At 38.4% G+C, this 62,336-nt stretch overlaps 3 protein-coding genes across 11 annotated transcripts; 2 read left to right on the forward strand and 1 right to left on the reverse strand.

Moving 5' to 3' along the window:
- Positions 1 to 19,293: 19,293 nt before the first annotated feature.
- On the forward strand, positions 19,294 to 24,222 carry LOC107786284 (pentatricopeptide repeat-containing protein At3g53170). Of its 9 annotated transcripts, none has more exons than XR_012699250.1 (5): positions 19,294 to 19,770; positions 20,679 to 21,765; positions 22,038 to 22,156; positions 23,589 to 23,649; positions 23,728 to 24,222. XR_012699250.1 is itself a non-coding variant. In XM_016607738.2 (3 exons), the coding sequence occupies exons 1-3, from the start codon at positions 19,438 to 19,440 to the stop codon at positions 22,061 to 22,063; spliced, it is 1,446 nt and encodes a 481-aa protein (XP_016463224.1). In that variant the 5' UTR covers positions 19,294 to 19,437; the 3' UTR covers positions 22,064 to 24,222. The 9 variants fall into 9 exon arrangements, 1 of the variants encoding a protein (XP_016463224.1); XR_012699245.1 differs by having other exon boundaries at positions 19,328 to 19,770; positions 23,724 to 24,222; XR_012699248.1 differs by having other exon boundaries at positions 19,328 to 19,770; positions 22,038 to 22,122; positions 23,724 to 24,222.
- A 3,517-nt stretch (positions 24,223 to 27,739) lies between these two features.
- LOC142169605 (uncharacterized) lies at positions 27,740 to 30,588 on the forward strand. Its single transcript, XM_075231491.1, has 4 exons — positions 27,740 to 27,915; positions 28,000 to 28,252; positions 28,346 to 30,123; positions 30,270 to 30,588. The coding sequence occupies exons 1-4, from the start codon at positions 27,740 to 27,742 to the stop codon at positions 30,586 to 30,588; spliced, it is 2,526 nt and encodes an 841-aa protein (XP_075087592.1).
- An 11,660-nt stretch (positions 30,589 to 42,248) lies between these two features.
- On the reverse strand, positions 42,249 to 44,336 carry LOC107786283 (uncharacterized). The gene is made up of 2 exons (XM_016607736.2): positions 44,082 to 44,336; positions 42,249 to 42,639 (listed from the first exon to the last, which is right to left on the reverse strand). Exons 1-2 carry the CDS (start codon positions 44,291 to 44,293, stop codon positions 42,435 to 42,437), a joined length of 417 nt encoding a protein of 138 aa, XP_016463222.1. The 5' UTR covers positions 44,294 to 44,336; the 3' UTR covers positions 42,249 to 42,434.
- Between the last annotated feature and the right edge of the window lie 18,000 nt (positions 44,337 to 62,336).

Genomic DNA, 62,336 nt, shown 5'->3' on the forward strand with positions numbered 1-62,336 from the left:
GCTATTATGCCACCATAAATAAAATTATCCTTAGATAGGCCATTTGAGCCTATAAGCTTTTTCTTTGGCACCCACATTACAAGCCGATTCCCATTTTATTCTTAATTAAATCTTTTCGAACCTTTACCTCCGAAAGCACTTAAGTCGCTAGAAGAATAAGGTGAGAGTTGGGGTAACTTTTGAGTTGAACCATAGAAAAGCCAAAAAGGTGCATGTATATTTTGGAAGATCATTAGTCGGGCAACCTAAATTTATGGAGAGTGTTGAAGGAAAAAAAAAAGAGAATAAAAAGCAAAGAAAATACAAAAAGGATAAAAATAAGTATATAAAAAATACACCTCATATTCATCGTGATCCAGGCTAGTGAGTGTATAGATGTGCTTAAAGAAGAAAGGCCAAGTTGTATATGATTTCGTGGCATTGCTTGAATTGGTCATAAAGAGTGTGCATTTGAAAGTTAGGTGTAGTATATTAAAGTGCTTAGGAGGGTTAGTCACTATACCCAAAATATATCCTACATGTCCCTTATCTTACATTACAACCCTTAAAGACCTAATTGATCTTAGATTATGCGAGCTTAGATTAGTGGAGATATACACTAGGGGTAAGTCTATGGTACAACCACGGAATGCACATGAATTTCTTTGTGAGAGTGAGCGATTCTTTGTTCATATATGTGATGTCCTTAAATTATATTCTAATACATATTTGAATGTGTGGACGAAATACCCTCTTATTTTTTTGGTGAGGCACTTGATTTCATGAAGGATATGTGACGTTATTAAATATCTCTTGTTGGGTGAATGCACTAGTTGAGAGTGCTTATTGGCGACATGTCGGTCTTTGAGGTTGGGTGGTTATGGGCAGGTTGTTTGAGTATTTTTAATTGGTCACTAATATTCCAACATGTGAAAGTTGGGAAAGGTATGACTACATATGCATGGGCTTAATTGTTGATATCAACTATAGTCATAAGTGTAATGTGTTGAATTATCAAAGGTTCCTCCATTATATGATGTCTTGCGTGCATTGTTTGATTAGCAAGGTTTTAGGATGCTCGAGGACGAGCAAGAGCTTAAGTGTGGGGTGGTGATGTTAGGCTAAAAATCTATATTTTTGCATGTAATTTGTCTTGCATTATACCTCAATCTTGTTAACTTTGGTGTAAATATTTGTGACTCGAGCTTAATAATGGTATTTATATATGTAGGAGTCAATTTGAAGTAATTTGGCAAACTTGCATGCAAAGTAAAATAAAAAAAGAAGAAGTATGAGGGAGTATAATTTTGGTGCCCAGGTTGGCACCAGGCACCAACCAAAACGCCAATGGCATAATAGCACAGAAGTAAAAAATTTCGGTGTCCAGGTTGGCATAAGGCGCCAAGCGATACAGCTAAGGGCGGATTTCGTTCTAATTCGGCTAGGACTTGGTAGTTTCGACCCTACACACCCCCAACATGTATAAAGGGAGGTTCTAACCTATTTCTTAAAGGGGGGACATTATTTGAGAGACAAAAAGCTACGAGAATACTTGGAAGCAACGAATCACAAGAGTTTTCTCTTCCGTTATTCCTTACTCTGTATTTTATCATGACTGTTAGTATGGTTATGAGTAGCTAAATTTTCTCATCTAGGGTTTGATGGAACCTCTTTGAGGATGACTTTTAATTATGTTTAATATAATTTAGCCTTTGGATTTCTCTACTTGTTCAACTACGTATTTATTGTTGTTGATTGAATGACCATCAATTGATTGTGCCTATTTAGTGTGTATTGCTTGAGAGCTAGTACATATTTAGGTAATTGTTGAACAGAATCACTCCTAACGTATGTGAGTGATCAATACGGAGGGTTTAAAGGTGGGATTAGAGATAACGAAACCTTGGTGCGATCATATTGAGCGATGAATAAGTTTCAGCTAGCGTAGTTCAAGAGAATACGTCTAGTAAATTATGGTAGTTGCTCGAGAGAGAGCTACGACACCTAAAGTACTCACGATCAATTTTGTATGAAGACAATGCAGCATGCATAGCCCAATTGAAGGGAGAAATCATAAAAGGAGATAGGAGAAAGCACATTTCACCAAAGTTATTTTTCACACATGATCTTCAAAAGAATGGTGATATTAACGTGCAACAGATTCGTTCAAGTGATAATATGATTTATTTGTTCACCAAATCTCTACCGACGTCAACCTTCAAGAAACTGGTGTACAAGATTGGGATTCGAAGGCTCAAGGATGTGAATTGATACTCTCATCAGGGGGAGTTAATACGCGTTGTACTCTTTTTTCCTTACAAGGTTTTGTCGCATTGGGTTTTTCTTGCAAGGTTTTTAACGAGGCAACCAAAAGGTGTATTTCTAAACATGTATACTTTTTTTCCTTTTCTAGAATTTTATTGTTCCCACTGGGTTTTATTTTAGTTAAGGTTTTAACGAGGCACATTATATGTTGAATAGACATTCAAGGGGGAGTGTTATAAATAGAATTATATTTAAGGTGAATGTCTATATTTTAGAGAGATCTTAGGGTTTGTTACTTGGTAGCTAAGCCACTTTTTTCCTATAAATAGAGGTGTTCTATTCCATTATAATTCATTCCAAAATCAATAAGAATTCTCTCTCTTTCTTTGCAATATTCTTCTTTATTGTTTCGTTACAGATTCAACATTTTTGGGCTGCAAACTGGTGCCAATTATTTTAATGCAATATTGGAACAAGAGTGGGTTGCTCTAGTGGTAAGCATCCTCCACTTCCAATCAAGATGTTGTGAGTTCGAGTCACCCCAAGAGCAAGGTGAGAGTTCTTGGAGGGAGGGAGCCGATGGTCTATCAGAAACAGTCTCTCTACCCTAGGGTAGGGATAAGGTCTGCTTACACACTACTCTCCCCAGACCCCACTAGTGAGATTATACTGGGTTGTTATTGTTGTTGTTGTAGTAATATTGGAATAATTCCTTGTCCATTAAAAAAACAGTGCGTGTCACCTGCAAGTGGGAAAAGTCAACTTAGTGCCTGCTCATACAATAATAATGTTGAAATCTTGCATTTTGATTTAATTTTAAGCAATCAATTAATACTAGAATTATTGGAACAGTTACTTGACTCTTCAAAACGTTTGAGCTATGAATTTCTCAAAGAATGAAGAAAAAACTTTTGAAATAGAATAAGCAAACAAGTCTACCGCCCAGGAACTGGATAATCTTTCTCGAGTCTAATTAAGACTGCATCACTTGAAACATTAATCTTTAGTTGTCCTAGTCAAGTGGTGAGCCAATAAGATTACTTCTATATTTTACTAGAGATTATTTTGAACCGTTTAAAATCTTTTTTTTTAAATTCAATTTTCATATAGCTCTATAAAATTAGGCTCAATAATTTTAAATTTTTTTTAAACATTTTCCCAAGCATAAGATGTTGGGAAATATCTGGAAGCATGTAGAAGAGACACAACAACAATCCAGCGTAATTTCGCAAGTGAAATTTGGGGAGGATAGAGTGTACGCAAATTTTACCCTTGTCTTTAAAAAGGCAAAAAGACTCTTTCTGAAAAACTCTCGGCTCAGAAAGGAAAAAGAGGAGCGACAATAACAAACAGACCGATCTATGTAGAAGAGACACAGATACCTCTATTTGCTATACTAACCAAAAATTGTGCGCATGTGCATATTCTTTTAAGGAAATGTTCTAATTAAAGATACAGGGTTTAAAAAAACATGTAAATAAAATTTTTATCAACCAAAACAAGAAAAAATAATGGAAGATGATGGCTACACGCAAGACTATGAATTTTACTCAAACACCAGGCTAGCCTATGATTTTTAAAATTAATAGAAAATATGGAGACAATTGTGGATTAGACCTTGTACAAAGACCTATAGCGCATACACCCGGCGCTTTATGTCCAAAGTCGTATAGCGCATGGGGTATGCGTTATAGGTCCCCGTTTTAAATTTCCCCTTCTTCCACAACAGAACATCCCCTCCCCTCCTTCCCCCAAAAACAATTTCTCATTTAAAGCCCCCACAAGATCCCTCAACGCAATTTAATTTTATTTTTTACAAGAAAATACATGATTCAAGATATATTCCAGGTATAAAAGAAAACTTTTGCTCGAATTTCGTAAAAAAAAATGTTTGTCCACAATCAAAATTGAGGAAAAAGCTTCAAAACATAACAGTCATTATCTTTCTTCATTGTTTTTACTTGTATTTTTACTACTTGATCACTTGTTGTTCCTATCATGTGTTCACTTTTTGTTGCATTTATTGCTTTAATTTCCGTTGTTAGCCTTATATCATTGTATTGTTCTATGGTTATTTATTTACTCGCTTTACTGTTATTAGATTATATCATATTATGTTCAGACTTTCATTTGTCCAGTAGGCGTCCTGACCTGGCTTCGTCACTACTCTACCGAGATTAGACTTGATACTTCATGGGTACCGTTGTGGTGTACTCATGCTATGTGTAGCACCCCAAAAAATTTTGAAGTGCTTAAACTCTATTAAGAAAGTTGTTATGTGCTAATTATATTATTTTATGTGCAGACGATGACTATTAATATGATGGATATTAATTGGATATGATAATAAGTGTATGGGACATATTATAAATGGTGTGGGGTCTAAGGATAGCCCTAAGTCCAAGTCAAGTTTGAAATTACATGATAGACTAAAGTTCCAAATGAGTACGCACAAGACCTAATTTTGGATGAGTATATATATATATAAGGAGTTATGTGGGCGACAATCTATCAAATGAAAGGTTTTCGAGTCTAGTTTATAACGCTAGTTGAATGGACTAGCGTGTCACTCTATTCGGTGATTTGAGTTGTTGGAGGCTTGTAGCCAACTTATTAGCCATAAATGATTATTGATAAATATTTTAGGTCATATTTTGATGTAATTAGGATATCTAATTGTAGATACCAACTTGTTGGTGATGTTTGAGCATTTTAATCAATATTGGAACGATGGAAGATGATTAAAAGCTTGTGAATGTTAATAAAGCGAAAGAGAGGTAAGTTGATTAAAACTTACTTTTCTTGAGGGACTTTCTCTAAAAGCATGTTTCGAGTTAATACTTAAGTTGTTTGCAAATGTGTTTTTATGCTTGTGGGGACAAACAAGTACGAATGTCTCTATGTACTAGAATATTATGTTGCATATGTAGTATTATGCTGTTTTATAAAATTTTATTTTTAATCTTGTTGGCAAAATAACACTCAAGGTAAATATTATAAGTTTTTATCAAAACTTTCGTATTGACAAGAGTATACATATTTAAGTGCTAAAGATAAATTTTTATGGAAAGTATTTCTTTTGAAAATTGATGAGCAGAATAGCATTTGTGGTATCTTTTAAAGATTGATGTTAAATTGCTAAAGGCTTTAACATGTAAAAAGGTTGTTTATTTAAATTTTGTTCAAATGGCTTAGATTTTCTATTAATGCTATGATTTGATAAAAATAGATCATTTGAGGCTACTATGCTGTGAATTTATTTTTGGAAGTATCAAATATTTTAGGAGTTACTTGTGCTCACCGAAATTGACTTCGGATATATTGTGTTCGTCGTTATGAAACTACACGTGCTGGTGTAGGCGTAGATGGATACTTTGTGGTATAGACTACGACAGAGTGCTCTCCCTCGAGAGGGTACTATTTTGTGCTATTATTAGCATGGCTGAGTCGATTCGTACGGCACTACGATGAGACGACCTGATCAAGTAGAGTATATGATATTTGCCGCTAGATACATAACTTAGTTGATCTTCTTATGTCGGGTGATGGTATAGTACTCCCGGTGAAATATAAGGATGATTTTCTTATGTTTAGGCCTAAGGAGCCGAAAGTGATTTTAATGACTTAAAGCAAATGGAATAATTTTGTATGATTTTATCCAAAATCTTGGGTTGATATAAATATTTTAAAAGTTTACATTGTGGGTTATATTTCATTTGGCTTTTATTTAAAATGACAAGGATCATGAATGGATAAAATTTCTTATCGTTTTATATCAAATATTGATGCATTATTTTTAATAAAGTTTATCCCATGAACTTAAGTTAGAGAGAGTCTATGATACTTATTGAGTACCGTTGTGGTGTACTCAGCCCTTAGGGGCACCCCTCCAGGGTCCCGCTTACTTTACATATTTCAGGATGAGGTAGGATACGTGGCATGCGGTCAGGGCTAGGATGACTCTCTTCCTGAGGTATATGGTGAGGCACCAATCCTATTTCGTGGTAGCTATCATGTTGTTTTCTTAATTTATACTAGTCGGGTATTAGACCAAGCATTTAATTCTATTCTTTAGAGGCTCCATAGATAGTTGTGAAAAGTTATAGTAATGGGGTTGTACATGACATACATGAAAATATATTTATTTTACTTAGTCTCATTATTATTATCGTGGAAGGCGTCATGTGTGATTTTGAAATTGAAAAATATTTTATTATTTAACTTGAAAATGTATATGATTTTCAAGGAGCTTCCGTAGTTAAATTGGTTTTCATGCATATGATTTGGGTGCATCGCATGGTTTGGTTCGCTCGGGTCGAGTAGTGTGTCGTGTGCCGGTCACGTGATTTTGGATCGTGACACTATACTTTTGCACATTTTTGTGCAGATTCAGGTACATTTGCTCGTGTCGGACGCTAGTGATTGACCAATTCTTCTAGAGACTTCAAGATACACTTGCTCGACACTCGCAGGCCTCGGAGTCACCTTCTATTTTTAGCTGTATTACTGTTCATTTCCAATTCAAACAGTATTGTATTTAGAGATTATTAGTCCATTCCCTATAGAGCTTATGACTCGATTCCACCAGATTTTTGGAGTTATTGACAGTTGTACTATTTGGTTTTAGTATAATAGATTACTAATTTAAGTTGATAATTAAGTTGTTATTTTGCTAAATCTTGATGTGTGTTAGGCTTACCTAGTTTTAGAGACTAAGTGCTTGTAACGACCCGACCGGTCGTTTTGAGCTCTAGCGCATCGTTCATCGGTTTCAAGTCTCAAATAGCTTCACTTTAGGTATTATGACTTGTACGTGCGACCGGAATTGAATTTCGGGAAGTTCGGAGTTGATTTGGAAAACAATTCTAAATTCGGAAGCTTTAAGTTGGAAGAGTTTACTAAGTTTTGACTTTTGAGTAAACGATCTCAGAATCGGGATTTGAAGGTTTCAATAGGTTTGTATGATGATTCCGAACTTGGGCGTATGTTCGGATTGAGTATCAGGTCGCCCGGGAGCATTTTGGCGCTTATTGTGAAAGTTGAAATTTTAAAGGTTTTAAGAATTTCTTAAGTTTGAATTAAAGTTGACTTTTGTATTATCGAAGTCCGTTTGGGATTTCGAGCCTTGGAATTGGTTCGTATTATGATTTATGACTTGTGCGCAAAGTTTGGCTTCATTCCGGAATGTTTTGATATGATTCGGACGCGTTCGTCGAAGTTTAAAAGTTTAAAGTAAGGTTTCGATCGTCGATTTGAAATTTTGATGTTAGTTGGTGTAATTTGAGATCCTGAGTAGGTTCGTGTTATATTTTGGGACTGGTTGGTACGTTTGAATTGGGTCCCAAGGGCCTCGGGTTTGAAACAGATTGAAAATGGATTTAAACTCGGAATTTAGGACATGTTGGTTTTGGCCAAGTTCTGGTGCAACCGCACTTGCGGAAATTTGGTCACAGGTGCGGAGCCGCTAAAGCAGCAGGCGAAGCGCAGGAGCGCAATAGGAGCTGGGAGCAGAGGATCGTAGGTGCGGAGTTTAGGTGTGCAGATGTGCATCCGCAGAAGCGGGGAAGACACCGCAGCTGCGGAAGCTGGGTATTTGCTACTGGACCGCAGGTGCGGTCGTGTGCCGCAGATGCGGGCTCACAGGAGCGGTCAGTGCTCCGCAGAAGTGTGACCGCAGGAGCGGATTTTGTCCGTAGAAGCGGATTTATTCATGTGCAGACTTAACTGAAAAAGAAAGATTCCCTTTTATTACCGACCATCTTCCCTTGACTGGTGTAGGGAACCTCACCTGCGATGGTTTTGTCCGCAGGTGCGGAGTCGCAGGTGCGACAGTTTGGCCGCATGTGAGAAGGTCGCTGGGCAGTGGGGTGTTCTTAAATCCGAGACTTAGTCCATTTCTCTCACATTTTCATTTGGTTGGGCGATTGTTGGAGCTCTTGGAGGGAAGATTTTCATCATCTATGTCAAGGTAAGTAATTTCCACATTTCGTGAGTTAAATACATTGTTTATATGTGGATTTGAACATGAAAATCAATAGAAATTTGGGATTTTAGTAGAAAACCTAAAAATTGGTATTCTTAAATTTTGACCACGAAATTGGACCTGGAATTTGGGATAAATTATATATTTGAGTTTGTGGTGTTATGGGTAAAGTTTATCTTCGAAAAATTTCGGAATCAGGGCATGTGGGCTCGAGGGTTGTCTTTATTGACTTTTAGAGCGGAGTTGGGGATTGTTATGAATTGATTAATTATAAGCATTGGAGTGTATTTTGATTGAGTTGCACATTGTTGGACTAGTTTCGGATCGTTTAGCTTGAATTGAAGAGTTAGAGAGTCATTGGAGCCGGTTATGGAACTTCGGAGCGAAGTAGGTCTCCTGTCTAACCTTGTGAGGGGGAAACTACCCCCTAGATGATGTAATAGCTATTTGATACTAGTTGGGGGTGCTACGTACGCACGAGGTGACGAGAGTCCGTACGTAGCTAAAGCATGTTTATGTCCGGGTAGACTTAGGACATTATCATGTAATATTTGAATTATTTGAACTCATTATACTTGCTTAATTACTTGAACTTATAATTGAAATTTATTTAAAAATAAATATATGTATACTAGGCCGAGCCTTATCACCTTGAGTTATTGGCTAGTTATTTGAGAAACGGTAAATATTATATTCACTTGTGCTCATGTACTGTATTGTAAGCACGTGTCTTGTGATTCGATAACTTCCTTACTTTCTTGTGGAGCAGGCCGAACTCCTCGGCAGTATAATAGATGCATCTATGGTTCGTGCCGCTTGATCCTCGGCAGTGTACATATTATTCTGGATCAGGCCGAACGACCTCGGCATAATCGTGCGTTATATCGTTGGCAGTCCGAATGTTCACGAAATTATCCTTCCATTGATGCATGGCCTTTTATATGGTATTCCTTATCCGTTTGATACTGGCACTTGATATATCTGAGTTGTTGAGGTAGAATATAAGACTGAGAAAATCATACCCTTTAAAAGAAATTTTTGGAAGATTATGTAACTTATAGATTTATTCCATTATTGCTATGTGCTTCATATCTACTATGATTTATTATATTGCTTTATTAGACTTATAGTAAGTGTCGATATCGAACCCTCGTCACTATTTCTCCGGGGTTAGGCTAGATACTTACTGGGTATACGTTGATTTATGTACTCATGCTACACTTCTACACTAAATGTGAAGGATCTGACAGGTTTAATTGGTGGTCATCTTGGCGCGTAGGCACAGATGTTGAGGAGACTTTATGGTGAGCTGCATTCCAGGCTACGTATCGCAGCCCACAAAGTCTCCATCATACCATTTACTTTATCTTGTCTTATTTACATTCTAGACAGACGTTGTATTACTGTTGTACTCCTTAGTAAATGCTCATGCACTTGTGACACCGGATTTTGGGATATCCTAGAAGTTGTTCATGATTTTGCTTAGCATTTATACACTTTTATAATCTATTCTGTTAAAATTTTAAGTTTCCATGATTTTAATGAGTTAATTTCTTTATCTAATAAAATTCACGATTTTGAGAATAATAAAGTTCATAATTAAGTTGTAGTTCACCGTTGGCTTGCCCAACGGCGATGTTGGGCGCCATCATGGCCTATAGTGAGTTTTAAGTCATGACAGCTTGGTATCAGAGCTCTAGGTTCACTTGGGTCTCACGAGTCATGACCAAGTCTAGTAGAGTCTTGCGGATCGGTACGGAGACGTTTGTACTTATCTTCGAGAGGCTACAGGACTGTAGGAGCACTTCCCTTCTTAATTCCTCATCGTGCGGTTTGATTACTTTGAGGCTTACACCTTTATTTCCTTCCTACTCAATCTTATGCGATGTGGAGTGCTTGTTATCAATTGGGCATTGAGGAGTTGTAGTGGTACTGCAGATGTAGTTCAAGATTTTTTTTTTCCGGCTTACTCGAGTGAGTTATTATCGTCATCTTGCGGAAGGATGTTCTGTCATTTCAGCTCAGTATAGGTATTTTCCTATGATTTTGAGGCTATGCACAGATTGCTATGATGTTCATGCGTTGTTATCGCACAGTGTTGGTGTAATGGTAGGGTGCTTGTCTACGTGTCGAGCCAATGAATGACTCAAAATGAGGATCTTTCTGTGCTAGGTTTACGGGTTCGACATTTAATTCTAGCGGGAGAAAGACAATCAGTCTATGGATGCTCAGTCCTTGGTTGATGGAGTAACGAGACTTGATATTTTAGGCGTGGTGAAATCCTTATTTGTGATGTGGTGTCGTCGTCCTTGTTTGAACGCAGTAAGGTTTACTGGTGTTAGGGTCTTCTTCGATTTGCCTTCGGGGCAGGGTTTTGTGAAATGGCGCCTGAGAAGCGGTTGCCAGAGATAGCGGAGTGTAGCGGTTTTAGAATCGAATTGGTATTTCTAATGCTGATGGCTTGAGAAAGATGATCTTCTATGAGGTTTTGAGTTGGTAGTAATTTATTAGTTCAGGTGCTTCAGGTATGGATTTGATTTGAGGCAACATTTGGGCAGCGAAGTATGAGGAAGGACATGGCGGGAGGTGTCTCGTGATGGTTGAATTACTAGCAGGTCAAGTATGAAAAGCAGAGGTCGAGAAGTTGCTTAAAGGAGACGGTTTAATCGAAGTGAGACTGACAGATTAGCATATGAATTTTGTGGTAGGGTATCCACATGCCTTGAGAAAAGTTTAGAATGATTTGGCAATCGTGGTGGAAAGTGACTAGGTCTACGGATTTTATTTGGGATGGAGACTACGACATTGAGGAAGATTGAATATGGCAAAGAGGAGTTGCTTGAAATGAAGAGGGGTGTGAAAACTTGATTATCGTTTTTGGATGCAACGTGACTACAGGTTTGGAACATATTGTCGGACTTTCAATCGATGTCAATGGGGAATGAATAGACTTATACAACTAATGGACGAGCATGGGCTTAGGAGGGTTTACTGAATGCATGGTAGTTGTACCCGGTGCAGTGTCGTTGGAAGATGTTGGTATGGAATTCCACAGGTGGGTTATCTCCTGTGAGCAGGTTAGCAGTTGCGTGATGTTAATGAAGCTTCTACGAAGAATTCTACTTGCTACCCGGTAAGAGGTCGAATATGTGATTGTGGCTGATGATTCAGAATGTTCATGAAATATTTAACAAAAAGATTTCGAGAAATTTGGCAGGTTAAAGGTGCGAGATCATGGTAATTGAGAATGAGGAATATTTGTGGGTTCTAGGTTTATGTAATTGTAGTGTAAAGCTAAGTGGGGGAGCCCCACCATCTACGATTGGATCACGTGGTTGTCTACTGGTGCGATTTCTGGTTATCGGTGCAATGATGAGTTATTATGACTAATAAAATAAAACATCAGGGGTAATTCGAGCAGAGAACTTGATGAATGTGTGTTATACTTCGCCTTATCGATTCATGTGTAGTTTTGGGAAGACTCAGAGTTTATGCTTCTCGTGGATGTGATGTACAAGGAAAAGAATTCAGCCGGTTGCTTCTTTGAGAGGGTGTTCATGTGCTAGCAGAGCATTGGAGTTTGGTTATATTCAGGACCAGGTCAGAGTGGGTGACTCTCAACAACGGTCCTAGTGGGTTCAAGAATTAAAGTACAATGACTAAGGATTTCGGGTCCATTATGTGGTTAAGGTTCGAGTTTTTGTAGTGGATTATTAACGGGACTTGGAGTATTCTATGTTATCATCGAGTATGCGGTGCGGTATTGGAGGAAAGGAAGAAATAGCTTCGCATTCGTAGAAGGTCTCGCAGAATGGGTGTACCAGTTGGAGATGCTATTGTGCGTATAAGGAGGGTACAAGATGGTTCATGAGAATTGAGACGATGTGGTCTCGTGATACGGGTCACTCGGGATGAGTGCAGATTTAGTTCGTTACATTTTTTTAATGGAACTATTATTATTTCTAAGGCAAGTCGAGAGTAAATTGAAAGAAGTTGGGTTAGTTAGTAATGGTTGAATCAGCATGATTGTGTCAATGTTCGGTTCCTTCAGTGTGTGAAGTTATACACGGGCTTGTCAGCCGCCATAACTTGATTTATTTGGGAGGTATTTGATTCAAATGGTTGTGTAAATGGATTCCGGAAGAGTCACAGCGGTTTAGATCCCGACTTGAGGTTTGTATTTTCTGCAGTTTGGGAATTCAGTTGCGTGTTGCATTGATTCTTCTGAAATGAGCTAAGTGAAAGGTTTCTAGCCAATGAAGTGTTTATTCTACTAGTAGTTCAGGGGTTATGATAAATTCTTTTACTCTCGCATAGCGACCTGATAGGTACAATGAGCGGTATGGGAATTGAAAGTTGAGGATCAAGGTTGCGGTTTGGTGTTGACAGGAATGTCACGAGCTCGGATGAGCAGGGAAGAATTCAGATGTTCAGAGTAAGCTGGTATTTTCTGTAGTGACACCTGACAACGGTGTCCTGTGTAAGAGGCTTTGTGTACTGATTGTGGATTCTTGATTTGCTTTACAGTATTAGTACTGTTGGTGGTATGGAGGTGTAGACCTTGCTACCTGGTGTGGAAGGTCGTAGGAGCGTATCCCTCGGGGAAATCTGTATAAGTGTGATATGTTAGTCACTCGATTGTTAAAGATTGAAACCAAGTGTGGAAATTTTTGGTACTATCGTTAATGTGAGAGTTTAGGCCTGGAAGGCGCTCTATTCCTTTGGTTGTGAACGGTAGGAGTTTGTTCCGGATAGGGACGGTTGCTCGTGTGCGTCATGAATTGGGCCATTGCGGATCCTTGAAAGGTTGTTGGCCAGTATGGTATGATCAGAATTGGCTTGAGGTCCGTTGGTGGGTCCAATGTGAATGTGTGCTCTATGTCAGGTCGGATGTGTCCATTCGGCATAGCATTGCTTACGGAGGAGTCTTTAGGCGTTGGATGTTATTCCTGTCGTAAGCTATTCCATGTAATACTCTATTTTTGCCAGATGGGTTGTGAGACGGCTAGATTATTCGTACGTGTATTGCGATCCCACGTAGCTTGTGGTGTTATATGAGCAGGATGGCTCTCGAGATGCAGTCATTTATCGCACCTTCATTGTGCCTGAGTTTTGTAGCATTTGGCGCTATCCGTCTCCCCAGGGTTGTATTTTTGCACTTGGTGTACTTGGGGTAGATATTCGGGTATTTTGTAAGTATAAGAATTTTGTCTTGATGGGTACTTCCTTATGTATTGTTATGTGTGGATCGGGTGGCATGCCACCACGGGTATGTTGTTTGGATCGGGTTGCACGCCGTAATGGTACCATGTGTGGATTAGGTTGCACGGTGCAACATTGAGATGTTGAGTACAATTCACTATATCTATTCTTGTGTATTTTGTTTCTCATTTTTTGAGAAGGATTCATAGCATCTGTTCGACCGTTTTATTCGTTACACAGGCCGGGTAGTTCTTTTCCAGAGTTCATTTTTCCTTATGTATCATATTCGAGTTTGTAGCTTGTTAGTGTATTGATGGCGTCATATGAGGTTTTTGGCAGTATTGAGGTGGCTTATTGCCTGAGCAGCGTGTATTGGGTGAGACGAGATTATTAAACCTGAAATCAGTGCAATCAGATTTATACAACGTATATTAAAGAGCAAATATCGTTATTCAGTTCAGAATGAGGTAATGGTTTCTGTCAGGAGGAGATACTCCATGATTTGTTGATTCGGCAGGTGGTTATGAGTTTCTACACATCTCTTCTGTTATGGTAGTATTATGAGGGTTGAGACCGGGCTTATATGTGCTATGAGGTATACTACGGGCGTCGGATCAGTGAATTTGCAGCTGTTGTGCTTGGAGGAGGTTACATGGGCAAATGAGTTATGCGGTGCATTGTGTGATGTCATCATGGGTGCATGATCATATGTGGGTTCAGCGTGTGGAGATTGAAATGGTGTTCGTATGTTAGAATCAGGTCTGGTATAGGAATTCAGAGGTTGGAATTTGGTTCTAAGGCTTATTGACTAAATAACAAAGGAGAATCTTCAGGCTAGCTCGAGCTAATATGCTCAACTAGGTTGTGGTGGCACGGGTAGGTGTACAAGGTGTGGAACAGTGATTTTTGGGCAACTCCGCAGCAGTTCTTAGAACGTTCGAGGATGAACGTATATTTAAGTGGGAGAGAATGTAATGACCCGATCGGTCATTTTGAGCTCTAGCGCGTCGGTCGACGGTTTGAGGCCTTGAGTAGCTTCACTTCAGGTATTATGACTTGTACGTGTAGTCTGAATTGAATTTCGGGAAGTTCGGAGTTGATTTGGAAAGAAAATTCTAAATTTGTAAGCTTTAAGTTGGAAGAGTTGACTATGATTTGACTTTTGAGTACACGATCTTAGAATCGGGATATGAAGGTTCTAATAGGTTCGTATGATGATTCCGGACTTGGGCGTATGTTCGGATTGAGTATCAGGTCGCCCGAGAGCATTTCAGTGCTTATTGTGGAAGTTGGCATTTTGAAGGTTTTAAGAATTTCTTAAGTTTGAATTCAAGTGGACTTTGGTGTTATCGAAGTTCGTTTGGGATTCCGAGCCTTGGAATAGGTTCGTATTGTGATTTATGACATGTGCGCAAAGTTTGGCGTCATTCCGGAATATTTTGATATGATTCGGACGCGCTCGTCGAAGTTTAAAAGTTTTAAACTTTAAAGGAAGGTTTCGATCGTCGATTTGCAATTTTGATATTGTTTGGTGTGATTTGAGACCCCGATTAGGTTCGTGTTATGTTTTGGGACTGGTTGGTACATTTGAATGGGGTCCCGGGGGCCTCGGGTTTGAAACGGATTAAAAATGGATTTAAACTTGGAATTTAGGACATGCTGGTTTTGGCCAAGTTCTGGTGCAACCGCACCTGCGAAAATTTGGGCGCAGGTGTGGAGCCGCTGAAGCGGCAGACGAAGCGCAGAAGCGCAACAGGAGCTGGGAGCAGAGGATTGCAGGTGTGGAGTTTGGGTGCGCAGATGTGCATCCGCAGAAGCGGGGAAGGCACTGCAGCTGCGAAAGCTGGGTATTTGCTACTGGACCGCAAGTGCGGTCGTGTACCGCAAAAGCGTGACCGCATGAGCGAATTTTGTCCACATAAGCGGATTTGCCTGGCTTAGAGAGAACCTTACCTGCAATGGTTTTGTCCGCAGGTGAGGAGTCGCGGGTGCGACAGTTAAGCCGCAGGTGCGAAGGTCGCTGGGCAGTGGGGTGTTCTTAAATCCAAGACTTAGCCCATTTCTCTCACATTTTCATTTGGCTGGGTGATTGTTGGAGCTCTTGGAGGGAATATTTTCATCATCTATGTCAAGGTAAGTAATTCCCATATAACGTGAGTTAAATACATGATTTATATGTGGATCTGAACATGAAAATCAGTAGAAATTTGGGATTTTGGTAGAAAACCTAAAAATTAGTATTTTGGATTTTGACCACAAAATTGGACATGGAATTTGGAATAAATTATATATTTGAGTTCGTGGTGTTATGGGTAAAGTTTATCTTCGAAATTTTTTGACTTTTAGAGCAGGGTTGGGGATTGTTATGAATTGATTAATTATAAGCATTGGAGTATATTTTGATTGAGTTGCACATTGTTGGATAGTTTCAGATTGTTTAGCTTGAATTGAAGAGTTAGAGAGGCGTTGGAGTCGGTTATGGAACTTCGGAGCGAGGTAAGTCTTATGTCTAACCTTATGAGGGGGAAACTACCCCTAGGTGATGTAATTGCTATGTGATACTAGTTGTGGGTGCTACGTACGCACGAGGTGATGAGAGTCCGTACGTAGCTAAAGCATGTTTATGTCCGGGTAAACTTAGGACATTATCATGTAAATATTTGAATTATTTGAACTCATTCTGCTGGCTTAATTACTTGAACTTATAATTGAAATTGATTTAGAAATAAATATATGTATACTAGGTCGTGCCTTATCACCTTGAGTTATTGGCTAGTTATTTGAGAAACGGTAAAGATTATATTCACTTGTGCTCATGTACTGTTTATAAACACGTGTCTCGTGATTCGATAACCTCCTTCCTTTCTTGTGGAGCAGGCTGAACATCTCGGCAGTATAATAGATGCATCTATGATTCGTGCCGCTCGACCCTCGGCAGTGTACACATTATGCCGATTGTATCTCGGCATAATCGTGCGTTATATCGCTGGTAGTCTGAATGTTCACGAGATTATCCTTCCACTAATGCCTGGCCTTTTATATGGTATTCCTTATCCATATGATACTGGCACTTGATATATCTGAGTTGTTGAGGTAGAATACAAGACTGAGAAAATCATATCCTTTAAATTTTTTTTTTGGAAGATTATGTATCTTAGAGATTTACTCCATTATTTTTGTGTGCTTAATATCTGCTATGATTTATTATATTTCTTTATTGGACCTCTAGTAAGTATCGATGTCGACCCCTCGTCACTACTTCTCCGGGGTTAGGCTAGATACTTACTAGGTACGCATTGATTTACGTACTCATGCTACACTTCTGCACTAAATGTGCAAGATCTGACACGTTCAATTGGTGGTCATCTTGGCGCGTAGGCGCAACTATTGAGGAGACTTTATAGTGAGCTGCATTCCAGGCTACGTATCACAGCCCACAAAGTTTCCATCATACCATTTACTCTATCCTGTCTTATTTACATTCCAGACAGATGTTGTATTACTATTGTACTCCTTAGTAAATGCTCATGCACTTGTGACACTGGTTTTTGGGATGTCCTAGAAGTTGTTTGTGATTTTGCTTAGCATTTACACACTTTTATTATCTATTCTGTTAAAATTTTAAGTTTCTATGATTTTAATGCGTTAATTTCTTTATCTAATAAAATTCATGATTTCGAGAACAATAAAGTTCATAATTGAGTTGGTAGTTCACCGTTGGCTTGCCTAACGCCGACGTTGGACGCCATCACGGCCTATAGTGAGTTTTGGGTCGTGACAGCTTGGTATCAGAGCTCTAGGTTCACTTGGGTCTCACGAGTCATGAGCAAGTCTAGTAGAGTTTTGCGGATCGTTACGGAGACATCTGTACTTATCTTCGAGAGGCTACAGGACTGTAGGAGCACTTCCCTTCTTGATTCCTCATCGGTCGGTTTAGTCGGTTTTTTAATATCAATGAGGAAAATAGTAGGGACCCTCTTACACTTGACGACTTTTATTTATTTTCCCTTTTTACTATACTAGGTCCTAAATACCCCCCTTCACTTGATTTTCATCTTTAAATAAACCTTTTATGCCGACCCGACATAGAAAGTAGATACAAATTCAGTTGGGCGCGTGGAACAGGAATTTTAACCCAAATGTGACTATTCCAACGACTCTTTCTCTCTCTTTTCCTATATATTATCTTCTATACCCCTTCCTCCATTAAAGAACATATGTTGTGCCTTTTCTTCTTCATGCCATCAACTTTCTAAGTCTTCCAATTTCACTTCATGGATTCAAAGCGGAAGTTATTTTGTGCGTGTGGGTGTCCTCCAGTATTGAGAATTTTATCATCGAGTGACAACCCCGGGCGTAGATTCTTCTGTTGTAAGTACTATTGGGTAGGTTAATTTCTGAAATTTTTAAATGGGTTGTATTTTGTTTGATTTTCTTAAGTTCTGATTTTGTTTATTTTGATTTCACACAGTCTAAATGGCGAAGTCCATGTGAACATTTTGAGTGGTATGACCCTCAATTCCCTCGACAAGCAAATGTTGTGATATCAGGTTTGCTAAAGAAGAGCAACAATCAACAAAAATAATTGAAGTGGAAGAAAATTTTGAAGCTAATATTGTATTTTAGCTTGTTATGCAATGTAATAATGTATTTGGGTTTTTGTTTATAATCTTGTTAACGGAATGTCAGAAGATGTATTTGTGTTTTAATTCGATCAATGTAGTTTCAATTGTGTTTTAGTTCGATGAATGTACTCACCAGAAGCTCTTTTTGTGTTATTCAATATATTGTCTCTATGAAGCAATATATATGTTGGCAGATTTGTTCCAAATTCTTGTTGTTTCAGTTGCTCTCTTTTTATGGGTTTAATTAATTCATACAACATAGACTATCCTGCCATTTCATAGTGTACAGAGACGAAAATAACTGGAGGCATTCACAATGAATCATTACTCAAATAACTGAAATTCATTAACTGTTAAATGTTGTTGATCAACATTCAAATAGCAGCAATATAGTGAGTACCAGTTTGAACTGGTGCTTTAAATACATTCCAAAAATAAAGCACAAGCCTACAATTAGAAACACAAAAATAAAGTATTTATCAAAGAAACCCCATTTTAACAGTAAAAAAAATCATAAGACGACAATTTGAGATACATATAAAGTATTTAACAGAAAACCCTATTTTTTGAGGTTGTTACGAAAAAATCTAGTAGTCATGCATGCATGAGATGTAAAAATTCATTCTAAGTACCTTCAATTTAAAAGGCTCTAAGGCATTGTTTCTACAATCGAAACCCTAATAGATATCCTAATATGTATAAACAATATCAAAACCAGGTAAAATGCACCAGAAAATTAAACTATTTTCAATAAAAAAACTACTTACCTAATTGAAATTTCAGACAATAATCTTTCTCGTGACAAAGATTAAAGGCTATCGATGTTCGTCGGTTGAAGCAGCAACAGAAACTTATGGAAACCAGTATTGAAGTAGACTAAAACGGTCAGAAGTCAACAAAACCACTACTACGGTAATATCTAAGTCTTGAGAGAACCCAACACTACGAAAATACTCTCTCCCAGAGAACCATTTGAGAGAGAAGTTTACGAGAACACTCTAGAATTGTGATTTTTACCCGACTAGTTTTGGGAGAAATGAGTTTTATTAAATGGTGGGATCCAAAACACGTCAATATCTACGTGGATAGCCATTTGGACATGTTTTTCTACCGTGTACAGAGCGTATATATACTGCATACTTACTACCTCAACAAAGGGTTATTAAAAGATGAAAAAAAAGTGAAGCGGTATTTAAGACCCCAAATAGTAAAAATGGAACTAAATAAAAGATTTCTGCCAATATCGATTGACCAAACACACCCCCGTTGGTGAAGATTTTAATTGGACTAACAATTTTTGTTTCTTTCGATAAGCTGTGTGGTTAAACAAAAAAAAGAAAAATTTGGAACCCCTCAACTTAATTCTTATCATTTTGGTTCCCAATGCAGTGTGCTATGGAGCTTCAATTGTCTTCCACTTTCCTCTCATCCTCCACCTCCAGCCCCTATTTGATGATAGTCCCCAAAGAACATATAAACCAACAAAAAGCACAATTTTTGAGTATTAAATCATCAAGTTTAATTCCAGAAAGCACTTCGGGAGGCCTGCAAAAAAGTTCAAAGAAAGACCTGTCTCGTTTACTGAGAACAGAAGCTGCTATTATAGGTATCGAGAGGAAAGCCAACTCTCAGAAATACACTAACCTTTGGCCCAAAGCTGTTTTGGAGGCTCTCGATGATTCTATTAAACAAAACCGTTGGGACTCTGCTCTTAAGGTTTTTTTGTTTTTGTTTTTACTTCATCCACCTGTTGATGCTTCAATAAATTTCTGAATGCATTTTATAAGGGTTTTTTCTTGCCTTGTAGTTGAAATATAAGGAGTTAAAAATTCATAAGAAGGGATTCAATTCCCAAAAAAAAAAAAAAAAAAAAGAAGAAGATAGAGTTGGAACTAAGATAATGTAAATAATCATTCATTTTCGTTGTTATATCCCATGGTTTAAGGTTCCTTATGTCTCCGGTATTTACCATTGTGCTTCATTGTTAGTATGAAACAGACCAAGCTGTCTGGTGGTTTAATTTGGCCATATTATTCATTCTTCATTGCTTCTAAATGTCATCAAACTGTGCATACCCTCAATCTTCATGCTAGTGCATCCGTATGGTGTTGTAGATTTCTCTGCAACCTATACAGCAACGGCTACATCCTAAGATACTCTTGTCAGATACTTTTTTCCTGGTTACAAAAACCGCTAATTGTCACTTTCAAATTCTGCAACCGATCATCTTTCCTTAGACCTTTTAGTGGCTTGAAACATTTCTCTTCAAGCACCTTCATTTGCAAGCCTTTTGTTATTCTTCTGTTTAACTCTTGATCACATGCTCGACTATAATGAAAAATGGGTGAACTATTGTATGTTAAGGTTTAATATTGTAATTCTAAATCGTGAAGTCATAAGTAGTATTTCTTAATTTACTTTGGGTTGCATTATTTTTCCATTTATGAATCTTCTGTTGCATACAAATATTGAAGCCTATGTCCCCAATAGTTTGGAATGAGGCTTAGTTGAGTGACTCACCAGAAGCTTATGTAGTCGTTGCTGTGTTCCAAATAAAACTGTAGATAAAACGTATATTTATTGTTTTAACAATTTTTCTGACAGAAATGTGTTCTTACTATTAGATTTTTGGCCTTCTTCGCAAGCAACATTGGTATGAGCCAAGATGCCACACATATGCTAAGCTTTTGGTAATGCTCGGCAAGTGCAAGCAGCCAAATCAAGCTAGCTTGCTTTTTGAGATCATGCTAGCCGATGGGCTTCAACCAACACTAGATGTTTACACTGCACTTGTTAGTGCATATGGCCTTAGTGGCCTCCTTGATGAGGCGCTGCACACCATTGATGATATGAAATCAGTTAGTAATTGCAAGCCCGATGTGTATACTTACTCAATCCTTATTAAGTGCTGCACTAAATTTCGTCGTTTTGATATGATTGAATATATTTTAGCCGAGATGGCATATTTGGGAATTGAATGTACTTCTGTGACTTACAATACCTTAATTGACGGCTATGGTAAAGCTAAGCTGTTTGAGCTGATGGAAAGCTCCTTGTCAGATATGATCGAAAGTGAGACTGCCTCTCCAGATGTTTTCACCTTGAATTCAGTAATTGGGTCCTATGGTAGCTGTGGGAAACTTGAGATAATGGAGAAATGGTTTGAAAAATTTCAGGTAATGGGAATAAAGCCAGATGTTATGACATTTAACATTCTAATCAAGTCATATGGAAGAGCTGGCATGTATCAGAAAATGGAGTCTGTACTTGATTTTATGAGGAACCGGTTCTATTCCCCAACAGTTGTGACATACAATATTATCATTGAGATATTTGGGAAGGCTGGACTTATTATGAACATGGAAGAGTTTTTCCTACAGATGAAGCACCAAGGAGTGAAGCCAACCTCATTCACTTATTGCTCTCTTGTCAGTGCTTATGGTAGAGCTGGACTTCTCGAAAGAGTTGATTCAATCATGAGGCAAGTAGAGAATTCGGACGTAGTTCTGGATACTCCTTTTTTCAATTGCATCATTAGTGCTTATGGTCAAGCTGGTGATATAGAGAGGATGGTGGCATTATTCTTGGAAATGAAGGTCAGAAAATGTAAACCAGACTACATCACATTTTCTACTATGATCCAGGCCTACAATTCACAAGGAATGATCGAAGCTGCCAATGACTTGAAGAGTAAAATGATTACTGCTTGTGGTACTTTGGCTACTCATACTATCCAGTCTCTGTTTTTCCTTATGCATATCATTTTTGCTTCATTGTATGAATCCTCACAGACTTACAGTTAGTAGCATAAAACCGAGCTATTTAAGTTAGCTCCAACACATTTCTGGCTAAATGTAGATGATAATGAAAAAGGTTGTCGTATTCTCTAATAAATCAGCTTTTATTTTTCTCTGTTGTGTGTACTAAGTTATTCTTTCAATTGACTGCTTGATATCTGACACTTTGTTGTTACATTTTCTTAGAATCAAATGAAATGATCAGAAGCTAGTACTATTATTCTGTCACTGGAGGAAAACTTTCACGTGGAATTCTGTTCATCAATGTTGTGTAAGTGCACAGAGTGTTATCTGCATGTGAGCCTGTAAGTGTTTGTGTTCTCTTGTTCATTGTCTCTGCACTTTTGTTTCTGGGAACTCATCTATACTCATTAAATGGCCTAAAGTTGAAAGGCTTTTAAGCAGTCAAAGTGGTGAGCCAAAGTTGAAGGGCTTTCATGCACTCAAAGCTCATGCTTTTGGTTTGTAAGACTGAAGATTAATCTATTTTTATTAAATAGAAATCAAGTTTTTCTTAAACCCAAAAAAGAAAAGGAAAGAAAAGAGAAAGAAGAGAGAGAAGCAGTGATAAGTTGCTCGGACTCGGGTGCGGGTATCCGATACGGGGACGGAGCACCCTATCTTTAGAGTCCGGTAGGTCAATTAAGTTGAAAGGATTTTCAGTCCTTTGCTCTAACCAGCTGAGCTACCTGAACCAACCGAGTATCGGATTCGGCAAAATCTAAATTTTAAGATTCGGGGGTGCGGATCCTGATTACCTGATATAGATACGGGTGCGGGAATTCGGCTAAGAAAATTCAAAATAATAAAAAATAGAGCTATAAAAATATTGTAAATTTTGAGAGATATTATGTGAAAAACTTACATGAATATTGTAGAATTCTATCTTTCATTCTCCAAAAATATGAGACAAAAATACTACAATATTGAAGGTATGCCATTTTCCATAACTTAAATCTGTTTTATTTTTTATTTTCAGAAATCAAAATCTCAATTTTTCTCCCAAATTTGTCGATGGACTCCGGTCAAAGTGTCCGAAGTCAGTTGACCGAATCCGGGACGTATCCCGCCCCCGACCCCGTCTCGTATCGGGACAGGGACGACACCAAAATCGAAGAGTCCGCGCAACTTAGGCTACGATTGATGCCCTGGCAGAGATGCTTTATTAGCTATTACCTCCATTCCAAATTATCTGTCGTGGTTTCTAAAAATAGTTGTCTCAAATTATTTGTCATTTTAGAAGTTCAAGAGTAAATTAATTATTTTTTTCCTATTCTACCCTTAATATTAATTGTTCTTGAAGACTACAAATACCTTAATTATGAGTAAGATAAATGAAAATAGATTATATCTTAAGGCATAAATAAGGGTAAAATAGTCAAAAACCTTTCCTATTTAATATTTTCTTAAGGGGCATGTAAAAGAGAAACATGAGATATAATTTGAGACGGAGGGAGTATTTATTAAAATACATGCATTTACTGGGAAACAACTTTAATATTCTCAAAATAGATTCATTTCAATTATCACCTACATGCCTATTATGAATAAATTGGTGGAACAGATCCACTCAAAGATGTATTTCCTCTCTTTTTGTTTTTTGATGTGAAATATTGTCGCTCTTGTAAATTCTGTTATATTTACATATCTATATATTTACTTATTGAGAAAATACATATCATCTCTATATGTGTTTTGAGTATACTTCATCGTAACACTGTTGATCTATTTGTGTAGAAGGATGGTATAATAATTTTTAAATCAGATGGCATTGATCCAAGGAAAGAACATAGACATAGTGAGTCCATTTGCAGCAGTCAAACTTCTCTTCACATGTTTCTGTTAATTTTAAAGGCCTTAACTCACAACTAGACAGGATTGAAGTTTTAATGGTGGAGAGGGAGGACATGATCAAGGGACGGCAATTTAAGGTTCTAGAGCTCTTGCTGGGCAGCCACTTTGGTGTAACTTCTCTGTATAGCTTTATGGTTTGTCTGCCTGTGTATGAGAGAAGAGAGAAGATAGGTTCTTGTTATCTGGGATCTGACTCACAGCCATTCTCGAGGGTAGGTTCGGAGCAGGTCAGTGATGTAACAGGGCTTTCAAAAGGGCAAACCAATGCACACTGTGGAGCATTATTAAGGCAGACGCTGATTCTTCCTTCTGAATTGGGTCTTTTTACCTCTTACTGGCCGCAAGTCCTGAGTAGCAGAGATATGGAGCATTAAAATGTAAGGCAATTTACCAGCCCTTTGCTTGTAACCTGTTATTGGACATATAATTACAATTCATGTTTAACATATCTCTAAATAATTCAAATGGATTCAGCAGAAGTTTAAGAGAAAAAAAAAACAAAATTTTCCATTAGAAACTGTTGAGTTACTGTCAGTGCTTCTGCCTTGTAATTGCTACTTTTGCTCTTAGAGGGATATTATCTCAGCTGATCCTTGTGGATACGCCAATAGATTCATTCGTACAATATAGTAGGTTCTTTGGTTGACTGAGATTTCAGAAATTTTAATTTATGGGTTACAATTGTGCCCGCTCAGGGCCCCAGGTTGGGTTTTGGAGGATGGTTACACTGGAACTCTTCCCATGCACAAGTATTCGGTAGAATAGTCAATGTGCACACACAATTGGACTAAATACTACAGTACCTTTTAAAAAAGCAAAAATAAAAGAAAGTGCATTTTTTTGATAAGGTAGAACATTATTAATAAAAGGTGGACCAAGAAGGTACACGAGTACAAAATAGATCCAAAAATTCCAGATATTGATCCATACTACCTAATATACACCTATTACACCAGAAAAACAGATTATGCAGACATAAATTTTTGGTACTAGAAATATTATTCTTTTTATTTTCAAAACAAACACTACTTCTTTCTGTCCAAATGGTCCATAAAATGCATAGGGGGGATGGTCCTCCAAAGCTGCTTCTGGGACTTTGAATTATTGTATATGATTGAATTAAATTATTACTCTTTCTGACCATAACTATTAGACTACCACGTCCTTGAGTGACCAACCGAAGATGTACATCTGAGTAATTTGAAGACATCAAATTCTGTTCTCTCAAAGTTTATTCATTTGCTTCATCAAAATGTCATTAGTTACTAGATGTTCTGAGGTAAATTTTTGAATTGGCTCTGCTGAACAATGTAGAGTTAGCTATGAAAAATTTGTTGATATGAATTATAAGAAAATTATTTCTGTTTTACGCATGCTGAGGTTTGTTATATGTGTCATAAATCGGTCATCACGTGTTTAATACCTTAAATAAATATTACTCTTCTTAGGGTTGGTGATAGAAGGGTAAAGCATGAGGACTCGGGGGAAGGGAGTGAGTGAGGAGAATAGCTTAAAAAAATATTTTCCTAAAAAATATTTTCTATTCTCTAACCAAACACTAGAAAATATTTTGCGGAAATTTTTTTTCATTCACCAACCAAACAAGGAAAAATAAATCATAACACCACTTATTTTTCATGAAAACATTTTCCTTCGTACCAAACACACCCTATATTGCACTACATTTGCTCGGTTTGGATCACTGTTTTAAAAGGCGTTTTCGGGGAGAGCTCCGGGGCGAGGCGTACCAAAAATGCCCCGGGGCGATGGTATGGGGCGAAAGTCTCAAGAGGCGTACACCCAGCAATTTGGGGCGTACGCGCCTGGGCGTTCGAGGCGCGTTTTTTTAGTGAGGAGTAAGCTCCAGAGACTTTTTTAAATTAAAACAAAAGGTTTAAAAGTCAGTTTGATAATTACTCAAAAGGTTTAAAAAGAAACTCAAAAATATTAAATTTAAGAGTTAAAATTTTTTTATTGATTGAAGCCCTAATTCATGTCTTTTCCAAATTTTTATCTTGTCTGCTAGTCTGCTAATATCTCCCAAAAGCAATGAATATTTAATTTTTTTTACAAATACAAAGAGAGCTACATTTTCCTTCATAGCAGCAAGTTCAAAGATCAAATTACAGGTTAATCATCCTTTTTGTTCTTCCATATAGAAAACTTTATTCTTTTAGACTCAAATTACTTGTGCTTGTAAGTAGCGTATAATAGATTGTTTTGATTAGTTTTTTGTGGGGCGCGCGCGCGCGCGCACACACACACATATAACAGATTGTTTTGATTAGTTTTTTGTGGGGATGGAGCACATATATATATAGTTTTCTTCAATTTTTATGCAATTTTACCTGTTTATAAATATTTACTGTCATTATATTATTTTATAAAATATTAAAAATTAAATACCTATGGGGCTTACGCTCCGTGCCTCGGGGCTTACGCCTCGCTGAGACATATATAAAACGCCTCTCCTTACGCCCACGCCTTTTAAAACACTGGTTTGGATATATATTTTGCATTCATATTAAATAAAAGTTAAGCGTTTGATAATCTGAATTGCATTCGCATTATGAGTGGTCTTAATGTGATTTTATTTTTGAAATGTTCTTTTCAAAAATTAAAGCAACCTTTTTATAGATTTTGACTGAAGGTGATTGCTAGATCTCAATAAATTAACAGTAAAATAATATCTTATACTTTGAGGTTTTTTTGATTAGATCTTCTTCCTAAGAACGTAGACATATTAGGAGCTATTAGAAAATATAAGTCTATATACACAACATTACTATTACTATTATTATTATTATTATTATTATTATTATTATTATTATTATTATTATTAGCTTACACTCTAAAACTGTATCCAAATATCCTTTTCACACCCGTTTACCAGGGAATCATTTTATACACCAAATCTTTCCAAATGCGTGTCTAATACATGTCACTTTGGCTACGTGACATGCTGTGATTAACCAAAAAAAATAAGCACATAACCTTCTGAAATTTTTTCTGCCAACCCTTATTTATGTGACACGTATCAGGATCTTATATTTTTTCCTTTTTCTTCAACGACCAGATCTCCCCCCTTCTGACACATCCCATCGTCCCTATCTCCTTTAATTCTTGATTCTGCCTTACCCATCTTTTTGTGGAAACAAACAATAAAAATATTATTTCTTGGTCACACTCCACTATATGGGAAAATCCCTTCCTGGCTTCCTCGAGGATTAGCAAGTTGACATGGAGGAAGAGAGTTAAAAATCTAATCCCAAGCTTCTTTGGCTGAAATTTTATGGTTTTGCTAAATAGCAGTTTTTTTCTGTGTTTGTATAAGTATATTTCTCCCGGGTATCTTGCATTTGTGTATGAATTAACTTCTTGAAATTTATGTTTGTGAAGTGGGTCTTTTATGGAATGGATGTTAACGGGAGCCCATCCTGACCCAATAATAGCTGATACCCGGCATCCCACTTAGCTTTATTACAACTTTCATTTCTTACATTTTAGTCCATGTATTTTTTACTAATAGCTCATGTATATATAATAGGAGAACTGTCTAGAAAGAGATCAGATTCATTTTTGTATCTTTTGTACATTTTCCGATGAAATAAACTCTCTCTTCCCTCTTTCTATTAGGGTTTCTATTTTCGATTTATTACACTAACATGATATCAGAGCAAGGAATCGATGATCCTTGTTCTCCTCTTTCGACCGATGGTACCATCATCGATTTACATGGAGATTTTCTGTTCCGTCGATCTCCATCTCTTCTCGCGTTTTGATATGGAGATTTGGGCTACGATGTTTTCTAGTTGTGCATTGCAGCCATTTTGAACTTTTCACGATGACTTCTGGTGTTTTCCTTTGAAGCTCTCCGGTACTTGTTCATTCTCACTGATTTCAGCGGTTAACTCTGTCTCAAGACCTTACCTTCTTTAGGTTGTATAACATTCTCCTTAATCATGCTGCATATTGGTGAAAATCGAGTATTTTTTTTATCAGTTTTAGGAATTTTACAATTCTAGGGTTTAATCATGGGAAGTCCAGATGTTAGTTCTGATTCCGTGTTATATGATTTTGATGACTTTACTATATATCCATCTCACCCATTCTATGTACATCCATCTGATAGTCCTGGTGCACACTTAGTATCTCCACCTTTCGATGGGAATGGTTTCGTTATTTGGCGCAAAAATATACTTACTGCTATGTCTGCTAAGAACAAACTAGGGCTCATAACTAGAAAAATTACTAAACCTCAAATTGACTTTCCTTATTACTTCTTCTGGTAAAGATACAACGACATGGTAATTGCATGGATAACAAATTCATTATCTAAAGACATAGCAAACAGTGTCATGGGGTTTGATACTGCTAAAGACATTTGGGATAATATTAATGAAAGATTTGGTACATCAAATGATTCAAAATATATTCAAATACAAAGGGAAATCAGTGTTGCTTCCCAAGGTCCTTTAGATATTGCCACTTACTTTACAAAATTGAGGGGTCTTTGGGATGAACTTAATACTGCCTATGTAGGACCAGTGTGTACTTGTGGAGCCTTACCAAAATTCATTGAATAACAGAAAATATACCAATTCCTTAGTGGTTTAAATGAGTCCTATTCCACTTGCAAGAGTAATATTCTGATGATGCCATCCCTTCCATCCCTAAGCAAAGCCTATTCTATGCTTCAACATGATGAAAAGCAAAAGGAGACTTCAGCTCCTATCTCCAGCTTCTCAAATGAGTCAGCCTCATTCAATGCTTCTAGCAGCCCTGTTCAGGCACCTGCTAGATCTTTTACTCAAAGGTTCCAGTTTGAACAAAAGAGAGGCTCAGGTTCTTCCTCTCAATTGTCTTGCAAATACTGCAAAAAGACTGGTCATGCTATTGAGAAGTGTTACAAACTTCATAGGTTTCCCCCTGACTTCAAGTTCACCAAAGGCAAAAGGTCTGCTGCTTGTGTGCAATCTGAAGGTCATTTTCATCATCATAATCACATTAATGAACAGCCTTCTGAGACCACTGGTCATGGCTTCAGCAAGGAGCAATATGACCATCTCATGACCCCTTTTCAACAGCTGAATCATCCTCCTATCATACATCCTGAAACTCTTGGTTCAGAAAACATTGGTTTTGCTCACTTTGCAGGTGTGCTTAATCATCCTGAAGTACATTCTGCTGCTTTCCATGCATGTGTAGTTTCAAACTTAGGTTCAAATCCTTGGATTCTAGATTCAGGTGCTACCAACCACATGACACCATACAAACACCTTTTAATCAACTTAACACCACTCACTACTCCTTTCTTAATAATTCTGCCTAATGGATATAAAGTGAAAGTCATATCTACTGGATCTATACAACTCAGGCCTGATATGATTTTACATAATGTTCTGTTAGTTCCTTCTTTTTATTTCAATCTCATATTTATTCACAAACTCCTTGTTCATTTCAGATGCATTGCAACTCTTATCATTTCTGCCTACATTTTACAGGGCCCTTCTCCGAGGAGGCCATTGAAAATTGGTAAAGCTGCAAATGGGTTGTACTTCTTACATCCTGCCATGACTTCATCTACTATGCCTGTTGTTTCTCTTCCTATCACTGTTTCTAATCCTGTTCAATGCAATAATTCTAGTGCATCTTATAATGTTCAATCTACTCCTGGTAATGTTTCTTTTACCCATTGTACTAGTACTTATTCTGATATTAATAAAAATGATGTGATTTGGCATCAAAGATTGGGACATGTTCCTTTTAATAGAATGAAATCTATCTATTTTTTATCTGGTAAGATTTTATCTAAACAAACATTTTTTTGTGATGTTTGCCCAATGGCAAGACAACAGAGATTGTCATTCTCTGACAGCTCTATTCATTCCTCTACTCCTTTTCAGCTTGTTCATATTGACATCTGGGGTCCATACAATACTCAAACCTATAATGGCTTCAGGTATTTTTTGACCTTGGTGGATGACTTTTCCAGAGTCACTTGGACTCATCTATTGTCATGCAAGAGCAATGCTCTTTCTGTGCTTAAGGCTTTTCATGCAATGGTGAAAGTTTATTTTCACTCAACTGTCCAGTCTTTTAGGTCTGATAATGCTTATGAGCTAGGCTCTAGATCTGAAGCCCAACAATTTTTTTCTGCCAATGGCATTCTCCATCAAACTAGTATCCCTCACACTCCTCAACAAAATGGAGTGGTTGAAAGAAAACACAAACACCTATTGGAAGTATCTAGGGCTCTTTTGTATCAATCTAAACTTCCCCTTAAGTATTGGGGTGACTGTGTTCTCACAGCCACTTATTTCATCAATAGATTACCTTTCACTGTCCTTCATAACATTTTCCCCTTTCAAAAACTACATGGCTATCCCCATTCTTTTGATCATTTGACGTCTTTTGGGTGCCTTTGCTATGCTACTAGCCCCAAGCATGGTAGGGATAAATTCAAACCTAGATCCATCTCTTATGTGTTTTTGGGATATCCCTGTGGGAAGAGAAGAGTTATAAGCTTCTTAATCTTTCTACCCATTCTGTATTCTTTTCTAGGGATGTGTTTTTCCATGAACACATTTTTCCTCACCACCTTCCTCCTTCCTCTTCTTTCCCTTCTCCTCCCACTGATTTTGTTGATTCTGATGTTCCTCCTATTGCCTCTCCTTATCCAGCACCTTGTACCTCTTCTCCCTTGATTCCTCCTACCAATACTTCTGCAGCAACATCTCCTTCTTCTCCACATTCCTCTTCTGGTTCTCCTCCCCCTTCCATTTCTGGTCCTCCTCCCGCAGAGTTGTTAACCCACCAGCCTACCTATCAGATTTTGTTTGCTCCTCTGTTCTTCCATCATCTTCCCCACCTGTCTCCCTGAATCACAAGGTTTCTACCTCTGATTTGCATATGCTTGAGCCTCAATATTACCAGCAGGCTGCATCTAATCCTGCTTGGCAAGAGGTCATGCTACAGGAATTTCAGGCTTTTGAGGCAAATCATACATGGGACATTGTCCCTCTACCGTCTCATAAGAAAGCCATTCCCTGCATGTGGGTATATAAGATTAAGCAGAGGTCTGATGGCTCCATTGAGAGATACAAGGCCAGGCTTATCATTAGGGGTGATACTTAGAAGGAGGGTATTGATTATACAGAGACTTTCTTTCCAGTTGTCAAGCTCACTATTGTTAAGTGCCTCCTTTCTTTGGCTGTCAAGAGACATTGGATTGTTTTTCAGCTTGATGTCAATAATGCCTTTCTTCATGGGGATCTCCATGTGGAAGTGTATATGAGGATCCCCTTGGTCTTCAGATCTCTTCCTCTTCTTCTTCTACTGCTTCTCCTTTGGTTTGCAAACTCAGGAAGTCCTTATATGGCCTTAGACAGGCTTCCAAACAGTGGTTTTCTAAACTGTCTGATGCCTTGCTCTCCAAAGGCTACATTGCCAGCAAGAATGATTACTCCTTATTCACCAAGTCTTCTGGTGCTTCTTTGGTCATCCTTGTGGTCTATGTTGATGACATTCTTCTTACTGGTTCTGATATTGCTAAAATGACTGCTTTAAAATAGTTTTTGGATGATCAATTTAAGATCAAAGACCTTGGTTTGGTTCATTATGTTTTGGGCCTTGAAGTTTCCTCCCATTCTGATGGTTTTGTTTTGCATCAACACAAGTATACTTCAGACTTGTTGGAAGAATTCAAGTGCTCTCATCTTTCCACCCCTTTGGACCCTTCTATTAAGTTGACTGTTGACATGGGTGACCCTATCCAAGACCCTAGTCTTTACAGAAGACTAGTTGGCAAGCTGAACTTCTTGCAACATACCCGGCCTGATATTGCTTATTTTGTTCAGCATTTGAGTCAATTTCTACAGACTCCCAGGGTAACTCATATGTTGGCTGCCCTGCATGTCTTGAGATACCTTATGTCTGCACCAGCTCAGGGGATTCTGTTGTCCAATGCATCTGATCTATCTCTTGTTGCTTTTTCTGATTATGACTGGGCCACTTGCGCTTTCTCAAGGAGGTCTGTTACTGGTTTTTTTATTGCTCTTGGTGGCTGCCCCATTTCTTGGAAGAGCAAGAAACAACCTACTATTTCACTTTCCTCTACTAAAGCAGAGTATAGGGCTTTGAGAAAGGTCGTGGCTGAAGTGTCTTGGCTTGTTCGACTTCTTGGTGATCTTGGACTTTCTATTACTGCCCTTGTACCTGTGTTTTGTGACAGTCAGGCTGATTTACATATTGCTAAGAACCATGTATTTCATGAGCGCACAAAGCACATTGAGGTGGATTGCCATTATGTCCGCGATTGTCTGTCTTTTGGGTTGATTTCTCTTTAGTTTGTTCGTAGTTTTGATCAGCTGGCAGACATTATGACTAAGGCCTTGCATGGTCCCCTTCATCATTCTATCTTGGGCAAGCTAGGAGTGTTTTCACCCTCCAGCTTGAGGGGGGTGTTAACGGGGAGCCCATCTCCTGGCCCAATAATAGCTGATACCCGGCAACCCACTTAGCTTTATTACAACTTTCATTTCTTACATTTTAGTCCATAATAGCTCATGTATATATAGTAGGAGAACTATCTAGAAAGATATCAGATTCATTTTTGTATCTTCTGTACATTTTCCGATGAAATAAACTCTCTCTTCCCTCTTTCTATTTTCTAGGGTTTTCTTCTGTCGATTTCTTACACTAACAATGGAGAGCACTGGAAAATGAAATATGTGTGAAGGTTATAGGTGGTGGTTATGGATTTTTTTGGTGGTGGTTAGAATCGCCATGAAAAGGAAAGCAAGAACTAAAAAGAAAGGAAGAAAATACAGAGAAAAGATAAATCAGTTTTTCACTTAGCATGGTCCCTGAAAATACATCATAACTGGTATTTAATTTAAAGAACAGGAAAAAAGTGCAAAAAGTTAACTTTGGGGTAAAAGATAAAAGCAACGACTCTTTCGGTACTCAGGTGTAATTATTCTAAACTAGGGTCTATTTTCTTCATTTCCATTCGTTACATTCCATCCCCTTATAACAACCTTGTCCTCAAGGTTGGTCATTCAGAAAATAAAAAAGGCAGATGCACTGGCGAGTTGCCTCCCTTGGCTTTGTAGTAACTTCCTGGCTCTTGAGGCATAATCATCTTGAAAATGTCTCTGACAATATACTTAGCAACTTCATGAACTACTTGTAAAACCAAGCACATTTGGATTATGATGCCTTCTTTGCAGGGAAGATCAACTTTCACTGAAAAGTACCAATTTTCTCAAGGTTGGGACTTGGGAATAATACTACTACACAAAGTGTTTACTCCCGTTGTGGATGCATAGGGATGTAAATAGGACAGGGCAAGCTTTGACCTACTAAAATTTTGACCCGACAATATTCATGACTTCATTCGATTAACTTTCTTTGAGCTAGTCGAGTTTAATCTCAAGCATTATTACTGAACTTTAATTATAGTAACAGTAAAATTAGATTTCTTTTTGGGATCATATTTTGATCCAAAAAAGACATCCAGAAATTAGATATAGTGTGCAATATATCAATTAGTTATCTTTTTCACCACGAGATTCACGTACATGGTGGCAGGTTGATAGTAGGTACGTACAATTTAACAAAACAAAGTATATAGTATCAAGTTGCTTATTAATTAGCCTCTGAAAATTAATGAATGACATCACCAATAGTAATAAAATTGATCTCATCCCCCCATATATAACCTCGGGAATAAATCTTATGTTTTCCATCAATGGCAGGCAAAAGCACAGATATCCCTGCCCTGCCCCATTAAGGTTTTGCCCTGCCCCGCCCCATTTGCCATCCCATCAATGGTGCTCTATGTAGTATTTTATATACAGGAGATATTTTTACAGTTGATATGCAAATCAGGTGTCTATTGGGATATTTACAACAAAGAAGGATCTACTTTGGATGTATTACCAGTTAACTTAATAAAGGCCAAGTTCACATTATCTTTGTGGAATTCCTTTGTGAAGTGTCACTGAAGGCTCATAAACCTGCAAAGTTGGAATGCATCAAAGAGTGGTTTCCCTTTATTGTGCTTTCAGGGTCCTATCAGATAACCTAGCAAAGGATAAGCTATTTTGCCTACTTGAGCCTTTCCAAATCAACTGGGAGACTGATGAATTAGTTGAGTTAAGTAGTACTCAATTAGTTTATGCATCTATTGCTTCCCACAGTACTATCAAAATCACATACCTCCAAAATGTTATCCTCCACCAGTAAAGTAAGCAACGCATATTTGAACATTAATGGTAGCTCGACCACAGTCAAGACAATGTTTATGTGATGAGACATTTCCTTCAGCAACTCACATGCCTTCAATCTATCACGAACAACAGTAACACCGGAAACAACAAGCCCTTCTAGTTTAAGACTTAGTGCAAGTATATTTCTTTTCCATAGCCATGAACTCAAATCGTCAGCCAACAAATTCTGACTTTACATCAGTTCTTTGCACCAATTCAACTTAGTATGTGCAAAACGCGGAATAGATCTTTCTCCTCTATCTCAAACAAAGCAACAGTTGCAGAAGAACACTCTATTTTGCTAAAAGCGAGCAAAATATCCTCAAGAGAATTTGATTGAATGCCAAGAGAATAGGACTCCCAATAATGCTACTATTAACGAGAGGTTGAAGAAATTCCAAGTGAGTTATTAAGTACTTCAAGTTCGCAACCAAGTATTTTGAATACATAAAAGGAAGATCAAGTTTTAGAGCATCTAAAACATGTAGAATTTCAATTGATCCTCCCGAGGATAGAAGGTTTGTAACGCCTTCATTTTCAGGTTTCCATAGAAGAGCAAGCACAGGGAATGACTTAAATTTGTGCGCCACCATGTCAAGAAAATCAGATGACATTTTCTTCACATTTGTTACCTGCCCAGTATCCAGCAAAATCCAAGCATTTATGCCAAAGTTATGATGAATCCACTCGACATATTGGTTTATACCCTGAATTGCCTTTATGTTCCTCATCTCTTCAAAATAGTCTGTCACTTCTGGAGCTCTAGTTTTAGGAAAATTAACAACTAAAACTCCATTTGGAAGCTGGCCACCAAGAACAATTTTTCCAAGTCAATACCCCTAGGCTCAAGTAGTTAGGGGTGGTAGCATCCATCTTGTTGCAGCAGCAGCAAGTCCTTTCTTTGACACCAAGTGTAAAAGCTAGCAATGTAAGCTCACATGTCTGGCCATCTTTGGAAATACCAGCTAGTGATGGAGTCAATGATAAGGACGTCACAGTCGGCTCGGGAGGTACCAGCAATTATGTTCTTGATTAAGTTCCTGTGTCGAGGGGCATCAATCACAGTACAATAGTATTTAGTGGTCTCGATTGTCCACAGAGCAATATCAGTAGTAATACCACGTTCTCGCTCTGCCTTGAGCTTGTTAAGCACCAAGGCATACCAGAATGGCCTCTTGTTCATCTCAGTAGCTTCTTTCTCAAACCTCTCAATAACACCCCGGTCAATAACACCAATGTATGCCAAGCTTTTGTTGCTTTCCACAATAGGCTTCAATTCCACATCCAGATCAAGTCTAATGGTGAATCCCCTATAGTGATTTGGTTCTAGAACAGCCATAAGCACCCCTATAGGGCAACCATTATTTCGCACGCTCAAATTCAGAAATTCTCTTTTCTTCTCTTCATAATCTCCTTGAAACCCAACGTTAGCCAAGCTTTTGTTGCTTTCCACAATAGGCTTCAATTCCACATCCAGATCAAGTCTAATGGTGAATCCCCTATAGTGATTTGGTTCTAGAACAGCCATAAGCACCCCTATAGGGCAACCATTATTTCGCACGCTCAAATTCAGAAATTCTCTTTTCTTCTCTTCATAATCTCCTTGAAACCCAACCCTACAGATTCCATTTTCACACAGCTCTCATTCAGATCATTCCTTCTTACTAATTGAAGCCCATTTAATCCAGCTTCCCCATGTTGAGGATATTCATCGTCTTCCACTACAACCTCGTTATCTCTAAAATCAGAACTATTGTCAGCTGCAAAGTTATCCTCAATTTCATCAAAGACAGAGTAACTCTCAGTGGATTCCGATGAAATGGCTCCAAAAGTATCCCCTGACATTTCATTTTTAAGAACAAAATGCTTGGCCTCCAAATGACCATTGTTAGAATTGAGATCATTGTCATCCGGAACTTCAAACACTGCAATCACATCCAAATTGTAACCAAGTGACACCCCGAAGGGAGTAAACTGAATAGAACTAAAAATGTTAGTGATTGAATTTTCTATCAACTTAGTGTTAACCTCGGATTCATTGCTAAGATTTGGCATGTTATCTAAGCGTAGAGAACCTATTTTCTCGCTGTTGTCTTCTTCAATTTCTTTTGTTGACTGAAGTTCACCCAAAAATCTAGTTTCCTCATGCTGGGGAAATTCATCAAACACCTGATCCACGTCATTTTCTAAATTATCCTCGATCTCACATTTTTGGACTTCACCTTTACCATAGATGTGCCAAATGAGCCTCATAGTCACTACAAATTAGTGCAAAAATTCTCTCCCATTCACGGACAGCGGCAAGGGCAATAGAGACATCTTCACTACTTTTAAAATCTTCTTCGACCTCCAGCAACTCATTCTCAATACTATCATCCCCTTTCTTATCTGTCACCTAGATTTTCTCTCTGAGAAATTTTATCGAACACCTGAATCTCGGTATCTCTATTTCCTTCTATAACCAAATGCTAGTCCAATTTCAGTATTTCCTTGCCAACAGAAATCTTGGTCGCTCATTCACCATTGCTAACTTGTACATGAACTCGTCCGGCCATCTTTTTTCTTGAAATCTTGGCAGTAACAGATTGTCGACCAAGCTCATATTTGCGCTTCTTTCTCCAAGCGTTCTTCTTGCCAACGGCGACACCTCTTTTGTGCTTCCCTGGAGTTGCTTCTTTGGTCTTAAAATTGCCATAGCTAGACTTCAGCAAGTTGTCTAATGCCGAGGTATTCACGACATTGAACCAAAAAAAAATCCGGATTGGTGTTGTCAACCTGATACGAGTAAGGATGTGAATACCCATGATAGTACTCATAACCATATGAATTTGGTGAACCATAGAAATGGAAATCAGTCATGGCTGCAGTAGCCAAGACTTGCGGTGGTTGATAGTAACCGTGGTTAAACATCGTCGCAGAATTGGGGCTCTAATACCAAATGTAGCGATTCCAACGTTGGAATCGCCATGAAAAGGAAAGCAAGAGCTAAAAAGAAAGGAAGAAAATACAGAAAAAAGATAAATCAGTTTTTAATTTAGCACGATCCCTGAAAATATCATAACTGTATTTAAAGAAGAGAAAAAAAGTGCAAAAAGCTAACTTTGGGGTGAAAGATAAAAGTAACGACTCTTTTGGGACCCAAGTGTAATTATTCTAAACTAGGGTTTATTTTCTTCATTTCCGTTCGTTACAAATGTCTGGCGTTGTAGCACAGGAAAAATTTGGTTGAGGGTTGTGGTGGTGGTGGTGGTGGTAGCCATGGTGGAGGAGGCAGCTTTGTGAAGATGAAGAAGGTGGAGAAATTGGAATTTTTTGGTAATCGAAGGTAAAATTGTAATTTTAAGTGTTTTCATTTAAAAAATAAATTAATGACACTGTCATAATCTTATTGGTGCATGACATATGCATATTTAGAAAGAAGTGTCAAGCACGAGAGACGTGTGTATTAGATACACTTTAAAAATGTTTGATGTGTAAAATGATTCTCGTGGTCAACGATACACAAAGAAGATTTGGGTAGGGCTATCTAAGGGAAGGGCATTACCCGTACCCGTATCAGTCCGTACCGATCCGGATTGGGGATAGGGGTAAGGGATTTGGGTAAAGGGTAAGGGTAATGGGAGGATACCGAAAAAAATACCCTTAGTACCGATCCGGTTGGTACCCTTAAGGTACTGTACCGGTACCCTTATGTGTTTTTTTAAATTTGGCCGTTTTTGTCTGTTAGCCAATGACTATTTTCCCCCTACCCCCTAATTTATATTTTTAACTCCTAAGTTTGTTCAAATATACTTTGGCCATATTTTAAAACTATAAATACCTAATTTCATTCTTTCAATTTTCACTCAAAAGCTCTCGTTTCTCTATCTCTAATTGTAATTAACGTTTATAGCACTCAATTATTTTGGTATAACTTTTCAAGCATCAACATCAAGTATTCGATGGCGCTTTTTCTTGGCACTACGCTACTAGTTGGAGCAATTTTTTTCCATCAACATCAATTATACGTCGGCGTTTATGTCGGCGTTTGGTACATTCGTTCCAACTCTTATTAATTTTCGCATTTATTTTTGTTATACTTGTGTTGCTATTTATTTTTATTTTAATTATTAATTAATAGAAATGGCTCCTAAACTAGTAAAAACGTGTTTAAAAAATTAACTAAGGGTAATGCTAGCTCTATTACTCCTACTCATGTTGATGACTTCACTCACGTAGATGAAACACTTGAATATCATGATGTTAATGTTAATTATCAACCACTATATCACGAAACACTACAAGCATAGTATGATAATTTTGATATGTTGGCAATTCGAAGGTTTAGAAAGATCATAAGTTTAATATGGAGTTGATTTTGATGATACTGGGTTCAGATTATTGTTTTAGAAGTTGGAATAGTTTCATTTTGCCATTTGAAACTTGTGTGCGAAGTTTGATTTCATTCCCAGTTAATTTGGAAGGATTCGGACACGTTCGGGAAAGTTTGAAGTATATGAACTTAAGATATTGATCTTGATCGACGATTCATAGTTTTGATGTTATTTTGTGTAATTTGAGGTCTTGAGTAGATCCGTGTGTATTTTGGGACTTGTTGGTATAATTAGACGAGGTCTCGAGGGGCACGAGTGAGTTTCAGATCATTTTGAAGTTTAAAGGCAGTTCTAGTCTAGTGTTTTCGCACCTGCGAGGCCTTAGAAGCGGTCTTATGTTCACAAAAACGAGATTTGCTGAGCCTGGGATTTTTCGTAGATGCGAAGAGGTAGCGTATCTGCGAGTCCGTAAAAGCGGCTCCGCATATGCGTGGTTTTGTTCCGCAGAAGCGGAACTTGGGGATTTAAGTGATTTCCGCATCTATGAGGGTTTTTTCGCAGATGCAGCATCGCAGAAGCGACTGATGGATCTTAGAAGCGAAGTTAGCTGGGCGGAAGCTTATATTCAAAGAGTTTGGTCTTTTTATCACATTTTGAGATTGGAAGCTCGGATTGAGGCGATTTTCACCCACTTGGACTGGGTAAGTATTCTTGACTCGGATTAGATTATTATTCATGATTCCATCTTTGATTTTGGTATTTCAGTAGTGAATCTAAAAGAGAAAATTGGGGAGTTTGGCAAAACTTTTCTAAAGTGAATAAATGGATTTTGAACAACGATTCAGAGTCGGATTTGGATGAAACTTGTATATTTGGAGATTTGTGAGTTTTGTCAAGTTTCAGGGTGCGAGTCTGGGTTGACTTTGTGGTTGACTTTGAGTATTTGATTAAAGATTCGACCTTTATCATTTGGGTTTGATTCCTATGGGCATTATTTGATGATATTGAGTTGTTTTTGGTTAGATTCGAGCTGTTCGGATGTTGATTTGTGCGGGAAGGAATTTTTAGAGTATTGATTTGGCTTGTTTGAAATACGTGTCTTGCCTAGCTTTGGTTGAGGAAATATTTCCTAATAATTGGTATTATTTGTTACGTGCGAGTGTGATGTATATATGAGGTGATGAACATATATACATATGCCATAGGTATTCATGCTCGGGGGTAGATTGTAGCTTACTTTATGCCTTTTTTGGTTGTGTGATTTACTTGATTTTATGTATTATTCAATTAATCGACTACGTGATCACAATAAATCATGCTAGAGAAATGTTGAGGCTATTGGTACCTTATGTCGACCATAATGTGAAAATCTTGAGATTTGGTATGTGCCATGAGTATTCAAGCTCGGGGTAGATTTTAGCTTACTTTATGTCTTGTTTGGTTGTGTGTTTTACTTGATTCTATGTATCATTCAATTAATCAACTATGTGAGCACAATAAACCATACTAGAGAAATGTTGAGGCTATTGGTACCTTATGTCGATCATAATGAGTAAATCTTGAGATTTATAACCTCGGATGTAGATACACGTATGTTATGAACATATATTCGTACTTATTCTTATGTTGTGCCTCGGTTGGGATGTGTGTACTCTGTGATACATATGTAATCCTTTGTACGATTACCTGAACTTGATTTCTATAATTAATTTAGTCGTAATCATGCCTTATCCGCTTTTTATTATTATCATGTCCTTGTGCGCTTTATTGATGAGTTATGAGGATATGTCTCTTGATGACAATTTGTTATCTTGCATTGTAATGATTATGACACTTGTGGACATGTTGAGCAGATTGATTGCGATGATATTGTGGCACGAGATTTTTGTCGTGCGATTGTGTCAGGGCGGAGCGATACGGTTGGATATGGCACGAGGTCTTTGCCGTGCGATTGTGTCAGGGCAGAGTGATAAGGGTGAATATTGTATTGTGATAAAAGTATGGCACGAGGCGTGATATGTTTGTGTTTCTATTTGATGATTTGTTGGAAAAACGGATATCTTGATTCTGAAAGAGAATTCTTTATGATTTGTCATGCATTATACATGTTCTTACGTGGCATCTAACATGTATGCCTTTGTTGTTATTTGACGATTTCATTGCCAAGATTGAATTACCCGTGTTGAGTTGATATCTCATGTTTTGTTGAGTTGTTAGTAGCGTAACGAATTCAAAAAAAGGAATTGTCTCCATGCATTGATGTACTTGATTTTTGAAAGGTTCTCTTGAAAGTGTTATTTGGCAATTTGTACAGAATCGGATCATGTTGGGCACCTTACTGTTGATATTCTTTGATCTATAACTGTCTGTCTGGAATATTTTTCTCTGTGTTGTACATGTTATTGAGTTGCACACGTTCTGCAAGGTGAGTATCTTTTGACTTAAAACCCTCGTCACTACTTCTGTGAGGTTAGTTAAGATACCTTTTGAGTACATATGGTCAGTTTTACTCATACTACACTTTTGCATCTTGTATGAAGATTCTCGTAGCTGAGCTATTGTGGATGACGAAGGCAGGCATTAAAGTTGTAGTTGCATCCCAGATTCGAGCTACCATTTGTTAATATGTTGAGCGGATTGATTGTGATGATATTGTGGCACGAGGTCTTTGTCGTGCAAGTGTGATTTATATTGTGGCATGGGGTCTTTGTCGTGCAATTGTGTCAGGGCGGAGCGATACAATTGAATTTGGAATGAGGTCTTTACCGTGCGACTGTGTCAGGGCGAAGCAATGCGGTTGGATATGGCACGAGGTCTTTGCTATGCGATTGTATCAGGGCGAATCGATAAGGGTGGATATTGTTGTTGTGACAGAAATGTGGCACGTGACGTCATATGTTTGTGTTTCTATTTGATGATTTGTTGTCAAAATTGAGTGTTATCTTGATTATGAAAGTGAATTCTTTATGATTTGTCGTGCATTTTACACGTTCTTACGCGACATGTTACATGTTAATCTATGCCTATGTTGTTATTTGATGATTCGATTGCCAAGACAGAATTACCCGTGTTGAGTTGATATCTTATGTTTTGTTGATTTGCTGGTAGTGTAACAGATTGATGCAAAAAAAAAAAAAAAAAAGGAAATTGTCATTATGCATTGATGTACTTGATGTTTGAAAGGTTCCCTTGAAAGTGTTATTTGGCAATTGGTACGTAATCGAATCATGTTGGGCACCTTTACTGTTGATATTCTTTGATCCGTAACTGTCTGTGTGGAATATTTTTCTCTGTGTTGTACATATTATTGAGCTGCACACGTTCTGCCAAGTGAGTCTTTTGACTTAAAAATCTCGTTACTACTTCTGTGAGGTTAGTCAAGATACTTACTGAGTACATGAGGTCGGTTGTACTCATACTACATTTATGCACCTTGCGCGCAGATTCTTAGAGCTGAGCTGTTGCGGATTACTACGACAGACATTGATGTTGTACCTGCGTCCCAGATTCGAGCTACCATTTGTTCATGGTAGATTAGGACCTCATTTTTGTTTATGTAACCTTCAAACAAATATTGTATTTATTCCTTTTACCAGCTTTGTAAATCTGAATCGTAGTGGCTCATAATTGTACTACCAGTCATTGGGGTAATTGTATTGATTCTTTTGCAATTTTATTTATAACATTGATGATTTCTCGTTGTAGTAGTAACTTATGCTGTTTGGCTTACCTAACCGGTTGGATTAGGTGTCATCACAATTTGGTGGGGATTTTGGGTCGTGACATAAATAATGGAAGTGATATCAGGACTGAGGCTTACACTAGTGGCCTCCCCTCATTCGAGAGGGAGGTTTTCCTCTTCGCGCTAGTGTTAAGCGTATGCGTACTGGTGTGTGCTAGGTGCAAGATATGGAAAGAAATGAAAGTAAAGAGGTGGTGAGATAATAGGAAAGCTCTAGCATACAACAAATTAGTAGATAAACCTCAATGACCACGAAATGTATAAATGACAATAGCATTACCCTAATCTGGTGAAAATCCTTATACACTTACGCAGCATGCATCAGAAACCTGTCTAATTAAAACATTCTGCACTAGATGCATAAATTTGTTACAAGAAGGGTCTGGAGACTACAACACATTTACTCAAAGTTATAATGCTTGTCCACTTGTTCAGAAACATCCCAAGTGCAGCTCATTCCTTTGGGGAACTCAACCAAGTCGCCTGCGCCTATCTCAACCACCTCATCACACCCGTCAGGGTAAACCTTCACTTTTCCCTTCAGCAAGTAACATGTCTCTTTGGCAGAGTATGTCCATGGAAATTTGCTAGGAGGACAGCCCCACCTATTTCACAAGAATGTCTCTAATTAGGAACCCCCCAAATAAAATATAGGGTTGGGAGTAAACAAATATGTAAAACAACAGTCAGATTAAGCACAGAAGAACTTAATTAAGATTCTGGATGAAATGATGTGCTACTAGGAGACAATTTCAGGATAGAAGGAGCAACGGAAGATACACCACCACTTTAAACATGGTGCATCAGAGTGAATCAGCTAGTGAAGGCCCCTTTTTAACATGGTGCAATCTGTTTCTAAGCATTGTAAAGTACCTTGTAGCTCTAGGTAAAAGTTTCACTTCCAAGGAAGGTTTGATGTAACCTTGAAATTCAGATACAATGCTAGTACAACTTACTTTCCTTTTCAACATACCTTACTTTCCTTGAGCCTACGCATGCTTGCCAGAGCCTGAATTTTCTTTTCTACAAACATTCGCTACTTATAATGTTTCTTTTATCGGTTTATCTCCCCGCCATGTTGATGATTAAGGTGTCAGTCCATCCACCCTTGAGATCTTAAAAGTGGAGACATGGCAGAAACTTACAAACTTATTAAGATAATAAAGTCTACTCCCCAAAAAGGGAAAAAGGAGAAAACATAAGATGACTAAAGGGATGTCAGGGGATCTAATTGAAGGAGAAAATTAAGTCAAATGGATGCGTGCATTTCATGGAGTCATCGGCCAGGTAAAATGTTTCTGAAAAAAGATGAGGAACTAAATGTTGGATAACGGTTGTTTATTTGAATAAGAAGCATTGGAAGCTCCTTTGAGTTTATTGGCGTGAAGATAAGGAGAAATTTGCAGCTTTAAGGTTGTAGAAATCATGGATGGCACCAATAACCATCAAAATAGCTTTTTTCTTTCTAAAAAAATAACCACTGTGGTGATGATGCCAACATGAGAATTTGACTAACTTTCAAAGTGAATTTAATCAGAGCTTGTTAAGTTGATTTGGAATAACCGAGAAATCGCTGAGGCAGGGGCGGAGTTCGCCGAAATTCTTAGTGTAGATAGGTTAAAACTTTTTTTATGTATATATATAGTAATATGTTGAACACTCTTGGGTTTTTAGCGTGTTTGTTTCTTTATATCGAGGACAAAAGCTTGATATTTAAGTGGAGAAGGGTAAAGAGGAGCTGGCCCATTACCCGGCGAGTGTCAAACCGTACACCCTCCAATTGGCAGGGGCAAAGGTAGCTCCGCTTAACAAAAATTGGTTATCCAGTATTCATTTGTCCGACTAATTCAGATTTACACCGCACAGGATTAGAGTTAACTAAAGGGGGAAGTTACATAAATCCTACCACACTCCTTGTTGGCAGCAAAAAGGGGTTACTCTTATGTTAGGGTTTAAAGGCTACTATAGAAATAGAGAGAGAATGAATGAAAAAGTAAAACGTAAGTAGCAAAATGAAAACATAGAAAGAAGAGAAAAAGAAGTATACTTGGGCCAAGATCTGACGCCGAGGTCAGTGAGTTTAGATTCAGGAGGGTTCTTAATAACCTTCACTCCCGCTATCTCTGTGGCCATGCTCTTTTCTGCTTGTATTCTCACTCCCCTTCTTCTGGTGCTGAATCTGTTGGCATTAATTATTCCCACTCCGCAGATGCTACTGCTTACACTACTCCCCACACAAGCCATGCTTAGCATATTCATATTCAATAGAAATAGATGCACCCACCCAATACTAATCAATTACATATTTATATGTTCATTGCCATCCACTTATTACTTGTATCTTATCATTTTCTACGACATATTGTTTGCTTCAAATGTGGACCTAATTTCATGAACCTAGCTTATTTTTGGTTGGTTTGTACGCACAAATTTAGAGTTTTGATAAAGAAAAAAAAACTAGAAATTTGACACATTTTAATCTTTGATTTTGAAAAATAGAGATAATCTCTATGTTAGTGCACTGTTTGTGTAAAAAACATGTATACGATTACGAGGGTGTTTGTAGTGGCTTATTTTAAGTGCTTATTGGCTTTTAAACACGTTTGTGTGGTGTTTAACAATGATTAAAAAGTGCTTAAAAGCGCTTACTTTTACGCATGAAAAGTACAAAAATAAGCCAAAATACAAAAGTTGGCTATTACCAACTTATGACTTTTGGCTTTTACCTTAAAATCTACTTTTTAAAAATCAATTCAAACACCCTCTATTTTACTTGTATATATAAATCTCTTTTGAGGACCCGACCCATATTTAACGGGTAGAAAATGGGTTAAATTCATATTATCCATTACTTCTTGAATATGATCATTTTTTGGATAATTCCTAGTCTCCCAAAATTAAGGAACCCTCAATTTGAGTATTTACAAATATAAAAGTTAAACACAATAGTTATTTATTTTTTAAGTGTACAATATGGTTCTTATCCATATTTAACCTATTTTTAAAAAGTTCATATCTAACCCATTTTTTAGTAGAAAATATGGATGATTAACTATTTTTCTTTATCTATTTTGCCACCGGATTTTGACATGAACTGCTTCAACAATCAAACCTATTAGACATAGGTATTGGATGGAAAACCGAGCACTAGGTCCAAGATTAGTAACTCATATCAGCCTCAAGCTTATCCAAATCGAGGGTCAAGGAGCTCGAACATGACACTGAGAACACAACATTATAACCTTCTCTCCTGCAAAGCACTCTCTCACTTCTCTTGTAGCTTCTGTGATCTCCTTTGACTTTATTAAACACCTGTGTTCATAACTAGTAAGGGATGGGCCCAATAATAATATGCTTAGGTTGTGCTAATTAGTATGTGTAAATTTTCTTCTTAATTTATATGTGAAATTTTTCTTAAAATATTAAGTTATTAAAATAGTTATAGATAGTTTCTTAGACGATGCTATCTCTCGTTCAAAATAAGTGCTTTTAAGTTTTTGACACACCCATTAAGAGAATCATTTAGTAGCGTTAATATAATCGTTATTTAACTAAGTTATCCTTTATATCTTCTTTAAATTAATCTTTGTATATCATCTTATTTTGTAGATCATTTATTGGTTCAAGGATAGTTTGAAAAAATACTAATTATTGCCTTCTTAGATTTTCAAAGTCATAATTACTTTTGTCAAATTAATTTAGCTAAAATAAAATGTATTTTTGATCATAGGGACGTTGCATGGTCTAGTATTGCATAGTGAATGCTAATTTCCTTTATCAAAAATACCAGAAGACCGCGAAAATGATGCATTTCTTAATTAGTACAAATGTCACATGCAGCACATAATTCAAAGATAGTGTCAATTCATCGTATTAATTACAAGGCAAAGGCAAAAGTTAAAAAATTGATATGTGTGCAACACTAAATAGAGAAATTGCATGTTATAACCTATTGTAGATTTCTTTTCTTTTTGAGTTTAATTTGTTAGACTGTGATTTTTTTGTTATGTGACTTTCTCGGTTCTTTCCTTCCGAGTTAAATGGTTAGTTTGCGATTTTATTTGATGTTAGGTTTATTAAGGGGGGCGGGTTGGATTTAGTTTTCTCATTAGTTAGCTTTTGATTTTCTTCAAATTTAGATTTTTGGATTCTTTCTTTTTTGGTGTTCTTAATGGTTGAGTTGTGATTTTTGATGGATTTTGAATTTTGTGTTGTTTTTATTTTCCTTGGGTTTTCTCTCTCCAGTAGTTAGCTTTTGATTTACTTGAAATTTGGATTCTTTGATTACTATCTGATTATATCTGGTCAAAAGAGGATACCAAGTTGCTTTGATATATTGTTACACATTCTCTACCTTTCTTTTAAATGGTATACAAGATTAAAATATTTTTTAAAATTTTAATAACCTTTATTGTATATTTACCTTTTAACTTAAATATTTTCAAATTTATATTCCATTCTTAAAAATTGAAAGAGCATAATCCGGTTTGCCATCTTTTATGACAAATATGTTTTCTAAACAAAACAGTATAAAAACATTATTATTTTAGAAAATCAGATAAAAAATTGAACAAGCAATTTTCAGTAATTAATGGTGGTGCAAGTTAAAACATTGTTGCATAGTTCAGTGGGTGCAATGGAGATGGTGGCAACCCGTTATGTTGAACATTTTTTGAGGATTATTTCAATTGAAATAATAATTACTCAATTTCTTGTTTTCAAATAGAATTTATGTGCAAACACAACTTTAACTTCCAATTATATTTTTTTCCTTTAAGTAATTTATTTTTCAACTTTGTCAAATATTTGTCCAAATGCCAACAATAAACCATATATTTTTATGTTATGTAAATTAAAAACGACAAAGGGCCAAATATATCCCTGTACTTTCGAAAATGGTCTAAGAATACCCCTCGTTATACTATTGGGCTATATATACCCTTCCCGTCATACTTTGGAATAAATATACCCTTATTTTGGATGGAGTGTCACGTGTCAGCACTAGATGAAAACAACCATTTTTTTTTACCCGATCCGTTTTAAAAAACCCACCACCCGACACGTTTTAAAATTCAGTTTTTTAAAGCATATATTTTGTAAAAACTGGATAAAAAAAGAATTTGCAAAATATATATTTTTAAGTCTTTTCAGTTTTTTTAAAGTATTTTTGTTTTGTAAAAACAAAAAAAAAATATTTTTTTAAAAATGCTTTAAAAACTGAAAAAATATATATTCTGTAAAAACTGAAAAAAAAAAAAAGAAATTTGTAAAATATATATTTTTCAGTTTTTAGGTTTTTTAAAGTATTATTTTTCTAAAAACTGTAAAAAAAATGATTTTGTAAAATATTTTTATTTTTTTTAAAACTAATGCATATGTAGTCCACTGCTTTAGGAGAGTCTTTTTTTTTTCTTTTCAGTTTTTACAAAAATAATACTTTAAAAAAATTAAAAAGACTTAAAAATATATATTTTGCAAATTTCTTTTTTTTTTTTCCAGTTTTTACAGAATATATATTTTTCAGTTTTAAAGCATTTTTTCAGTTTTTACAAAAAAATATTTTAAAAAAACTGAAAGACTTAAAAATATATATTTTGTAATTTTTTTTTCAGTTTTTACAAGAAAAAATTCTAGTTTTTATAAAATATATACTTTAAAAAAACTGCATTTTGAAACGGGTCGGGTGGTGGATTTTTTTAAAATGGATCGGGTAAAAAAAAAAGAAATGAGTCGTTTTCATCTGGTGCTGACACGTGACACTCCATCCAAAATAAGGGTATATTTATTCCAAAGTATGACGGGAAGGGTATATATAGCCCAATAGTATAACGAAGGGTATTTTTAGATCATTTTCGAAAATATAGAGGTATATTTGACCCTTTGCCGAATTAAAAATAAAGTTAGTAACACAAATAGCCATATAATTAAATAGGAATATCAATGTAGTAGTATGACAAAAACAACGTATATATAAATTACAATGCTAATATAAAAACTGTAATTACTTTTTTAGCGACGTGGCTATCAAATGGGCCCCATGTCTTCAAAGATTTGTACAACACACATGGCCATGACTCGTATACTTGCAAAGTGATAAACATAAGAGTTAGTTGGGACCCACGTCTCCAGAAGAAGCTTTGGGATAATTAAATGGTGAGAGAGAAGCAAAGGTCAATTCGGTCTTTAGCAATCAAATATCTCTACGGTAGCTACAGTAAGGTGATTTGTTATCCAATTAAATTGCTCCATTTCATGTGAAATTACCAGAATGCCCTTGAAGTGCCAAGCAGGCATGTTGACCTCCTGTGTGCTTATTCCCCTTATTAATAGAGAGAATGTATTAAAGTAGTTTCTGAGCCAAATCCGAACATACAAGTAAAATTGCGAACATCACAGGACACTTGTGCCGAGATAAACTCTTGGGATACAAATGCTCTCATTGTATCCACATTAAAATATTAACAAAATAACAGTTAAACAGATGAATTCTGAGATTTTTTACAACATGCTCCTTGTCTACCCTTAAAAAGTTCTTAATCTACAACATTAGCTCGATTCTATAACTGCTTCTTAACAGTAGAATACAGAAGCAAATGTTAATAACATTAAGTAAACAGAGTAGAGCACGGCTCGGTTAAATGCTTAAATGTGTTACCAACGCCACATGTTGAAATAAATATACTGGGGTCAATATCACCTGTGGAAAAACGACGCAAATGCCAAAGGTGCACAGATCCATGTCCATCAAATTCTTGTCGTCAAATGGCATTAACATTTGCAGAAGACTCAAAAATGGTTGAGTTCCACCTTGCTTGCCCAACTGTCGCAAGGTGAGCTGAAGATTAACGTTGCAGCTCACTGGGTTGTCACACTCTTTGCAAGATTGCGAGGTTGATCAACATTGTGTCCACGTAGAACAGTCAAATGATATGCCAATAACTGAAAAACATGACAAAGAAGGTAAATATATAGAACATATCTTTAGAACAGAATTTAGCTTGCAGTTTGCAGATCATTGGATTTGCTGGCCAGAAATTATTATGGAACATTAATCATAAAAGAAGCTAATCGTGCGTGAAAATAGTTGGAGTTTAATTATATTTGATATTATTTTATGGCTTGAGAGGTTAAAATTTCATATGACAGAAACTAACTTGGGATTTATTATTAGTGAAAGAATTATTTATTTCCTGCTTGTTATTGAGTTAATATTATTATGTACATAACTAATGCTTATTTAGAATTTCTGTGTTTTTCATGATTGGCCCATAGTAAGTGTCGATGTCGACCCCTCATCACTACTTCTTCGAGGTTAGACTAACTTACTGGGTACATGTTGTTTATGTACTCACGCTACACTTCTGCACTGACCGTGCAGGATCTAAGGCAGGTGCATCTGGCAGTCTTACCGGCGCACACCCCCGTTACCCTGAGGCCTAGTGGTGAGCTGCTTCCTGAGCCGTCCTGCAGCACCTAGAGTCTCTCTTTTGCACTTATTTTTTGTCTATTTTTATTTCAGACAGTAGTTAGAGTTTTGTATAATCTACTAGTTGCCAATACACTTGTGACACCAGGTCTTGGCACACATACTAGTAGACTTTATAGTTTTAGAGTACTTATATCACTATGATTGCCACTCAGCTGTCTTCGTTTTATTTATTAAATTTTCTACTCCTTAATTTCTTAATAAATAGAATTTAATTACTTGGAAACTTATTAAAAGAGAAATAACATGGATTAGTTCACCGCTAGCTTGCCTAGCGGCGACGTTGGGCGCCATCACTGTCTATAGTGGAAATTGGGTCGTGACAATGCTATTTCTATAATATTGGCCAAGCATCTACACTTCAATACACAAAGCCTCTTACACAGGACACCGTTCTCAGGTGACCCTAAAGAAAATGCCAGCTTACTCTGAACATCTGAATTCTTCCCTGCTCATCCGATCTCATGACATTCTTATCAACACTGAGTCACAACCTTAATCCTCAACTTTCAATTCTCATGCCGCTCACCGCACCTATCATGCCGCTAGGCGAGAGTACAAGAATTCATCATAACCCCTAAAATACTAGTAGAATAAACACTTCATTGGCTAGAAACCTTTCACTTAACTCATTCCGGAAGAACCATTGCAACACGCAACTGAATTCCCATAACCGTAGAAAATACAAACCTCAAGTCATGGTCTAAACTGCCATAACTCTTCTGGAATCCATTTACACAACAAGGCCATTTGAATCAAATACCTCCCAAATCAATCAAATTATGGTGGCTGTCAAGCCCACACGTACAGCCACAAATCACATGTATAACTTAACACGCTGAAGGAACTGATCATTGCCACAATCATGTTGATTCAACCATTACTAACCGACCTAACTTCTTCCAATTTACTCTTGACTTGCCTTAGAAATAATAATAATAGCTCCATTCAAAACATAACGTAACCCAACAACACTTACCCCGAGTGACCCAATTCACGAGACCACATCGTCTCAATACCCATGAACCATCTCATACCCTCCTTATGCACACAATAGAACCTCCAACCGGTACACCCATTCTGAAAGATCCTCTACGAATCCGAAGTTGTTTCCTCCTATTTCTCCAATATTGCACCACAGACCCGATGATAACATAGAACACTCCAAGTCTCTTTCATAACCCACTGCAAAAACTCGATCCTTAACTACACAACGGACCCAAAATCCTTAGGCACTGCGCTTTAATTCTTGAACCCACTAGAACCGTTGTTGAGAGTCACCCACTCTGACCCGGTCCCGAATATAATCAAACTCCAATGCTCTGTTAGCACATGAACACTCCCAAAGAAGCAACCGGATAAATCACATCCACAAGAAGCATAAACTCTGAGTCTTCCCAAAACCTGCACATGAATCGATAAGGCGAAATATAGCACACATTCATCAAGTTCTTCATCCAAATTACCCCTGATGTTTTCTTTTCTTAGTCATAAATGATCCACCAATGCACCGATAACCAGAAACCGCACAAGCAGACAATCACGCGATCCAATCGTAGATGGTGGGCTCCCTCACTTAGCTTTAAGCTATCATCACATAATGTAGAACCCACAAAGATTCCTCCTTCTCAATTACCATGATCTCGCACCGTCAACCCGCAAAATTTCTTGTAGTCTCTTGTTAAACTTTTTATGAATATTCCGAATTATCAGCCACAATCGCATATTTGACCTCCGTCGAGTAGTAAGTAGAACTCTTCGTAGAAAATTCATCAAAATCACGCAATCGCTAACCCGCTCACAGGAGATAACCCACTTGTGGGATTCCATTTCGACATCGTCCAACGACATTGCCCCAGTTACAACTACCACGAAATCAGCAAACCCCTCCTGAGCCCATGCTCGTCCACCAGCTGTAAAGGTCTATTCATTCCCCATTGACATCAATTGAAAGTCTGACAATACATTCCAAACTCGAAGTCACGTCGCATCCCATAACGATAATCAAGCCTTTACACCCCTCTTCATTCCAAGAAAACTCCTTTTTGTCATATTAATCCTTCCTCAGTGCAATAGCCACCGTCCTAAATGGCATTTATGGACTTGGTCATTGTCCACCATGATTCCCAAATCGCTCTAAACATTTCTCGAGGCATGTGGCTATCCTACCACAGAATCCATATGCTACTCTTCCACTCCCACTTCAGTGAAACCAACTCCTTTAAGCAACTTCTCGACCTCTGTTTTTCATAATTGACCTGCAAGCAATTCAATCACCGCGAGACACCTCCCACCATGTCCTTCCTCGTCTTTAGGTGCCCAAATACTGCCTCAAATCAAAACCCATCTCTGTAGCACCTGAACTCATAAATTTCTACCAACTCTAAGCCTCCTCGAAGATCATCTTTCTCGAGCCATCAACATTAGAAACACCGATTCGATTTTGAAACTGCTACACACTGTCATCTCTGACAACCGCTTCTCAGGCACCATTTCACAACACCCTGCCCCGAAGGCAAATCAGAGAAGACCATAACACCAGCGAACCTTAATGCATTCAAACAAGGACGACGACACCATATCAAAAATGAGAATTCCACCACGCTCGAAAATATCAAGTTGCGTTACTCCATCAACCAAAGCCTGAACATCCATAGTCCGATTGCCTTTCCTTTGCTGGAATTAAATGCCGAACCTCTAAACCATGCACTGAGAAATCCTCCTTTCGAGTCATTCACTGCCTCGACACATAAACAAGCACCCTACCATTACACCAACACTGTGCGATAACAACACATGAACATCATAATAATCTATGCATAACCTCGAAACTATAGGAAATACAGATACTGGGCTAAAACGACTAAACACCCTTCCGCAAGGCGACGATAATAGCCTGCCCGAATACGCAGGGAGAAACATCCTGGACCACGTCTGTAGTACCACTACAACTCCTTGATGCCCAATTGATAACAAGCGCTCCACGTCGCACAAGATTGAGTAGGAAGGAAATAAAGGCATAAGCCTCAAAGGAATCAAATCGCACGATGAGGAATCAAGAAGGGAAGTACTCCTAACAGCCCTGTAGCCTCTCCAAGATAAGTACAGACGTCTCCGTACTGATCTGCAAGACTCTACTAGACTTGCTCATGACTCGTGAGACCCAAGTGAACCTAGAGCTCTGATACCAAGCTGTCACGACCCAAACTCCACTATAGGTCGTGATGGCTCCTAAGGCTGCCATCAGGCAAGCCAACAGTTATTGATCAATTTAATTACTTATTTTATTACTTTCAAAATCATATATTTTAATAAGGAAGGAAATTTACACTTTTAAATCCATGGGAACGTACAAAATTTATAGTTTATAAGAGAAATGAAAGGTGATGATAATACACATAACCGTAAGCATCAACTAGTATATCCCAAAATCCGGTGTCACAAGTGCATGAGCATTTACTAAGGAGTGCAATAATAATACAACATCTGTCTAGAATGTAAATGAGACAGGATAAAATAAATAGTATAATAGAGACTCTGTGGACTGCGATGCGTAGCCTGGAATGCAGCTCATATAAAGTCTCCTCAACAGCTGCGCCTACGCGCCAAGATGATCACCAAATGAACCTGTCAGATCCTACACATTTAGTGCAGAAGTTCAGCATGAGTACGTAAATCAACGCGTACCCAGTAAGTATCTAGCCTAACCCCGGAGAATTAGTGACGAAGGGTCGACATCGACACTTACTAGTGGTCCAATAAATCAACATGGTAAATCATAAACAGATAAGAAGCACAACAATAGTAATGAGGTAAAATTGTAACTAACACAATCTTCCAAAATTTCTTTTAACGATATCAATTTCTCAATCTCGTATTCTATCTCAACAGCTTAGAAATATCAAGTGCCAATATCAAATGGATAAGAAAGTACCGTATAAGGTGCAAGGCATCAGTGGAAGGAAGAACTTTGTGAATATTCAGACTGCTAGCGATATAACGCACGATTATACCGAGGTCATACGGCCCGATCCCAGAAGGAATATGATACTGCCGAGGCAATCAGCTCGATCCCATCATAATGTGTACACTGCCGAGGGTCGAGCGGCACGAACCATAGATGCATCTATCATTCTGCCTAGGTGAACGGCCCGCTCCAATAAGAGTATGGTACAAAATCCTATCGAAGCGAACGGCCTGATCCTATAAGAGTAAGAAGCTTTAACGTGTCCTTGACCCCACTCACGAATATACATGTGAGTTATGAAATTTAAGGAAACCTTTGCAATGAATACGCACAACGCGGGAGAAATTCATAAAGGAAGCACAAATTTTTTCACGGATTATCAAGTAGCTCGTCACATCTCTACAATAGTGAGTCTATCACCCTATGAAAGTCTAGTCTCAAATCGTAACGCAAAATAAAGGAATTAAACGAGCAAAGATAACTCAAATAGTACAATTATAGCATGACGTGAACCTAAGTCTACCCGGACATAATCAAGAATTCTAGCATACGTACGGACACCCATCACCTCATACGTGCGTAGCTCCCAAAACATGTAGCACATAAGAATATAACACCTACGGGGTATATTCCGCCTCACATGGTTGGACAGGAGATTTACCTCGCTCCAAAGTTCCATAACCGGCTCTAACGCCACTGTAACACCTCAAACCGATGCCAGTCGCTCCAAAACTAGTCAAACAATGTGCAAACCAATAAAAATATACTCTAATACTCATAATAAATCAATTTAAAATAATTCCCAACTCCGCTCGAAAATTCAATAAGTCAACCCTCGGACCCACGTCAAACCAAACTTAGAAAATACTAAAACCTTCAAAATGCCAACTTTCCACAAATAGAACCGAAATGCTCCCGGGCGACCCGATACTAAATTCGAACATATGCCCAAGTCCAGAATCACACGAACATATTGGAACCTTCAAATCCCGATTCCGAGATCGTTTACTCAAAAGTCAAACCTTAGTCAACTCTTCAAACTTAAAGCTTCCAAATTTAGAATTTTGTTTTTCAATCAACTCTGAACTTCCTGAAATTCAATTCCGACCGCATATATAAGTCATAATACCTGAAGTGAAGCTACTCGAGGCCTCAAACTGCTGAACGATACGGTAGAGCTCAAAATGAGCGGTCGGGTCGTTACAAAAATCTTGCCTGAAGTCATGTGGGCATACGTACGACTTCAAAGTCAAGTATCGAGGCGACCCCGTTCTTTCTGGTATACGGAGCCTAAGCCTTAATACCAATCGAGGTAGGGGAACCAGCCTCAGTTTCTAGTATGCTACCGAAGAGTCAAACGGTGAGGCCATGACCACGAGCATGGAATTGTTGGACAAAAGGCGGGAAGCCGCCCTGGTCCGGTTGGCCGCCCATAAGAAACAAGTAGGGAGGTACTACAACCGAAGAGCCAACCTCCGACATTTTCAAGTTGGGGACTTGGTATTGAGAAAGGTAACACTACACACCAGGAACCCAAATGAAGGGAAACTAGGCTTAAATTGGGAAGGACTGTATCGAGTCGTCGGAATAACCGACAAAGGCTCGTATAAACTCGAATCAGGAAATGGTGTACAACTACCGAATAACTGAAACGTGGCACGCTTAAAGTGGTAATACTGCTAAGGTACAAACTTAATTACCTTTTAATTTATTTAGATTATGGACTAACATATGCAGGTACTCGGCCAGGGACGAATGTGACTATTAGGTCTGAAAGCACATGTTGTACTCTTTTTCCCTTGAACCAATTTTGTCCCGAAGCGGGTTTTTCGGCAAGGTTTTTAACGAGGCAATAGTAAAACGTGCTACCTTAGTTTTGGAGACCGGTCTTAGACCGGAATTGATGATCGATTGCGCCAAATCAACAGTATCCGAGCCCTCGCAAGTTCAGCCTCGAATACTGGGGACCATTACCCCTAGATTATGATCTTTAGCAAGGGAAAAGAAAATTTTATATGTCAAAAGCCAAGGCATGGTGGTTAGGATTCATTGTAAGGGTAAAACGGTCATGTGAACTGTGCCCATGTAGCCCACTCTAGCCACGGCACAAGGCTTATGAGCCTCCGATCATGTAACCTACATATAAAGCAATGAAAGAAATCTCTGCTTCCCTTATACTTTATCACTACGCATTTCGCTTCTTCGATCCTAGATCCTAAAGCCCACGGCTACCCCTACTTAGGGACTGTCGTCCGATAAAAAATTCGGACGGTCCGGGCTATCGAATCCCGAAGGCACCAAGCCTATTAGGCAGTGCCTGAATATGAAAGGTTACGGTCACCCTAAAAATGGCTTGGAGACATCCGAAGTCCGTACCTAGAAAGTAAGGCTCTTATGCATAATCAAAACCTATTTAAAGGTTGCCCTCGGCAAAAACATTGTCGTATATGACTAAAATACTTAAGCATCTTAAGGCCTTCGATATTATCGAAGACTCGAAGCCACGAGTAATCCGGGGCTGCCATCGAAATAAGGCCCCATTCGGATCTCCAAAGAAAGGATGCTCTAGACTATATCCGATTTTATTCTAAGGCATTAAAAATCAATACACAAGTAAAAAATTGCAAACAGGTGCTGAAAGGTAAAGATACGATTTTGCCAAAGGGGGAAAATTTTATATATTTCAAAAATTACTTACAAAGGCACGATAAAACGGACCCAAAATGAACAAAAAGAAAATATACAAGGGATAACCAATAAAGAACTAAGGCATCTACGCTTGGTCTTTACCGGGGATCGACTCGTCACCAGAACCGTCGGAACCCTCGGATCCTTCGTGACCCCCAGGCTCGTAGAGTTCCTTCACCTCGGCCTCGAGTTTCTTGGCTTCTTCGATCTCGGCCGATAGGTCAAAACCTCGGGCGTGAATCTCCTCGAGGGTCTCTCTCCGGGATAGTCGCTTTACATATTCGGTCTTCGTCTTTATGCAGGCCTCATCTATCTCCACATCAGCCTTATATTGGGCCAGCATCTCCTCAACATTGGAGGAATCAATCGAAGTTGCCTCCAATTTGGACCTCAGCGCAGTATATTCTTGGCCGAGGACATCCCGTTCTGTGACAGTTGAGTTCAATTATACCCAAAGTTCATTGTTTAGCCGAGACCAGTTGTCGGCCTTCTCCTTTGCCACCCAGATTTGGTCCTTGATCGATGCCAGCTCCTCTTTTGTAGCCTCTTTTTCCGAAGCCAGTAGGTCTATCCTGTCCTTCCATGCCTCCGTTATGGCCTTGACCTCATCCATCTCAGCCTAAAGCTGATCGATCAGGTCTATCTTACGAAGTCGCGTTGTTAGTCACCACGAGTATCTTCTCATTTTTAGCCTCAAAGATCCTTACCTTCTCGGCCAGGTTAGCGTGCTCTCGCTTCATGGACAAGGCCTCATTCTGAGCCTTTTCCAGCTTGGCTCGAAGAATTGGGAGGTCCTTGAGGGCCTCGTCTTATTGTTCACTGAGAGCCATATACATGTCCTTCTTCTGGACTTGCTCTTTGAGCTCGAACTCGAGCTGGCTGATCTCCAAGCGGGACCGAAGGAAGCTTTCATGATGAAACGCTGAAGCTTGAAAAACAACAAAGTCATTTGAACATATCTAAAACTAAGGCAAATTTGCAAGGGGTACGAAGAATAGACGCCTTACCCAGTTCAGTGCCTATTACGCCTCGTTGAAGAGGTTTGACGTGTCTACTTCATTCATCTTTTCCTGGTCCTCATCGGTCACCAGGCAATAAAGGTAGCTGGCCATGCCCACCGGAGCGGACAGCGCTCGGGCGTCCGCTGGGATAGTAAGAATGACCATTCTCTTATGGTCGGGATCTACACTCGGGGCAGGGAACTGCTTCACTAGTTTCGGGCTCGAGCTCGGCTCGCCCGCTTCCGATGGCACATCCTTTTTTGAGACCTCCAGGTGACCAAGCCCAGAAAAGTCCTCCAGCGCGGCCATGTCCATGTCGTTGAAGAACGTGTTGAGGGCATCATCTAGGCCCAGCATCGTCTAGTTTGATTTCTCTTTACCCGCTTGAGCATCTTCGAGCATGGACTCGGTATAGGACGGCGTCTCCACGATGTCAATGACATCAACTACCTCCTTTGGGACATGAGTGGCTTCTCGGGAGGCCGCAGCCTCCGTCTCTCCCTAGAGGAGGATCGACCTCATGGTCACCTTTCCCGCTTGCCGCCTGCTCCCCCTTGTTGAGGGTCGACTCATGAGAAATAAACTCAAGGTCGTCGCTCTTGGGATAATCCCTGAGCCATTAGAGGGAATCATTTTTCCGGTACCCTAGACTTGGTGCTCTTTTTGCTTTTCCGGACCCGGATCACCCTTTTCGTCTTCACCTCGGTGCCCGGGGAGCCCGAGGACTTCCTCTTTTTCTACTCATTTGCGATAGCCCCAGGCTGTCCCAAAGCGGAGGGTTCGACGAGCGAGGACGGATCCTCGTCCTCATCCAACGACCTGAGCTCGGTGGTCATGGGCAAACCTGTAAGAAGGAAGAAGACTTAACGATGTATAATTCAAGTGTATGAATGTAATCATTCGGGAGAGAGCCTCACCATGGGAACGGGCCTCCCACTTGCCCTTCGAGAGCTTGCGCTATGCGCGCTTGAAGTAGGACATCTGTTTGCAAATCCCCTCGATCCACTCCCTGAAGCGAGGGTATGCATTAGGAACTTGGACAACCGCTGCACAATGACAAATACAGGCAATTAGAAAAAGAATAAAAGGGAATGCCAAATACTCAAGAAGAAAAAGACTTACGGGAGGCGTTCTACTTCTCCGAGAACGGTAGAAATTCGGAGGGGATGAGGTCTTCGGTTTTCACCCGAACGAACCTCCCCTGTCAACCTCGATCTCAGTCCTCGTTGATGCTCGAGAACGGAGCCTTACTTGCTTGGCGAACGAGCTTAATCAACCCCCTCAGAATATTCAGGGACTGTATAGACGAAGCAGATGGTCTAGGGTGAGCCGAGGTGCTTCGATGTTGTTTACGAAGTGTCAGAGGAGGATTACGATCCTCCAAAAGCACGGGTGAATCTGCCCAAGGCAGACCTCATACCTTTTATAGAAGTCGAGGACTATGGGGTCCACCAGGGTAAGTGTAAACACTTAGGTACCCCTCTACATAAGTAGTGATGTCTTCATTGAGCCTGAGGACGACCACCTCCTTGCCCTCCCAGTTACATTCTACCAGAACTATGGGTAGTGTCTTCTCAGTAACGGAGCATATGTACCTCCATGCTCCCTCGCCTCGGTCCTGTTGACTGGAGGCCTTCTCGACGTTGAAGTCATTCTCGATAGAGCAGCCCCCGGGGACGAAGCTCTTCAAGGGAGGCTCCTGGGCTACCTCAGGAATGGCCACCTTGGCGTCTATGGCCGGGTTGGAAGATGAAGGGGCGATTTGCTGAGGCATGGATTTGGAAGTTTTCACCATCGGATTCTGGGAATATGAAGGTTTGAAGAAAATATATGAAGATTTGAAGGTCTGGGTTGAAGATTCAAAGAGAAAGTATGAAGATTTAAGGATGAAGGTATGAAGATCTAAGGAACAATGTATGAAGATTTGAAGAAGCTAAAGGTAAATAGAGGATTCGAGGGTAAATCGAAGAGCTATGAAATCGGAAAGTGGAGAAGTGAAAAAGGGGTCGGAGCTTTTATAGAGGAAGGACAATTAATACATGACGTTTCACATTCGAGGACAGTCAACCGGCGTCTGACATGTGTCCGAAGTCATAACAACGCGACCGGTGAGACGTTTCGTCGACCCGTCAATGCGGTTGTAACGTACGAAGGAAGGAACCGAGGGTCATTTATCGCTTCCCGTCATTTTGATAAATCTACTCTCCAAAAAACGAGGAGACTATCTGTGTACGGGTAAAATCGGGGGCAATGTCTACCCCGATTCTCCGATGAGAGAACGAAGGAGGAGCACGGATCCGCGAGATTGTAATCGAGGTTAGAGACCCTTCGTATCGAGACCCGGGAAGAGTGAACAGTATATCCGATATCACGGCGCGAATCTCGCTCTATGTCGATTATGGATCAACAATTACCTGAAAAAGAAGATTTTACCTTTTTACACATATACTAGGACTGAAACTGTGATGACCTAAAAGGGCATCTTATTTTTTAGAACTCGAATCTGCGCTCTTAAGCCATAAAAATCTCATTTTTACCCTCCTCGATTTTCGTGCGCAGTCCGGGCAGGTTTCCGGAAAGCTTTTATGTTGAAACTAATATAAATAAGAATTTTTGCCTTAAAAGTTTATTTTAGTTGACTTCGGTCAACATATTTGGTAAACAAGCCCGGATCCGTGCTTTGACAGTCCCGGTAGGTCCGTATCGAATTATGGGACCTAGACGTATGCCCGGAATTGAATTTGGAGGTCCCTAGCTTGAGTTATGATTTTTTTATGAAAATTAAAAGTTTGAAAATTATATGTTTTTAAGAATTGATTGATATTTGGCATTGTTAGTATCGGGTCCGTATTTTGGTTCCGGAGCCCGGTACATGTTCATTATGATATTTAAGACATGTCTGTGAAATTTGGTGAGAAATGGAGTTGATTTGACGTGATTCAGATGTCCAGTTGAGAAATTAGAAGTTTTAAAGTGTTCTTGAGAATTTCATTTGATTTGGTGCTAAATTTAGAGTTCTAAGTGTTATTTTGGCGATTTGATCGCGCGAGCAAGTTTGTATGATTTTTTTAGACTTGTGTGCATATTTGGTTTGGAGCCCTGAGGGCTCGGGTGAGTTTCGGATAGGCCACGGGATGTTTTGGACTTTGAAAATCTGGTTTTTCTGCAGAGTCTGTGTTCTGGAATGTCCTTCTTCGCGTTCGTGAAGGTACTCTCGCGAACGCGAAGAGTAAACTGGTAGCTGAGGATTTCTTCTTCGCGAACGCGAAGCGATGGGGGCGTTACCCTTCGCGAACGCGACATGCCCATCGCGAACGCGTAGTGTTAGGCACTAGGGAGGGAGAGTCAGCCTTTTCTTCATCGCGAACGCGAGCAATGTCTCACGAACGCGAAGACCAGGGAAGGGTAGCCTACACGAACGCGAGCACTGCCTCGCGAACGCGAAGGCTTGGCAGCCCATACACTTCGCGAACGTGACAATGCTCTCGCGAACGTGATGAACACTGTCGCCCAACACTTAACACAATCCAAAACGGGATTTTTGCCAAACAACTCATTTTTTTCTCAAAACCAAACGGTGAAGGGCGATTTTTCAAGAGTCATTCCTTCCCCAAATTGCTGGTAAGTGATTCTAAACCATTTTCTTTCAATTACTCATTACATTTCTTGAATTTTCAACCTAAAATCTAGAGTTTTCATGGTAGAATTAGGGGTTAGGGTAGAAAATAGGGATTTCAGGAATTTAGGGATTTATACCTTAATTTGAGGTCGGATTCCAAAACTAATTACATATTCGGGCTCGGGGGTGAATGGGTAAAAAATTTTTGGTCTGAACCTCGGGTTTTGACCAAGCGGGCCCGGGGTCGATTTTTCGACTTTTTGGAGGAAAAATTAGAAAATTTAATTTATGCAATATAATTGATTCCTTTAGCAATATTTGATATTATTGAATCATTTTTGAATAGATACGAGTGGTTTGGAGGTGATATCCAAAGGAAAAGCTGTGATTGACAATTAAGTGGCATTCGGAGCGAGGTAAGTGTTGTGTCTAACCCTGACTTGAGAGAATTAGGAACCTTAGATTATTTGTTAAGTGAAATTCATGTGAGCGGCATATATGTGAGGTGACGATTACTTATGCGCCGCTAAATTTACCTATTTTTCCATGTTTCTCTGTTTTTCTTATATTGTCTCATTCTTATGCCAAATTGCTACGTGTTATACTAGTGTTGTTCAAATTATCATTCTTATCATGTTTACGGAATTTTCTGGAGATAATTGAGTTTTTATTTCAAAGTTGAGATTGATATTATGGAATCAAATATTGAAGTAAGGTTTGTACTTGTTATTCTATCTCCCTGTTGTTATTTATGCATTGCATTATGGTAAGGGAGAGTGTTAATGCACGAAGGGTGATGCCGTGCCATATTGTGAGTGTTAATGCACGAAGGGTGATGCCGTGCCATATTGTTAGTATTAATGCACAAAGAGTGATGTCGTGCCATATTGTGAGTGTTAATGCACGAAGGGTGATGCTATGCCATATTGTGAGTGTTAATGCACGAAGGGTGATGCCGTGCCATGATATGAGAGTAAAAGCAAGAAGGATGATGTCGTGCCATTTATATTAATTTTATGGTAAGATTGAGAGTAAAAGCACGAAGGGTGATGCCGTACATTTTTCTTTACTGTATTCACTATTCCTGTTGATTCATGGTATATTGACTGCTCCGGTGATCATTCTATTGTAGTTCTTTATCTTGTATTCCCCTCAGTATGTCTCCCCTCCCGACATTTCCTATTTAGTTCTTCATTCCTGTTATTTGCGTATACACTGTTAAATTGTACAGGTTGATTGTAGGTGCCTTACCTTAGCCTCGTCACTACTTCGTCGAGGTTAGGCTCGACACTTACCAGTACATGGGATCGGTTGTACTGATTTTGTACTCTGCACTTTCTGTGCAGATTTTGATACCGGCTCAGGTTGATCGAGATTTGCTATTGGTCCGCTGTCCGGAGACTCAAGGTAGATCTATCGGCGTTCACAGACCTTGAAGTCCCCGAATATCTTTTATGTCCTACTATTTTCTTTCATTCAGACAGTTGTATTTCTTTCAGACTATTACTTGTAGTAAATTCTAGAATGTTCGTGAATTGTGA

The sequence above is a fragment of the Nicotiana tabacum genome, chromosome 15, assembly GCF_000715075.1.
Source record: "Nicotiana tabacum cultivar K326 chromosome 15, ASM71507v2, whole genome shotgun sequence".
Classification (NCBI taxonomy): Eukaryota; Viridiplantae; Streptophyta; class Magnoliopsida; order Solanales; family Solanaceae; genus Nicotiana; species Nicotiana tabacum.

Coding starts and splice junctions, on each gene's coding strand:
- LOC107786284 (XM_016607738.2), top strand. CDS start 19,438: ATGCAGTGTGCTATGGAGCTTCAATTGTCTTCCACTTTCCTCTCATCC. Junction 19,771..20,678: donor GTTGGGACTCTGCTCTTAAG/GTTTTTTTGTTT, acceptor TCTTACTATTAG/ATTTTTGGCCTTCTTCGCAA. Junction 21,766..22,037: donor TAAAATGATTACTGCTTGTG/GTACTTTGGCTA, acceptor ACATTTTCTTAG/AATCAAATGAAATGATCAGA.
- LOC142169605 (XM_075231491.1), top strand. CDS start 27,740: ATGGGAAGTCCAGATGTTAGTTCTGATTCCGTGTTATATGATTTTGAT. Junction 27,916..27,999: donor AAAAATATACTTACTGCTAT/GTCTGCTAAGAA, acceptor CTTCTGGTAAAG/ATACAACGACATGGTAATTG. Junction 28,253..28,345: donor ATACTGCCTATGTAGGACCA/GTGTGTACTTGT, acceptor TCCACTTGCAAG/AGTAATATTCTGATGATGCC.
- LOC107786283 (XM_016607736.2), bottom strand. CDS start 44,293: ATGAATATGCTAAGCATGGCTTGTGTGGGGAGTAGTGTAAGCAGTAGC. Junction 42,640..44,081: donor GGCGTCAGATCTTGGCCCAA/GTATACTTCTTT, acceptor CTTGTGAAATAG/GTGGGGCTGTCCTCCTAGCA.